We start from the raw sequence: 55,328 nt of genomic DNA, 5'->3' as shown, positions 1-55,328 counted from the left end.
CCATCCAGTAACCCCTTCCAGTGCTCCCAGTTCAAACCAGTAACCCCCAGATCCCTCCCAGTTTATCCCAGTAACCCCTCCCAGTAACTCCCAGTTCAAACCAGTAACCCCCAGTGCCTTCCCAGTGCTCCCAGTTCCCTCCAGTATCCCCCAGTCCATCCCAGTTCCCTCCCAGTTTACCCCAGTGCCCTCCCAGTTCTCTCCCAGTTCATCCCAGTTCAAACCAGTAACCCCCCCTGCCCTCCCAGTCCATCCCAGTAACCCTCCCAGTGCTCCCAGTTCAAACCAGTAACCTCCCAGTTCATCCCAGTTCCCTCCCAGTTCTCTCCCAGTTCGTCCCAGTTCATCCCAGTAACCCCCCAGACCCCTCCCAGTTCCTCCCAGTAACCCCTCCCAGTGCTCCCAGTTCATCCCAGTTCCCTCCCAGTTTATCCCAGTGCCCTCCCAGTGATCCCAGTGCATCCCAGTTCAAACCAGTAACCCCCAGTGCCCTCCCAGTAATTCCCAGTAACTCCAGTTCACCCCAGTGCCATCCCAGTGCTCCCAGTTCAAACCAGTAACCCCCAGTATCCCCAGTCCATCCCAGTTCCCTCCCAGTTTATCCCAGTAACCCCTCCCAGTGCTCCCAGTTCATCCCAGTTCCCTCCCAGTTTGTCCCAGTGTCCCCTCCCAGTTCATCCCAGTTCCCTCCCAGTAACCTCCCAGTTCATCCCAGTTCAAACCAGTAACCCCCAGTGCCCTCCCAGTCCCTCCCAGTTCATCCCAGTTCCCTCCCAGTTTATGCCAGTCCATCCCAGTGCTCCCAGTTCCCTCCCAGTTTATCCCAGTCCCTCCCAGTAACTCCCAGTTCACCCCAGTCCATCCCAGTAACCCCTCCCAGTGCTCCCAGTTCAAACCAGTAACCCCCAGTTCCCTCCCAGTTTATCCCAGTAACCCCTCCCGGTATCTCCCAGTTCAAACCAGTAACCTCCCAGTCCCTTCCCAGTGCTCCCAGTTCCCTCCCAGTATCCCCCAGTCCATCCCAGTTCCCTCCCAGTTTACCCCAGTGCCCTCCCAGTTCTCTCCCAGTTCATCCCAGTTCAAACCAGTAACCCCCCCTGCCCTCCCAGTCCATCCCAGTAACCCCTCCCAGTGCTCCCAGTTCATCCCAGTTCCCTCCCAGTTTACCCCAGTGCCCTCCCAGTTCTCTCCCAGTTCATCCCAGTTCAAACCAGTAACCCCCCCTGCCCTCCCAGTCCATCCCAGTAACCCCTCCCAGTGCTCCCAGTTCATCCCAGTTCCCTCCCAGTTTATCCCAGTGCCCTCCCAGTGATCCCAGTGCATCCCAGTTCAAACCAGTAACCCCCAGTGCCTTCCCAGTGCTCCCAGTTCCCTCCCAGTATCCCCCAGTAACTCCCAGTTCCCTCCCAGTATATCCCAGTACCGTCCCAGTGCTCCCAGTTCAAACCAGTAACACCCCAGTGCCCTCCCAGTGCTCCCAGTCCCTCCCAGTAACTCCCAGTTCCCTCCCAGTTTATCCCAGTACATCCCAGTAACCCTTCCCAGTGCTCCCAGTTCAAACCAGTAACCCCCATTGCCTTCCCAGTAGCACCCAGTTCATCCCAGTATCCCTCCCAGTAACTCCCAGTTTATCCCAGTGCCCTCCCAGTAACTCCCAGTTCATCCCAGTATCCCTCCCAGTGCTCCCAGTTCAAACCAGTCCATCCCAGTAACCCTCCCAGTGCTCCCAGTTCAAACCAGTAACCCCCAGTGCCCTCCCAGTATATCCCAGTAACCCATCCCAGTGCTCCCAGTTCATCCCAGTTCAAACCAGTAACCCCCCCCTGCCCTCCCAGTAATTCCCAGTAACTCCCAGTTCATCCCAGTTCCCTCCCAGTAACTCCCAGTTCAAACCAGTACCCCCCAGTATCCCCCAGTCCATCCCAGTAACCCTCCCAGTGCTCCCAGTTCAAACCAGTAACCCCCAGTGCCCTCCCAGTTTATCCCAGTAACCCCTCCCAGTAACAACTTTAATTAATCACCCCATTAATTAAGCCAATTATGCCCCATTAATTAACCCTGGCATTAACCCCCATTAATTAACCCCCATCATTAACTCCAGCACTAATTAACCTCCACTAATTAGCCCCCATTAATTATCCCTCATTAATTAACCCCATTAATTAACTCCCACTAATAAACCCGATTAGTTAATCAGAGAATTAATTAATGCCCATTAATCAACCACATAAATTTCCCCTTCAACACCCATTAATTAATCCAATTAGTAGACCCCAGTAATTAACCCCATTAACCCTGTCACTAATTAACCTCCATTAATTAGCCCCATTAATTAACCCCATCATTGATTACCCCATTAATTAGTGTCAATTAATAAATTGCACAGCTAATTAACCACCTCCATTAATTAACAACCCCAATTAACAGCTCCCCCTCAATACCCAAACCCCAGTAATTAATTAAACAGCCAATTATGCCCCTTATTAATTAAACCCCAGTTAATTAATCAAATCAACTAGCCCCAATTAACACCCTTAATCAGCCACCCCCACTAATTGCACAAACCAATTGAACTAATTAATAACTCCCGCTAATTATCTATTGTGGTCATTAGCATGCCAAGGAATTAATTAACCCCTTACAGTAATTAATTAATTAAATCTAATTAATTGCTAGGCCTTAATAATATTTAATTGATTAATAATTAATTAGTAACCCCATTAATCACCCTGAGCCCTATTCGTTACCCCATCAACCACCCCCCAAGCCATTAATTAACCCCTAATTAATTAATTGACAACATTAATTATCAAATTTCCTTTATTAAACAAAACCCCCCCAGGCCCCGCCCACACCCCGAACCCCGCAGCAACTTCCGGGTTTGACCACGCCCACTTCCGGGTTTGACCACGCCCATTCTTGAATAGCGCCGGTGTCTTCCGGGTTGGGCCACGCCCACTCCTGAATGGCATCAGTGACTTCCGGGTTAGGCCACGCCCCCGCTGGACAAGCGATGACGTCATTTCTCCTTGGGAGGGGGCCTGGGAGGGGGAGAGAAACCAGTGAGAAACCAGTAAGGACCAGTATGGACCAGTAAGGACCAGTACGGACCAGTATGGACCAGTACGGACCAGTATAAACCAGTATGGACCAGTATGGACCAGTTCCCTATTGATCGCCAAAATCCCCATTTTCCACCCCAAAATCTCCATTTTTGTGCCTAAAATTCCCAAATTTTTTCCCCCCAGTCCCTCCCAGTATAAACCAGTATAACCCAGTTCCCTCCCAGTATAACCCAGTATAACCCAGTCCCTCCCAGTCCTTCCCAGTATAAACCAGTTCCCATTTTTCCCCATAAAATCCCCATTTTTCACCCCAAAATCTCCATTTTTGCACCAAAATCTCCCAGATTTTTTCCTCCCAGTCCCTCCCAGTATAAACCAGTATAACCCAGTTCCCTCCCAGTATAAACCAGTACATCCCAGTCCCTCCCAGTTAACTTTTAGTCACCAAAAATTCCCATTTTTCCCCATAAAATCCCCATTTTCCACCCCAAAATCTCCATTTTTGTGCCTAAAACTCCCGGATTTTTTCCCCCCAGTCCCTCCCAGTACAACCCAGTTCCCTCCCAGTATAACCCAGCCCCTCCCAGTATAACCCAGTATATCCCAGTATATCCCAGTATAACCCAGTCCCCTTTTAAACCCCAAAATTCCCATTTTTCCCCATAAAATCCCCATTTTCCACCCCAAAATCTCCATTTTTGCACCAAAATCTCCCGGATTTTTTCCCCCCAGTCCCTCCCAGTCCCTCCCAGTATAACCCAGTATAACCCAGTATAACCCAGTCCTTCCCAGTATAAACCAGTTCCCATTTTTCCCCATAAAATCCCCATTTTCCACCCTAAAATCTCCATTTTTGCGCCAAAATCTCCCGGATTTTTTCCTCCCAGTACAACCCAGTATAAACCAGTATAACCCAGTTCCCTCCCAGTATAAACCAGTATAACCCAGTCCCCTTTTACCCTCCCAATTCCCCATAAAATCCCCATTTTCCACCCTAAAATCTCCATTTTTGCACCAAAATCTCCCGGATTTTTTCCTCCCAGTCCCTCCCAGTATAACCCAGTATAACCCAGTATATCCCAGTCCCTCCCAGTATAACCCAGTTCCCTTTTACCCCCAAAATTCCCATTTTTCCCCATAAAATCCCCATTTTCCACCCCAAAATCTCCATTTTTGCGCCAAAATCTCCCGGATTTTTTCCCCCCAGTCCCTCCCAGTATAAACCAGTATAACCCAGTTCCCTCCCAGTATAACCCAGTACATCCCAGTCCCTCCCAGTTAACTTTTAGTCACCAAAAATTCCCATTTTTCCCCATAAAATCCCCATTTTTCACCCTAAAATCTCCATTTTTGCGCCAAAAAATCTCAAATTTTTTCCTCCCAGTCCCTCCCAGTACAAACCAGTATAACCCAGTATAAACCAGTATAACCCAGTACATCCCAGTTAACTTTTAGTCACCAAAAATTCCCATTTTTCCCCATAAAATCCCCATTTTCCACCCCAAAATTGCCATTTTTGTGCCTGAAACTCCCAAATTTTTTCCTCCCAGTCCCCTCCCAGTATAAACCAGTATAACCCAGTATATCCCAGTATAACCCAGTATAAACCAGTTCCCTTTTACCCCCAAAAATTCCCATTTTTCCCCATAAAATCCCCATTTTTCACCCTAAAATCTCCATTTTTGCGCCAAAAACTCCCGGATTTTTTCCCCCCAGCCCCTCCCAGTCCCTCCCAGTATATCCCAGTATGCCCCAGTCCCTCCCAGTCACCGGTAGACGCCGACCACCACGGCGTGGTCCCTCTCGTAGGGCTCCAGCGTCAGCTGCTCCTGCGGCTTCATCCTCTCGGCCGTCATCTTCCTCACCTCGCCCGCGAACACGGCCTCGGCCGGCGCCGTCGAGTCGATGCAGTTCGCCTGCAACAGGGGGGGGGAACTGGTTTGGACTGGTTGGAACTGGTTTGGAACTGGTTTGGACTGGTTTGAGACCGGTTAGAACCGGTTTGGACTGGTTGGAACTGGTTTGAGACCAGTTAGAACTGGTTTGATCCCACTTAGAATTGGTTTGAGCCAGTTAGAACTGGTTGGAACTGGTTTGAGCCCGGTTAGAACCGGTCTGAGCCCAGTTAGAACGGGTTTCGACTGGTTGGAACTGGTTTGAACCGGTTAGAACTGGTTTGAGCCAGTCAGAACCGGTTTGAACCAGTTAGAACTGGTTTGAACTGGTTGGAACTGGTTTGAGATCAGTTAGAACCGGTTTGGACTGGTTGGGACCGGTTTGGAACTGGTTTGAGATCAGTTAGAACCGGTTTGGACTGGTTGGAACTGGTTTGAGACCAGTTAGAACCGGTTGGAACTGGTTTGAGACCAGTTAGAACCGGTTTGAGCCCAGTCAGAACTGGTTTGAGAGCAGTTAGAACCAGTTTGAACAGGTTAGAACTGGTCTGAGACCAGTTAGAACTGGTTTGATCCCACTTAGAATTGGTTTGAGCCAGTCAGAACCGGTTTGAACTGGCTGGAACTGGTTTGGACTGGTTTGAGACCAGTTAGAACTGGCTTGAGCCAGTTAGAACCAGTTTGAGCCAGTTAGAATTGGTTTGAGCCCAGTTAGAACTGGTTTAAACTGGTTTGAGACCAGTTAGAACCGGTTAGAACTGGTTGGAACTGGTTTGAGATCAGTTAGAACCGGTTTGAACTGGTTGGAACTGGTTTGAGGCCAGTTAGAACTGGTTTGAACTGGTTGGAACTGGTTTGAGACCAGTTAGAACTGGTTTGAACCGGTTTGAACCAGTTAGAACTGGTTAGAACTGGTTTGAGCCAGTCAGAACCGGTTTGAGCCCAGTCAGAACTGGTTAGAACTGGTTTGAACTGGTTTGATCCCACTTAGAGTTGGTTTGAGCCAGTTAGAACCAGCTTGAGCCCAGTTAGAACTGGTTTAAACTGGTTTGAGCCCAGTTAGAACCGGTTTGAGCCCAGTCAGAACTGGTTAGAACTGGTTTAAACTGGTTTGAGCCCAGTTAGAACCGGCTTGAGCCAGTCAGAACTGGTTTAAACTGGTTTGAGCCCAGTTAGAACCGGTCTGAGCCCAGTCAGAACTGGTTAGAACTGGTTTGATCCCACTTAGAATTGGTTTGAGCCAGTCAGAACCAGTTTGAACTGGTTGGAACTGGTTTGATCCTGGTTAGAACCAATTTGAGCCCAGTCAGAACCAGTTAGAACTGGTTAGAACCGGTTTGAGCCCACTTAGAACCGGTTAGATCCCAGTTAAAAGCAGTGAAATCCCAGTTAGAACCAGTTTGGGCCAGTTCAAACTGGTTGGAACCAGCTTGATCCGAGTTAGAGCCAGTCAGAACCGGTTTGAGCTAATCAGAGCCAGTTTGAACCAGTTTAATCCCAGCGAGAACTGGTTTGAGCCGGTTTGAACCGGTCTGATCCCAGTCAGAACCAGCGAGAACCGGTTAGATCTGGTTTGAGCCGGTTAGAACTGGTTTGAGGCACTTGGAACCAGTTCAATCCCAGTCAGATCCCAGTCCAAACCAGTTCGAACCAGTAAGAACCAGCCAGATCCCAGTTTAAACCAGTTCCAACCAGTTCAACTCCAGTCAAAACCCAACTCAACCCAGTCAGAACCAGTTCAACTCCAGTTAAAACCCAATTCAAACCAGTTAGAACCAGCTCAGACCAGTCAGAGCCAATCACAACCAGTCCAAACCAGTCAGAACCAGTTCAATCCCAGTTAAAAACCAGTCAGAACCAGTTCAATCCCAGTCAGAACCAGTTCAAACCAGTTCAACTCCAGTTAAAACCCAATTCAAACCAGTCAGAACCAGTTAGAACCAGTCCAAACCAGTTCAAGTCATTAAAAACCAACTCAAACCAGTCAGAACCAGTTCAAACCAGTTCAACTCCAGTTCCAGACTGGTTCCAGCCACCCAGTGCCCTGTACTGGTCTCTAACTGGTCCATACTGGTTTATACTGGTCCATACTGGTTTGTACTGGTTTATACTGGTGTTGTACCTTGATGGAGATGAGGAAGTGCCCTCCGGAGCGCAGGAAGTGATGGATGGTACTGGTCTGTACTGGTCTGTACTGGTGTTTAACTGGCCCATACTGGTTTATACCAGCCCATACTGGTCCATACTGGTCTATACTGGTTTATACTGGTGTTGTACCTTGATGGAGATGAGGAAGTGCCCTCCGGAGCGCAGGAAGTGATGGATGGTACTGGTCTGTACTGGTCTGTACTGGTTTGTACTGGTTTCTAACCGGCCCATACTGGTCTATACTGGTCTGTACTGGTCCATACTGGTCCATACTGGTTTATACTGGTTTGTACTGGTGTTTTACCTTGATGGAGATGAGGAAGTGCCCTCCGGAGCGCAGGAAGTGATGGATGGTACTGGTTTATACTGGTTTATACTGGTCTGTACTGGTCTGTACTGGTTTGTACTGGTCCATACTGGTCCATACTGGTTTGTACTGGTTTTACCTTGATGGAGATGAGGAAGTGCCCTCCGGAGCGCAGGAAGTGATGGATGGGACTGGTCTGTACTGGTTTGTACTGGTTTATACAGGTTTCTAACCAGCCCATACTGGTCCATACTGGTCCATACTGGTCTATACTGGTCTGTACTGGTTTATACTGGTTTTTACCTTGATGGAGATGAGGAAGTGCCCTCCGGAGCGCAGGAAGTGATGGATGGTACTGGTCTATACTGGTTTGTACTGGTCTATACTGGTTTCTAACCAGCCCATACTGGTCTCTAACTCGTCTCTAACTGGTTTGTACTCGTCTGTACTGGTTTATACTGGTGTTGTACCTTGATGGAGATGAGGAAGTGCCCTCCGGAGCGCAGGAAGTGATGGATGGGACTGGTCTATACTGGTCTATACTGGTCTGTACTGGTCTATACTGGTTTCTAACCAGCCCATACTGGTCTATACTGGTCCATACTGGTCCGTACTGGTCTGTACTGGTCCATACTGGTTTATACTGGTTTGGACTGGTTTGTACCTTGATGGAGATGAGGAAGTGCCCTCCGGAGCGCAGGAAGTGACGGATGGTACTGGTCTATACTGGTTTATACTGGTGTTTAACTGGCCCATACTGGTCTGTCCTGGTGTGTACTGGTTTATACTGGTCCATACTGGTCTATACTGGTCTATACTGGTCTGTACTGGTGTTTTACCTTGATGGAGATGAGGAAGTGCCCTCCGGAGCGCAGGAAGTGATGGATGGTACTGGTCTGTACTGGTCTGTACTGGTTTATACTGGTGTTTAACTGGCCCATACCGGTCCATACTGGTCTCTAACGGGTCTCTAACTGGTTTATACTGGTTTATACTGGTTTTACCTTGATGGAGATGAGGAAGTGCCCTCCGGAGCGCAGGAAGTGATGCGCGTTCAGCGCCACGATGCGCGTCTGGTCCGGCTGCGCCACGTCGGCGAAGATCACGTCCACCATGCCTGGGAAACCCCAAATTATCCCAAATTTATCCCAAAATTCCAGCGAAATCCCAAAATTCCAGAAAAAAATCCCAAAATTTTCATGAAATTCCCACAAAATTCACCAAAAATTCCTCAAAATTCCAGCCAGGAACCCAAAATGATCCCAAAATTTGGTGCCCACCAAGATCACGTCCACCATGCCTGGGAAACCCCAAATTATCCCAAATTTATCCCAAAATTCCAGCGAAATCCCAAGATTCCAGAAAAAAACCAAAATTCCAGGAAAAAAATCCCAAAATTTTCATGAAATTCCCACAAAATTCCTCAAAATTCCAGCCAGGAACTCAAAATGACCCCAAAATTTGGTGCCCACCAAGATCACGTCCACCATGCCTGGGAAACCCCAAATTATCCCAAATTTATCCCAGAATTCCAGCGAAATCCCAAAATTCCAGAAAAAAACAAAAATTCCAGGAAAAAAACCCCAAAATTTCCATGAAATTCCCACAAAATTCCTCAAAATTCCAGCCAGGAACCCAAAATAACCCCAAAATTTGGTGCCCACCAAGATCACGTCCACCATGCCTGGGAAACCCCAAATTATCCCAAATTTATCCCAAAATTCCAGCGAAATCCCAAAATTCCAGAAAAAAAATCCCAAAATTTTCATGAAATTCCCACAAAATTCACCAAAATTCCAGCCAGGAACCCAAAATGACCCCAAAATTTGGTGCCCATCAGGATCACGTCCACCATGCCTGGGAAATCCCAAATTTGCCCAAATTTATCCCAAAATTCCAGCAAAATCCCAAAATTCTAGAAAAATTCCAAAATTCCAGGAAGAAATCCCAAAATTTTCATGAAATTCCCACAAAATTCACCAAAAATTCCTCAAAATTCCAGCCAGGAACCCAAAATGACCCCAAAATTTGGTGCCCACAAGGATCACGTCCACCATGCCTGGGAAACCCCAAATTATCCCAAATTTATCCCAAAAAATGCAGAAATTCCAGAAAAAAACCCAAAATACCAGAAAAACTCCAAAATTCCATAAAAAAATCCCAAAATTTCCATGAAGTTCCCACAAAATTCCTCAAAATTCCGGCCAGGAACCCAAAATGACCCCAAAATTTGGTGCCCACCAAGATCACGTCCACCATGCCTGGGAAATCCCAAATTTGGCCCAAATTTATCCCAAAATTCCAGAAAAAAACAAAAATTCCAGGAAAAAATCCCAAAATTCCAGAAAAAAATCCCAAAATTCCCACAAAATTCCCACAAAATTCACCAAAAATTCCTCAAAATTCTCAGCCAGGAACCCAAAATGACCCCAAAATTTGGTGCCCACCAAGATCACGTCCACCATGCCTGGGAAACCCCAAATTTGCCCAAATTTATCCCAAAATTCCAGCGAAATCCCAAAATTCCAGAAAGAAATCTCAAAATTTTCATGAAATTCCCACAAAATTCCTCAAAATTCCAGCCAGGAACCCAAAATGACCCCAAAATTTGGTGCCCACCAAGATCACGTCCACCATGCCTGGGAAACCCCAAATTATCCCAAATTTATCCCAAAATTCCAGGAATTCCAGAAAAATTCAAAAATTCCATAAAAATCCCAAAATTTTCACGGAATTCCCACAAAATTCCCAAAAAATTCCTCAAAATTCCAGCCAGGAACCCAAAATGACCCCAAAATTTGGTGCCCACCAAGATCACGTCCACCATGCCTGGGAAACCCCAAATTATCCCAAATTTATCCCAAAATTCCAGCGAAATCCCAAGATTCCAGAAAAATCCCGGAATTCCAGGAAAAAAATCCCAAAATTTTCACGAAATTCCCACAAAATTCACAAAAAATTCCAGCCAGGAACTCAAAATGACCCCAAAATTTGGTGCCCACCAAGATCACGTCCACCATGCCTGGGAAATCCCAAATTTGCCCAAATTTATCCCAAAAAATCCAGGAATTCCAGAAAAATTCAAAAATTCCATAAAAATCCCAAAATTTTCATGAAATTCCCACAAAATTCACCAAAAATTCCTCAAAATTCCAGCCAGGAACCCAAAATGATCCCAAAATTTGGTGCCCACCAGGATCACGTCCACCATGCCTGGGAAACCCCAAATTTGCCCAAATTTATCCCAAAATTCCAGGAAAATCCCAAAATTCCAGAAAAAACCCAAAATTCCAGGAAAAAATCCCAAAATTTTCACGAAATTCCCAAAAAATTCCTCAAAATTCCAGCCAGGAACCCAAAATGACCCCAAAATTTGGTGCCCACCAGGATCACGTCCACCATGCCTGGGGAACCCCAAATTTATCCCAAAATTCCAGCGAAATCCCAAAATTCCAGGAAAAAAATCCCCAAATTTCCACGAAATTCCCACAAAATTCCTCAAAATTCCAGCCAGGAACCCAAAATGACCCCAAAATTTGGTGCCCACCAGGATCACGTCCACCATGCCTGGGAAATTCCAAATTTTCCCAAATTTATCCCAAAATTTCAGAAAAATATCCAAAATTCCATAAAAAAATCCCAAATTTTCCATGAAATTCCTCAAAATTCCCCCAAAATTCCAGCCAGGAACTTCTCCAGAAGCTCCAAACCACCTCAAAAAATCCCCAAAATTTTGGAGAATCCCCAAAATTCTTCTCCAGGACCCCAAAACCACCTCAAGTTTCACCCAGGACACCCCAAAACCTCCAGAACCTTCCAGGTGTGACCCTGGTGTAAGCCCCGCCCCCAACGGCACTGACCACGCCCCCTTTTGGCACTGACCAATCAGCATGCGGTATTTGTGGGGGTGCCGCGCATCCTCGATGACCGGCACCATGTTTGTTTGCATGGGTGTGACCCAGGTCTAAGCCCCGCCCCCTGTGGGTGTGTCCCAGGGTGAAACCCCGCCCCCTTTCCCAGACTGACCAATCAGCATGCGGTATTTGTGGGGGTGCCGCGCGTCCTCAATGACCGGCACCACGTTTGTTCCCATGGCTGTGACCCAGCTGTAAGCCCCGCCCCCTTTGGGCGCTGACCACGCCCCCATGTCTAAGCCCCGCCCCCTTTCCCAGGCTGACCAATCAGCATGCGGTATTTGTGGGGGTGCCGCGCGTCCTCGATGACCGGCACCACGTTCGTTCCCATGGCTGTGACCCAGAATGAAGCCCCGCCCCCTGTGTCACTGACCACGCCCCTCAGGATGAAGCCCCGCCCCCGTGGGTGTGTCCCAGGGTTAAGCCCCGCCCCCCGGGTGTCACTGACCAATCAGCATGCGGTATTTGTGCGGGTGCCGCACATCCTCAATGACCGGCACCACGTTCATTCCCATGGCTGTGACCCAGGTGTAAGCCCCGCCCCCACAGATGAAGCCCCGCCCCCGTGGGTGTGTTCAATGCCTAAGCCCCGCCCCCTTTTCCAGACTGACCAATCAGCATGCGGTATTTGTGCGGGTCCCCCCGCATCCTCAATGACCGGCACCATGTTCGTTCCCATGGCTGTGACCCAGGATAAAGCCCCGCCCCCTTGGAGCACTGACCACGCCCCTCAGGATGAAGCCCCGCCCCCGTGGGTGTGTCCCAGGGTGAAGCCCCGCCCCCCGGGTGTCACTGACCAATCAGCATGCGGTATTTGTGCGGGTGCCGCGCGTCCTCGATGACCGGCACCACGTTCGTCCCCATGAGTGTGTCCCCTGCCTAAGCCCCGCCCCCGTGGGTGTGTTCAATGTCTAAGCCCCGCCCCCTTTCCCAGACTGACCAATCAGCATGCGGTATTTGTGTGGGTGCCGCGCGTCCTCGATGACCGGCACCACATTCGTTCCCATGAGTGTGTCCCCTGTCTAAGCCCTGCCCCTTCCTGGATTAAGCCCCGCCCCCTGTGTCACTGACCCCGCCCCCTTTCCCAGACTGACCAATCAGCATGCGGTATTTGTGCAGGTGCTGCACATCCTCAATGACCGGCACCACCATTCGTTCCCATGAATGTGACCCATACCTAAGCCCCGCCCCCTGTGGGTGCGTCCCAGGATGAAGCCCCGCCCCCCGGGTGTCACTGACCAATCAGCATGCGGTATTTGTGGGGGTGCCGCGCGTCCTCAATGACCGGCACTGCTTTCGTTCCCATGGGTGTGACCCAGGAGTAAGCCCCGCCCCCTGTGGGTGTGACCCAGGATGAAGCCCCGCCCCCGGGTGTCACTGACCAATCAGCATGCGGTATTTTTGTGGGTGCCGCGCGTTCTCGATGACCGGCACCACGTTCGTTCCCATGGCTGTGACCCAGCTGTAAGCCCCGCCCCCTTTGGGCACTGACCACGCCCCCATGTCTAAGCTCCGCCCCCCCGGGTGTCACTGACCAATCAGCATGCGGTATTTGTGCGGGTGCAGCGTGTCCTCAATGACCGGCACCACGTTCATTCCCATGAGTGTCTCCCCGTCTAAGCCCCGCCCCCGTGGGTGTGTTCAATGTCTAAGCCCCGCCCCCTTTCCCAGACTGACCAATCAGCATGCGGTATTTGTGTGGGTGCCGCGCGTCCTCGATGACCGGCACCACGTTCGTTCCCATGGGTGTGTCCCCTGTCTAAGCCCCGCCCCTCCCTGGATTAAGCCTCGCCCCCTGTGTCACTGACCACGCCCCCTTTCCCAGATTGGCCAATCAGCATGCGGTATTTGAGTGGGTGCCGCACATTCTCAATGACCGGCACAGTTCGTTCCCATGAATGTGACCCATACCTAAGCCCCGCCCCCTGTGGGTGTGTCCCAGGATGAAGCCCCGCCCCCCGGGTGTCACTGACCAATCAGCATGCGGTATTTGTGGGGGTGCCGCGCGTCCTCGATGACCGGCACCACGTTCGTTCTCTTCTTGGCCACGTTGAGCAGATCCCGGCCCGAGCGGTGCGAGAACTCCACGGCGTAGACCACGCCCTCCTGGGGGTCAAAGGTCACCGGGGTCACCAGGGGTCATGAGATGCCACCAAAGGTCAGCGATGGTCACCAAAGGTCAGTGATGGCCACCAAAGGTCAGCAATGGTCACCAAAGGTCATCAATGGCCACCAAAGGTCAGTGATGGTCACCAAAGGTCAGCGATGGCCACCAAAGGTCAGCGATGGCCACCAAAGGTCATCAATGGTCACCAAAGGTCAGCGATGGTCATCAATGGCCACCACAGGTCAGTGATGGCCACCAAAGGTCAGCGATGGCCACCAAAGGTCATCAATGGTCAGCAATGGCCACCAAAGGTCAGTGATGGCCACCAAAGGTCAGCGATGGCCACCAAAGGTCATCAATGGTCAGCAATGGCCACCAAAGGTCAGCGATGGCCACCAAAGGTCATCAATGGTCATCAATGGCCACCAATGGTCAGTGACGGCCACCAAAGGTCAGCAATGGTCATCAAAGGTCATCAATGGCCACCAAAGGTCAGCGATGGTCACCAAAGGTCAGCAATGGCCACCAAAGGTCAGCAGTGGTCACCAATGGCCACCAAAGGTCAGCAATGGCCACCAAAGGTCAGCGATGGCCACCAAAGGTCAGCGATGGCCACCAAAGGTCATCAATGGCCACCAAAGGTCAGCGATGGCCACCAAAGGTCAGTGATGGCCACCAAAGGTCAGCAATGGCCACCAAAGGTCAGCAATGGCCACCAAAGGTCAGCAATGGCCACCAAAGGTCAGCGATGGCCACCAAAGGTCAGCGATGGCCACCAAAGGTCAGCGATGGCCACCAAAGGTCAGCAATGGTCACCAAAGGTCATCAATGGCCACCAAAGGTCAGCAGTGGCCACCAAAGGTCATCAATGGCCACCAAAGGTCAGCGATGGCCACCAAAGGTCATCAATGGTCACCAAAGGTCAGCAATGGCCACCAAAGGTCAGTGATGGTCACCAAAGGTCAGCGATGGCCACCAAAGGTCACCAATGGTCATCAATGGTCAGCAATGGTCACCAATGGTCACCAATGGTCATCAATGGTCACCAATGGTCACCAATGGTCACCAATGGTCATCAATGGTCACCAATGGTCACCAATGGTCAGTGATGGTCACCAAAGGTCATCAATGGCCACCACAGGTCAGTGTTGGCCACCAAAGGTCACCAACGGCCACCAAAGGTCATTGATGCCCACCCAAGGTCACCAGGTGCCACTAGAGGTCACCAGGGGTCACCCAATGTCATCGATGTCCACCCGAGGCCACCACCAGCTGCTCCCAGCACCTTGGGGGCACCAAATCGGTGCCAGCTGGGCCAGGTGAGGCCTTGGTGGCACCTCAGGTGTGCCCAGGTGTGTGTGTGCCACACCCAGGTGTGCCCAGGTGTGCCCAGGTGTGTCTGTGCCCATCCGCAGGTGTGCCCAGGTGTGTCTGTGCCATCCCCAGGTGTGCGTGTGCCATCCCCAGGTGTGCCAGGTGTGTGTGTGCCTTACCCAGGTGTGTCTGTGCCTTACCCAGGTGTGCCAGGTGTGCCCAGGTGTGTCTGTACCCATCCCCAGGTGTGCCCAGGTGTGCCAGCTGTGCCATACCTGCCCCACGATGTCGCTGACGTGGCTCACGGTGGTGCCCGAGGCCGCGCCCAGGTACAGCACCTTGGCACCTGTACCCAGGTGTGTCTGTACCCATCCCCAGGTGTGTCTGTACCCATCCCAGGTGTGCCCAGGTGTGCCCAGGTGTGTCTGTACCATACCCAGGTGGGCCCAGGTGTGCCCAGGTGTGCCCAGGTGTGTCTGTACCCATCCCCAGGTGTGCCCAGGTGTGCCCAGGTGTGCCCATGTGTATCCCAGGTGCCCCCAGGTGTGTCTGTGGATATCCTCAGGTGTGCCCAGGTGTATCTCAGGTGTGTGTGTGCTATACCCAGGTGTATCTCAGGTGTGCCAGATGTATCCCAGCTGTGCCCAGGTGTGTCTGTACCCATACCCAGGTGTGTCTGTGCCATCCCCAGGTGTGTCTGTGCCATCCCCAGGTGTGCCCAGGTGTGCCCAGGTGTGTCTCAGGTGTGCCAGCTGTGCCATACCTGCCCCACGATATCCGACACGTGACTGACGGTGGTGCCCGAGGCCGCGCCCAGGTACAGCACCTTGGCACCTGTACCCAGGTGTGTCTGTACCCATCCCCAGGTGTGCCCAGGTGTGCCCAGGTGTGTCTGTACCCATACCCAGGTGTGCCCAGGTGTGTCTGTACCGTACCCAGGTGTGCCCAGGTGTGCCAGCTGTGCCATACCTGCCCCACGATATCCGACACGTGACTGACGGTGGTGCCCGATGCCGCGCCCAGGTACAGCACCTTGGCACCTGTACCCAGGTGTGTCTGTGCCACACCCAGCTGTGCCCAGGTGTGTGTGTGCCATCCCCAGGTGTGTCTGTACCCATCCCCAGGTGTGCCCAGGTGTATCTCAGGTGTGCCCAGGTGTGTCTGTACCCATCCCCAGGTGTGCCAGGTGTACCCAGGTGTGTCTGTGCCACACCCAGGTGTGCCAGGTGTGTCTGTGCCATCCCCAGGTGTGTGAATGCCATCCCCAGGTGTGTGTGTGCCATCCCCAGGTGTGCCCAGGTGTATCTCAGGTGTGCCCAGGCGTGCCCCGGTGTGTCTGTACCCATCCCCAGGTGTGCCCAGGTGTATCTCAGGTGTGCCCAGGTGTGCCAGCTGTGCCATACCTGCCCCACGATATCCGACACATGACTGACGGTGGTGCCCGAGGCCGCGCCCAGGTACAGCACCTTGGCACCTGTACCCAGGTGTGTCTGTACCCATCCCCAGGTGTGCCCAGGTGTGTCTGTGCCACACCCAGGTGTCCCAGTACTTGTGCCCAGGTGTGCCCTGGTGTGCCCAGGTGTGTGTGTACCCATCCCCAGGTGTGCCCAGGTGTGCCCAGGTGTGCCAGGTGTATCTCAGGTGTGCCCAGGTGTGTCTGTACTCATACCCAGGTGTGCCCAGGTGTGCCCCGGTGTGCCCAGGTGTGTCTGTACTGTACCCAGGTGTGCCCAGGTGTATCTCAGGTGTGCCCAGGTGTGCCAGCTGTGCCATACCTGCCCCACGATGTCGCTGACGTGGCTGACGGTGGTGCCCGAGGCCGCGCCCAGGTACAGCACCTTGGCACCCGGCCGGATGTGGATGCGGTCGATGCCACCCAAGATGGCGGCGGCGAGCTTGGAGCGGAACGGGTTCCAGGCGCGGTACTCCACCGAGGCCTCGCCCTCCTGGAAACCAGTACAAACCAGTTTGGACCAGTTTGGAATAGCATAGACTGGTATAAACCAGTATAGGTTGCTATAAACCACGGTATAGCCCTATAAACCACTATGGACCAGTATAAACCAGTTTGGAGCGGAACGGGTTCCAGGCACGGTGCTGCACCGAGGCCTCGCCCTCCTGCCAACCAGTACAAACCAGTATAAACCAGTTTGGAATGGCGTAGACCAGTATGAACCAGTATAAACCACTATAGATTGCTATAAACCACGGTATATCCCTATAAACCACTATGGACCAGTATAACCCAGTTTGGAGCAGAACGGGTTCCAGGCGCGGTGCTGCACCGAGGCCTCGCCCTCCTGCCAACCAGTACAAACCAGTATAAACCAGTTTGGAATGGCACAGACTGGTATGAACCAGTATAAACCAGTACAGACCAGTAGAGACTGGTATATATCCCTATAAACCACTATGGACCAGTATAAACCAGTTAGGAGCAGAACGGGTTCCAGGCACGGTGCTGCACCGAGGCCTCGCCCTCCTGCCAACCAGTACAAACCAGTATAAACCAGTATGGACCAGTATAAACCACTATGAACCAGTATAGATTGCTATAAACCACGGTATATCCCTATAAACCAGTATGGACCAGTATAACCCAGTTTGGAGCGGAACCATCTAAGTCCATCCCAGTACCCCCCAGTTCCCCCCTGTCCCTCCCAGTTTGTCCCAGTATATCCCAGTCCCTCCCAGTATATCCCAGTCCCTCCCAGTCCAACCCAGTTTGTTCCCAGTCCATGCCAGTCCCTCCAGTCCCACTCCCAGTATATCCCAGTATCCCCCAGTTCCCTCCCAGTTCCCCCCAGTCCCACTCCCAGTATACCCCAGTCCCTCCCAGTTTGTCCCAGTCCCTCCCAGTCCCCTCCCAGTCCCTCCCAGTCCCATCCCAGTATAACCCAGTCCCTCCCAGTCCCCCCCAGTCCCATCCCAGTCCATCCCAGTCCCTCCCAGTATAACCCAGTCCCTCCCAGTCCGTACCTCGACGCTGATCCGTTTCTCCCCGTACACCGACTCCCCCGGCACCAGGTTCCGCGTCACCAGCGCGTCCTCGCGGCCCCGGCAGATGAACACACCTGGGCGGGGGAGATACTCATGGGTTACTCATGGGATACTCATGGGTTACACCTGGGTTACACCTGGGTTACACCTGGGTTACTCATGGGTTACACCTGGGATACTCATGGGTTACTCCTGGGATACTCATGGGTTACACCTGGGATACACCTGGGTTACTCATGGGTTACACCTGGGATACACCTGGGTTACTCATGGGTTACTCATGGGATACTCATGGGTTACACCTGGGTTACACCTGGGTTACTCATGGGTTACACCTGGGTTACTCATGGGTTACTCATGGGTTACACCTGGGTGGGTGAGATACTCATGGGTTACACCTGAGTTACTCATGGGTTACACCCGGGTTACACCTGGGATACACCTGGGTTACTCATGGGATACACCTGGGATACACCTGAGTTACACCTGGGATACACCTGAGATACACCTGGGTTACTCCTGGGATACAACTGGGATCCCTCCCAGTCCCTCCCAGTATAAACCAGTATAACCCAGTTACCCTCATGCCGGTGCAGCTCCACCCTCCCAGTCCCTCCCAGTATAACCCAGTCCCTCCCAGTACAAACCAGTATAACCAGTCCCTCCCAGTACAAACCAGTATCCCCAGTTACCCTCATGCCGGTGCGGCTCCACCCTCCCAGTATAACCCAGTCCCTCCCAGTATAACCCAGTCCCTCCCAGTACAAACCAGTATCCCCAGTTACCCTCATGCCGGTGCGGCTCCACCCTCCCAGTCCCTCCCAGTATAACCCAGTCCCTCCCAGTACAAACCAGTATCCCCAGTTACCCTCATGCCGGTGCGGCTCCACCCTCCCAGTATAACCCAGTCCCTCCCAGTATAACCCAGTATCCCCAGTTACCCTCATGCCGGTGCGGCTCCACCCTCCCAGTATAACCCAGTCCCTCCCAGTACAAACCAGTATAACCCAGTTACCCTCATGCCGGTGCGGCTCCACTCTCCCAGTCCCTCCCAGTATAACCCAGTCCCTCCCAGTCCCTCCCAGTATAAACCAGTATAACCCAGTTACCCTCATGCCCGTGCAGCTCCACCCTCCCAGTATAACCCAGTCCCTCCCAGTCCCTCCCAGTACAAACCAGTATAACCCAGTTACCCTCATGCCATTGCGGCTCCACCCTCCCAGTATAACCCAGTCCCTCCCAGTATAAACCAGTATCCCCAGTTACCCTCATGCCAGTGCGGCTCCACCCTCCCAGTATCCCCAGTCCCTCCCAGTATAAACCAGTATAACCCAGTTACCCTCATGCCGGTGCGGCTCCACCCTCCCAGTATAACCCAGTCCCTCCCAGTATAAACCAGTATAACCCAGTTACCCCCATGCCGGTGCGGCTCCACCCTCCCAGTATCCCCAGTCCCTCCCAGTATCCCCAGTCCCTCCCAGTCCCTCCCAGTATAAACCAGTATCCCCAGTTACCCTCATGCCGGTGCGGCTCCACCCTCCCAGTATAACCCAGGTCCCTCCCAGTATCCCCAGTCCATCCCAGTCCCTCCCAGTACAAACCAGTATCCCCAGTTACCCTCATGCCGGTGCGGCTCCACCCTCCCAGTCCATCCCAGTCCCTCCCAGTATAAACCAGTATCCCCAGTTACCCTCATGCCGGTGCGGCTCCACCGTCACTTTTTTGCCGCCTTTGAAGCCGCCGCGGGCCCCGCCCCTGGCCCCGCCCCCTCGGCCTCGGCCACGCCCCCGGGGGCCGCCTCGGGCTCCGCCCCCTCCGCGGGCCACGCCCCCTCCTCTGGCTCCGCCCCCTCCGCGGGGCGTGAAACCGGAACCTGCGGGGGGAAACTGGGTTATACTGGGATATACTGGGAGAGACTGGGATATACTGGGAGGGGATGTACTGGGTTATACTGGGATATCCTGGGAGGGACTGGGATATACTGGGAGGGAAACTGAGGACACTGGGATATACTGGGAGAGACTGGGATATACTGGGAGGGACTGGGGGGGACTGGGTTATACTGGGAAGGGAACTGGGGATACCGGGATGGACTGGGAAGGGAACTGGGTTATACTGGGATATACTGGGAGGGGATGTACTGGGTTATACTGGGATATACTGGGAGGGACTGGGATATACTGGGAGGGACTGGGGATACCGGGATGGACTGGGAAGGGAACTGGGTTATACTGGGATATACTGGGAGGGGATGTACTGGGTTATACTGGGATGGACTGGGATATACTGGGAGGGGAACTGAGGACACTGGGATGTACTGGGAGGGAAACTGGGTTATACTGGGATGGACTGGGATATACTGGGAGGGGAACTGGGGATACTGGCACGGACTAGGGAGGGGAACTGGGGGGACTGTGTTGTACTGGTTTGTACTGGGATATACTGGGGGACACTGGAGGAGAACTGGGGGGGACTGGGTTATACTGGGATGTACTGGCAGGGGAACTAGATTATACTGGTTTGTACTGGTTTGTACTGGGAGGGGAACTAGGGATACTGGGAGAGGAACTAGGTTATACTGGTTTGTACTGGGAGAGGAACTGAGTTATACTGGGATACACTGGGAGGGACTGGGAGGGGAACTGGGACATACTGGGATGGACTGGGAGAGACTAAAAGGGAACTGGGGGGACTGGGATATACTGGGAGGGACACTGGGGATACTGGGATGTACTGGGATATACTGGGAGGGGGGACTGGGATATACTGGTTTGTACTGGGAGGGACACTGGGGGGGACTGGGATGTACTGGGAAGGGAGCTGGGGATACTGGGATATACTGGGAAGGGAACTGGGTTATACTGGTTTATACTGGGAGGGACTGGGAGGGGAACTGGGTTATACTGGGATACACTGGGAGGGGAACTGGGGATACTGGGCTATACTGGTTCATACTGGTTTATACTGGTTTATACTGGGACTCACCTCTGCCTCGGAATCCACCGCGTCCACCCCGGGGGCTGAAACCTGTGGGGAAACTGGTCAGACTGGGATATACTGGGATAAACTGGGATGGACTGGGTTATACTGGGATATACTGGGTTATACTGGGAGCAGCCCTGGGCGCTCCCAGTGCTCCCAGTTTGGCTCCAACGCCTCCCCCAGTCCCTCCCAGTATATCCCAGTTACCCCCAAAATGCTCCCAGTCCATCCCAGTATAACCCAGTTACCCCCAAATCCTCTCCCAGTCCATCCCAGTATAACCCAGACCCCTCCCAGTCCATCCCAGTATAACCCAGTTCACCTCTGGCCCCATCCCAGTATGGCCCAGTTCCCTCCCAGTTCATCCCAGTAACCCCAGATCCCCTCCCAGTGCTCCCAGTTCCCTCCCAGTTTATCCCAGTCCCTCCCAGTACATCCCAGTTACCCCCAAATCCTCTCCCAGTCCATCCCAGTTTATCCCAGTTTGTCCCAGTTCCCCCCAAATCCTCTCCCAGTCCCTCCCAGTTTATCCCAGTTACCCCCAAATCTCTTCCCAGTTCCCCCCAGTCCCTCCCAGTATATCCCAGTATAACCCAGTTCCCTTCCAGTCCCTCCCAGTTCACCCCTGACTCCATCCCAGTATGGCCCAGTGCCCTCCCAGTGCTCCCAGTTCACTTCCAACCCCCCAAGTCCCTTCCCAGTTGCTCCCAGTCTCCCCCAGTCCCTCCCAGTCCCTCCCAGTCCCTCCCAGTCCCTCCCAGTTCATCCCAGTTCATCCCAGTTTGTCCCAGTTCCCACCCGGCCTCATCGCGCCGCTCTCTCCACGCGTGGCCCGCGCGCCTCTGCCGGAACCGGAAATGACGCCACAATCAGCGTCCCCAGCTCCGCGCATGCGCATCCCTGCTCCCGACGCTGTGACCCCGCCCACTTTTTGGCGGAAGTGCCCTCAGAGCGCCTCAAGGAGGACCCTGAGGGGGTTTTGAGGTAAAAAATGGCGATTTTGGGACAAAAATGGGAGATTAGGGGGTGGAAAAGGCGATTTTGGGGTAAAAAATTGGGATTTTGGAGCTCTAACAGTGTTTTTTGGCGGCTCGCGGAGTTTTGGCGCCGTTTCGGGGCAGTTCCGGCGGACTCCCGGGTGGGCGCCGCCGCCATTTTTCCTCCCGGAGGAGACGCTCCGGCCTGAAGCCTGCTCTCTGTGGTCTTTAGTGACGTCATTTCCGGCGACTCTCCGTCGCTTCCGTCACGTCTCGTTGGTTCCGGCGAGCGGAGAGCGGGGGTGAAAGTGACTTTGAGAGCTGGGACGTACTGGGAGAACTGGGATGGACTGGGAGGGACTGGGGACTACTGGGAGCGCTGGGGGGGGTACTGGGATAAACTGGGATGGACTGGGATAAACTGGGATGGACTGGGGGGGGTGCGAGGGTCGTGAGGGGAGCGCTGAGGGCGGTGAGGGCCGGACTGGGATGAACTGGGATGAACTGGGAGGGTTCTGAGGGGAACTGGGAGGGGTCTGAGGGGTTACTGGTTTGAACTGGGAGCACTGGGATGGGATTGGGGGTTACTGGTTTGAACTGGGAGGGACTGGGATGAACTGGGAGGGGTCTGAGGGGTTACTGGGATGAACTGGGAGCACTGGGAGGGGTTACTGGTTTGAACTGGGATGAACTGGGAGGGTTCTGAGGGGAACTGGGAGGGGTCTGGGGGTTACTGGGATGAACTGGGAGTGGTGTGGGAGCAACTGGTTTGAACTGGGAGGGGTCTGAGGGGTTACTGGTTTGAACTGGGAGGGATCTCAGGGGTTACTGGTTTGAACTGGGAGCACTGGTTCTCTTCTCTTCCATTATTTATTATTATTGGATGTGATTAATTAACAATTAATGAGCTAATTACCTGGATAGGTTGGTAGTTAATTAGCTGCTAATTAGCATAATTAATGACATTTTAATCTTTCCTGCTCATTTTGCTCCCTGTATTTATCATAGTGGGTTAGAATTGATTAATAGTTAATGAGCTAGTTAATATCTAGATTGGCAACAAACTGCCTAGGTTCTAATTAGTTATTCAGCTAATTAATTAGTTTCTAATTAGCATAATTAGTGACGTTTTAACCTCTTCCTATTGATCTCAGCTCTCTTATTTATCAGGGTGGGTTGGGATTAATTAATAATTATTAAACCAGTTATAAGTAATAATTAACTATTAATAATAAATAGACTGGCAATTACCTGGCTAGGTTCTAAATATGTACTTAACTAATTAATGAGCTGCTAATTAGCATAATTAATGAGGTTTTAACCTCTTTTCCTACTGATTTCAGTTCTCTTATTTATCATGATGGGTTGGGATTGATTAGTTATTAATGACTTAATTAATAAATATTAATAAATTATTAATAGGGGATTTTTTGAGAGTTGACTAGCTAGGTTCTAATCAGTTATTTAGCTGGTTAATTAGCTGCTAATTAATTTAATTAACATTTTTTTGTTTTGAAGTGTTATGAAAAGATGGAAAAATTCAAATTTTGTTGCGTTTTTTCAGCAATTAACGCCCTTTACACCTAATTAACCCCTTCAGGCTGCTAATTAGAATTCTCTAGAGGGTGATTAATGAAGGGAGGTGCTAATTAACGTGATTAATTATGCAAATTAGCCATGGCAGAGGACATGAAGCTGAAGCTTTGCCGCTACAAGACGGCGCCGTTCGACAGCCGCTTCCCCAACCAGAACCAGACCAGGAACTGCTGGCAGAACTACCTGGGTACGGAGCCAAATTCACCCCAAAACCCCCAAATTCACCCCAAAATCCTCCTGGGGAACCCCAAAATAACAAAAATGCAAAAATTCCCACAAAAATCCCACAAAAAATGCCCCAAAAAACCCCAAAAATGACCCAAAATTGCCCCAAAAATGACCCAAAAATGCGTCAAAAACGCCCAAATTTGGGGCATTTTTATCCCCAAAATCTTCCCCAAAAACTCCCAAAATGCCCCAAATTCACCCCAAAATCCTCCTGGGGACCCCAAAATCCTGAAAATGCAAAAATTCCACAAAAATTCCACAAAAATGGCCAAAAATGCCCAAATTTGGGTTTTTTCTTCCCTAAATGTTCGCTATCAACTCCCAAAATCCTCCAAATTCACCCCAAAATTTGACCCCAAAATGCCCCAAATTCACCCCAAAATCCTCCTGGGGAACCCCAAAATAACAAAAATGCAAAAATTCCCACAAAAATCCCACAAAAATTCCCATAAAAATGCCCCCAAAATGCCCAAATTTGGGGCTATTTCTCCCCTATCTGGTTGCTCAATGTCCCCCAATGTCCCCCCAATGTCCCCCAATGTCCCATTGTCCCCAGTGTCCCCATTGATGTCCTCAATGTCCCCCAATGTCCCCAATGTCCCCACTGTCCCCAATGTCCCATTGTCCCCAATGTCCCCATTGATGTCCCCAATGTCCCCAATGTCTTCTCAGTGTCCCCAATGTCCCCATTGTCCCCAATGTCCCCAATGTCCCTGATCCCCTCAATGTCCCCATTGTCCCCAGTGTCCCCAATGTCACCCCACTGTCCCCGTTGTCCCCAGATTTCCAGCGGTGCCAGCGCGCCATGGACGCCCGCGGCGCCGATGTCACCATTGTCACCTCAGTGTCCCCAATGTCCCCTCAATGTCCCATTGTCCCCAATGTCCCCAATCCCCCCAATCCCCCCAATGTCCCCAAAGTCCCCTCAGTGTCCCCAATGTTCCCATTGTCCCTGATCCCTCAGTGTCCCCATTGTCCCCATTGTCCCCAATGTCCCCAATCCCCCCATTGTCCCCAATGTCCCCTCAATGTCCCCAGTGTCCCCAATGTCCTCTCAATGTCCTCAATGTCCTCAATGTCCCCAATCCCCCAATGTCCCAGATCCCTCATTGTCACCCCAATGTCCCCAATGTCCCCTCAGTGTCCCCAATGTCCCCAATGTCACCTCAGTGTCCCCAATGTCCCTGATCCCCTCAATGTCCCCAATGTCCTCTCATTGTCATTCCAATGTCCCCTCAATATCCTCAATGTCCCCCCATTGTTTGCAATGTCCCCAATGTCCCCAATCCCTCAGTGTCCCCAATGTTCCCGATCCCTCAATGTCCCCAATGTCCCCTCACTGTCCCCAGTGTCCCCATTGATGTCCCCAATGTCCCCGTTGTGTCCCCAGATTTCCAGCGGTGCCAGCGCGCCATGGATGCCCGCGGTGCCGATGCCACCATTGTCCCCTCAGTGTCCCCAATGTCCCTGATCCCCCAATGTCCCTGATCCCCTCAGTGTCCCCATTGTCCCCAATCCCCCATTGTCCCCATTGTCCCGAATGTCCTCTCAGTGTCCCCAATGTCCCCAGTGTCCCCATTGATGTCCCCAATGTCACCTCAGTGTCCCCAATGTCCCCCAGTGTCCCCATTGATGTCCCCAATGTCACCTCAATGTCCCTGATCCCCCATTGTCCCCAATGTCCCCTATGTCCCCAGTGTCCCCATTGATGTCCCCAATGTCCCTAAAGTCCCTTCAGTGTCCCCAATGTCCCCAATGTCCCCAATGTCCCAGATCCCTCATTGTCACCCCAATATCCCCAATGTCCCCAATGTCACCTCAGTGTCCCCAGTGTCCCCAATGTCCCTGATCCCTCATTGTCACCCCAATGTCCCCACTGTCCCCATTGATGTCCCCAGATTTCCAGCGGTGCCAGCGCGCCATGGATGCCCGCGGCGCCGATGCCACCATTGTCACCTCAGTGTCCCCAATGTCCCCAATGTCCCCAATGTCCCCAATGTTCCTGATCCCCCAATGTCCCCAATGTCCCCAATGTCCCTGATCCCTCAATGTCCCCACAATGTCTCCATTGTCCCTGATCCCCTCAGTGTCCCCAATGTCCCCTCAGTGTCCCCAATGTCCCCAATGTCCCCAATGTCCCCAATGTCCCTGATCCCCCAATGTCCCCATTGTCCCCAATGTCCCCATTGTCACCCCACTGTCCCCGTTGTCCCCAGATTTCCAGCGGTGCCAGCGCGCCATGGATGCCCGCGGTGCCGATGCCACCATTGTCACCTCAGTGTCCCCAATGTCCCCAATGTCCCCAATCCCCTCAATGTCCCCATTGTCCCTGATCCCTCATTGTCACCCCAATGTCCCTGATCCCCTCAGTGTCCCCAATGTCCCCAATGTCCCCAGTGTCCCCAATGTCCCCTCAGTGTCCCCAATCCCCCCAATGTCCCCAATGTCCCCCCATTGATGTCAATGTCCCCAATCCCCATAATCTCCCCAATCCCCTCAGTGTCCCCAGTGTCCCCAATGTCACCTCAGTGTCCCCATTGTGTCCCCAGATTTCCAGCGGTGCCAGCGCGCCATGGATGCCCGCGGTGCCGATGCCAGCCCGTGCCAGTGGTACTTCCGCGTCTACAAATCCCTGTGCCCGACCTCGTGGGTGAGTGATGTCCCCAAATGCCACCAAATGTCACCAAATATGTCCCCAACACCCAGTGTCCCCAAATGTCACCTCGTGTCACCAAAGGTCACCAATGGCCCCAATGTCCCCAACACCCAGTGTCCCCAAATGTCCCCAAGGGGCCCCAAATGTCCCCGATCCCACCAATGGCCCCCAATGTCCCCAAATGTCCCCAATGTCCCCAAATGTCCCCGATCCCACCAATGGCCCCAAATGTCACCAAGGGTCACCAATGTCCCCAAACCCCTGATTGTCCCCAAATGTCCCCAATCTCTCCCAAGCCCCATCCCCAAATGTTCCAAAGTGTCCCCAAGGTGTCCCCAAAGTGTCCCCAAGGTGTCCCCAAGGTGTCCCCAAGGTGTCCCCAAGGTGTCCCACCTCCTGGGTGAGTGCAGGCCCCAACATCCTCTCCATGTCTCCAAATGTCCCCAACCGAATGTCCCCAAATGTCCCCGAAATGTCCCCAAATGTCCCCAATGTCCCCAACCACCAAAATGTCCCCAATGTCCACAATGCCCCCAAACCCCCCCATTGTCCCCAATGTCCCCAATCCCCTCAATGTCCCCAAGTCCCCCAAAATGTCCCCAATGTCCCCAACCCCCGCAATGTCCCGTCAACATCCCCAAATGTCCCCAATCGCTCCAATGTCCCGAAATCCCCCCATCCCCCTCAATGTCCCCAAATGTCCCCAGCCCACTCAATATCCCCAAATGTCCCCAGTGTCCCCAGTTCCCCCATAATGTCCCCAATCCCTCTGGTGTCCCCAATGTCCCCAACCCCCCAAATGTCCCCAATGTCCCCATCAATGTCCCCAACTCCCCTAATCCCCCCGTTAACGTCCCCAATGTCCCCTCAGTGTCCCCATTGATGTCCCCAGCTCTCCCGATGTCCCCAACGTCCCCATTGTTCCCAGTGTCCCCAATGTCCTCAACTCCCCCACTGTGCCCCAAATGTCTCCAACCCATGCAATGTCCCCAAATGTCCCCAAAGTCTCCAAATGTCCCCAGTGTCCCCAACCCCCCCAATGTCCCCATCTCCAGTGTCCCCAATGTCCCCAAAGTCCCCCAGTGTCCCCAATGTCCCCAATGTCCCCAACATCTCCAGTGTCCCCCAACCCCCCCAAATGTCCCCAATGTCCCAATGTCCTCACTGTCCCCAAGATCTCCAGTGTCCCTAAATGTCCCCAACCCATGCAATGTCCCCAAAGTCCCCAATGTCCCCAAATGTCCCCAGTGCCCCCAATGTCCTCACTGTCCCCAACATCTCCAGTGTCCCCAAATGTCCCCAACATCTCCAGTGTCCCCAAATGTCCCCACTGTCCCCAAATGTCCCCACTGTCCCCAACACCTCCAGTGTCCCCAGATGTCCCCAATGTCCCCAATGTCCCCAACATCTCCAGTGTCCCCAATGTCCCAATGTCCCCAATTTCCCCACTGTCCCCAATTTCCCCAATGTCCCCACTGTCCCCAACACCTCCAGTGTCCCCAGATGTCCCCAGTGCCCCCAATGTCCCCAACCCCCCCAATGTCCCCAATGTCCCCAAATGTCCCCCTGTGTCCGCAGGTGACGGCGTGGGACGAGGCGCGTGAGGAGGGCACCTTCCCCGGCAAGATCTGAGCTGTCCCCAAGCCCTGGTGACACCGAGGGGACACGGCCGGGGGGGGGGGGGAGGGGGGGACACGGCCCCCCCGCATTGTGACATTGTGACGTCATCGTTGTCCCCGAGCGGTGACAGTGCCACCCCCGCCGGGGAGGGGACAGCGACAATAAAGGGTTAAAAACTGGGCTTGGGTCCTTCATTGGGGGGACATTGGGGACAGTCTGGGGAGGTTGGGGACAATCTGGGGACTTTTGGGGTCGTTTAGGGACAATTTGGGGACAATTTGGGACATTTGGGGACAATTAGGGGACAATTTGGGGGCATTTGGGGACAATTTGGGGACATTTGGGGACAATTAGGGGGCATTTAGGGGCATTTGGGGACAATTTGGGACAATTTGGGGGCTTTTGGGGTCGTTTAGGGACAATTTGGGGACATTTGGGAGGGTTTGGGGACAATTAGGGGGCATTTAGGGGCATTTGGGGACAATTTGGGGGGAATTTGGGACATTTGGGGACATTTGGGGACAATCTGGGGGCTTTTGGGGTCGTTTAGGGACAATTTGGGGACATTTAGGGACAATTAGGGGCATTTAGGGGCATTTGGGGACAATTAGGGGGTGTTTAGGGACAATTTGGGGACATTTAGGGACAATTGGGGGCATTTAAGGGCATTTGGGGACAATTTGGAGGTGTTTGGGGACGATTTGGGGACATTTGGGGACAATCTGGGGGAATTTGGGACATTTGGGGACAATTTGGGGACAATCTGGGGAATTTGGGACATTTGGGGACAATTTGGGGACAATCTGGGGAGGTTGGGGACAATCTGGGGACTTTTGGGGTCGTTTGGGGACAATTTGGGGACAATTAGGGGGTGTTTGGGGACAATTTGGGGACTTTTGGGGTCGTTTAGGGACAATTTGGGGACATTTGGGGACATTTAGGGGCATTTGGGGACAATTTGGGGGTGTTTAGGGACAATTTGGGGGGGTTGGGGACAATTTGGGGACAATCTGGGGAGGTTGGGGACAATCTGGGGACTTTTGGGGTCATTTAGGGACAATTTGGGACATTTGGGAGGATTTAGGGACAATTTGGGGACATTTAGGGACAATTGGGGGCATTTAGGGCATTTGGGACAATTTGGACGGGGGGTTTGGGGACAATTTGGGGACATTTGGGGACAATTTGGGGACAATTTGGGGGTGTTTAGGGACAATTTGGAGGGGGGGTTTGGGGACAATTAGGGGACAATTTGGGGACATTTAGGGACAATTTGGGGACATTTGGGGGCAATTTTGGGACAATCTGGGGACATTTGGGTTGTTTAGAGACAATTTGGGGACATTTGGGAGGGTTTGGGGACAATTAGGGGGCATTTAGGGGCATTTGGGGACAATTTGGGGGGTTTGGGGACAATTTGGGGACAATTTGGGGACATTTGGGAGGGTTTGGGGACAATTTGGGGACATTTAGGGGCATTTGGGGACAATTAGGGGGGGTTTGGGGACAATTTGGGGACATTTGGGGACAATTTGGGGGGAATTTGGGGACACTTTGGGGACAATTTGGGGACAATTTGGGGACAATTTGGGGGTGTTTAGGGACAATTTGGAGGGGGGGTTTGGGGACATTTGGGGACAATTTGGGGACATTTAGGGACAATTTGGGGACATTTGGGGACAATTAGGGGCATTTGGGGACAATTAGGGGGCATTTGGGGACAATTTGGGGACAATTAGGGGGCATTTAGGGGCATTTGGGACAATTAGGGGTGTTTAGGGACAATTTGGGGACATTTAGGGACAATTGGGGGCATTTAGGGGCATTTGGGGACAATTTGGAGGGGGGGTTTGGGGACAATTTGGGGACATTTGGGGACAATCTGGGGAATTTGGGACATTTGGGGACAATTTGGGGACAATCTGGGGAAGTTGGGGACAATTTGGGGTCTTTTGGGGTCGTTTAGAGACAATTTGGGGACATTTGGGAGGGTTTGGGGACATTTGGGGACAATTTGGGGACATTTAGGGACAATTTGGGGGCATTTAGGGGCATTTGGGGACAATTTGGGGGGAATTTGGGACATTTGGAGACAATTTGGGGACAATCTGGGGACTTTTGGGGTCATTAGGGGCATTTGGAGACAATTTGGGGGAATTTGGGACATTTGGGGACAATCTGGGGAGGTTGGGGACAATTTGGGGACATTTGGGAGGGTTTGGGGACAATTAGGGGGCATTTGGGGACAATTTGGGGACATTTGGGGACAATTTGGGGGTGTTTGGGGACAATTTGGGGACATTTGGGGACAATTTGGGGACATTTGGGAGGGTTTGGGGACAATTTGGGGACATTTGGGGACATTTGGGGACAATTTGGGGACAATCTGGGGAGGTTGGGGACAATCTGGGACTTTTGGGGTCGTTTAGGGACAATTAGGGACATTTTAGGGGGATTTGGGGAGGTTGGGGACATTTTGGGGACATTTGGGGACATTTGGGGACAATGGAAGTCGCCACATTTGGGACTTTGTGGGGCCTGTTTGGGACCCCCCCAATGTCACCTGGGACCCCCCAAAATCTCCCCAATGGAACTCTATGGGCACCCCTGGGGTCCCTGTAGTAACCAATGAGTAACCCTGGTGTCCCTGTAGTAACCAATGAGTAACCGTGGTGTCCCTGTAGTAACCAATGAGTAACCCTGGTGTCCCTATAGTAACCAATGAGTAACCCTGGTGTCCCTATAGTAATCAATGAGTAACCCTGGTGTCCCCCCAATAGTAATCAATGGGCACACCTGGTGTTCCTATAGTAACCAATGAGTAACCCTGGTGTCCCTATAGTAATCAATGAGTAACCCTGGTGTCCCTGTAGTAACCAATGAGTAACCCTGGTGTCCCTGTAGTAATCAATGTGTAACCCTGGTGTCCCCCCAATAGTAACCAATGAGTAACCCTGGTGTCTCTGTAGTAACCAATGAGTAACCCTGGTGTCCCTATAGTAACCAATGAGTAACCCTGGTGTCTCCATAGTAACCAATGAGTAACCCTGGTGTCCCCCAACAGGAGACTGTGGGTACACCTGGGACCCCTCCCAGTCCATCCCAGTCCCTCCCAGTCCATCCCAGTCCATCCCAGTCCATCCCAGTCCATCCCAGTCCCTCCCAGTCCATCCCAGTCCCTGCCAGTCCCTCCCAGTCCCTCCCAGTCCATCCCAGTCCATCCCAGTCCCTCCCAGTCCATCCCAGTCCATCCCAGTTCCCTCCCAGTCCATCCCAGTTCCCTCCCAGTCCCTCCCAGTTCCATCCCAGTTCCCTCCCAGTTCCATCCCAGTTCCCTCCCAGTCCATCCCAGTCCATCCCAGTCCATCCCAGTCCATCCCAGTCCCTCCCAGTCCCTCCCAGTCCCTCCCAATCCCTCCCAGTCCATTCCCAGTCCCTCCCAGTTTGTCCCAGTCCATCCCAGTTCCCTCCCAGTCCCTCCCAGTCCATCCCAGTGCCCCCAGTCCATCCCAGTCCCATCCCAGTCCCTCCCAGTCCATCCCAGTCCCTCCCAGTCCCTCCCAGTCCATCCCAGTCCCTCCCAGTTCCTCCCAGTCCATCCCAGTCCCTCCCAGTTCCCTCCCAGTCCATCCCAGTCCCTCCCAGTCCCTCCCAGTCCATCCCAGTCCCTCCCAGTTCCTCCCAGTCCCTCCCAGTCCCTCCCAGTCCCCTCCCAGTCCCTCCCAGTCCATCCCAGTCCCTCCCAGTTTGTCCCAGTTCACACCAGTGACCCCCAGTTCACACCAGTGCCTTTATTGTCCCCAGTCCCTCCCAGTTCACGGCCCCAGGGGGACCCCCGGGAGCGGCCCCAGTGCTCCCAGTGGGCCCCCAGCAGCTCCTCCCAGTGCTCCCAGTGGGGCTCCCAGTGCTCCCAGTCCTCCCAGTCCACCCAGTGGAGCTCCCAGTCCGCCCAGTCCACCCAGTGCTCCCAATGGAGCTCCAAGTGCTCCCAGTGCTCCCAGTCCGCCCAGTGGAGCTCCAAGTGCTCCCAGTGGAGCTCCAAGTGCTCCCAGTGGAGCTCCCAGTGGAGCTCCCAGTCCGCCCAGTGGAGCTCCCAGTGCTCCCAGTGGAGCTCGCAGTGGTTCCAGCAGGCGACCTGGGTGGGGAGACGAGGTGGGGTCACTCGTTATGGTCATGGTGGTCTTCATCACATCATCATCATCATCGTCATTGTCATCATCGTCTTCATCCCATTATCGTTATCATCGTCATCATCATCGTCATCACCATCCCACCACCACCACCACCATGGTCATCTTCATCACCCCATCATCATCTTCATTCCATCATCATCACCATCATCCCACCACCACCATCATCATCTTCATCCCACCACCCCATCATCATCGTCATCGTCATCATCATCATCCCACCACCACCCCATCATCTTCATCCCATTATCGTCATCGTCATTGTCATGTCATTGTTGTTGCCATCACATCACCACCATTGTCATCTTCATCATCCCATCATCATCATCATCATCATCATCATCATCCCACCACCACCCCATCATCTTCATCCCATTATCGTCATCGTCATTGTCATGTCATCATCGTCACCATCACATCACCACCATCGTCATCCCACCGTCACCACCACCATTGTCATCTTCACCCCATCATCTTAATCCCATCATCATCATCATCATCCCACCCACCCATCATCATCTTAATCCCGCCATCCCATCATCATCTTCATCACCCCATCATCTTAATCCCATCATCATCATCATCATCGTCATTGTCATCATCTTCATCCCATTATCGTCATCATCATTGTCATGTCATCGTTGTTGTTGCCATCACATCACCACCATTGTCATCTTCATCATCCCATCATCATCATCATCATCATTATCATCATCATCATCATCCCACCATCACCACCACCATGGTCATCTTCATCACCCCATCATCATCCTAATCCCATCATCATCATCATCATCTTCATCCCACCACCACCACCATCATCTTCATCCCACCACCCCATCATCATCCCACCATCACCACCACCATGGTCATCTTCATCACCCCATCATCATCTTAATCCCATCATCATCATCATCATCATCCCACCGCCACCATCATCATCTTAATCCCACCATCCCATCATCATCTTCATCACCCCATCATCATCTTCATCCCATCATCATCATCATCATCATCATCATCATCCCACCACCACCATCATCATCTTAATCCCACCATCCCATCATCATCTTCATCACCCCATCATCACCTTAATCCCATCATCATCATCATTGTCATCATCTTCATCCCATTATCGTCATCGTCATTGTCATGTCATCATTGTCACCATCACATCACCACCATCGTCATCCCACCATCGCCACCACCATGGTCATCTTCATCACCCCATCATCATCTTAATCCCATCATCATCATCATCGTCATCATCATCATCCCACCACCACCATCATCATCATCATCATCATCATCCCACCACCACCATCATCTTAATCCCACCATCCCATCATCATCTTCATCACCCCGTCATCACCTTAATCCCATCATCATCATCATCTTCATCCCACCACCACCCCATCATCATCGTCATCTTCATCATCATCATTGTCATCATCCCGCCATCATCATCACCTTCATCCCACCACCACCATCATCATCATAATCACCTTCATCCCACCATCATGGTCCCACCGCCACCAGCACCATCGTCATCCCGCAATCTTCATCCCACCAACACCACCACTGTCATCATCATCCCACCACCATCCCCACCACCTTCATCCCACCCTCATCTTCATCATCATCTTCATCCCACCTTCACCCTCATCATCATCCCACCACCCTCATCCTCCCCATCTTCATCCCACCCTCATCATCATCATCATCATCGTCATCCCGCCATCATCATCCCACCACCATCATCATCCCACCACCATCTTCATCCTACCACCCTCATCTTCATCATCATCATCCCACCACCATCCCCACCACCTTCATCCCACCCTCATCTTCATCATCATCTTCATCCCACCATCACCCTCATCATCATCCCACCACCCTCATCCTCCCATCTTCATCCCACCCTCATCATCATCATCATCATCGTCATCCCGCCATCATCATCCTGCCCTCATCATCTTCGTCCCACCCTCGTCATCATCATCATCCCACCATCATCCCCCCATCCCACCGTCTTCATCCCACCATCTTCATCATCCTCATCCTGCCATTATCATCTTCATCCCACCATCATCATCCCACCACCACCATCATCATCATCCCACCCTCATCATCCCAGTCTTCGTCATCTTCATCCCACTACCCCATTATCATCATCATCACCATCATCATCATCATCATCCCGCAATCACCCTCCCAGCACCACCTTCATCATCCCATCATCGTGATCCCACCAGCACCATCATCATCATCATCATCATCATCATCATCATCATCATCCCACCACCATCTTCATCCCACCCTCATCATCCCACCACCACCATCATTGTCACCATCATCATCCCATCATCTTCATCCCACCACCACCATCTTCATCTTCATCCCACCACCACCATCTTCATCATCCTCATCCTGCCATTATCATCTTCATCCCACCATCATCATCCCACCACCACCATCTTCATCCCATCATCATCATCCCACCACCACCACCATCTTGATCCCACCACCACCACCATCATTGTCACCATCATCATCCCATCATCTTCATCCCACCGCCACCATCTTCATCATCATCATCCTGCCATTATCATCTTCATCCCACCACCGTGATCCCACCAGCACCACCATCACCATCGTCATCATCATCATCATCGTCATCATCATCATCCCACCACCACCATCATCTTCATCCCACCCTCATCATCCCACCACCACCATCATTGTCACCATCATCATCATCTTCATCCCACCACCACCATCTTCATCTTCATCCCACCGCCACCATCATTGTCACCATCATCATCCCACCATCGTCATCCCACCACCACCATCTTCATCATCTTCATCCTGCCATTATAATCATCTTCATCCCACCCTCATCATCCCACCATTGTGATCCCACCAGCACCACCATCACCATCCCACCATCATCATCCCACCACCACCATCATTGTCACCATCTTCATCCCACCATCATCATCCCACCACCATCATCATCATCATCATCATCATCATCCCACCACCACCATCATCTTCATCCCACCACCACCACCATTGTCACCATCATCATCCCATCTTCATCCCACCACCCATCTTCATAATCATCATCCTGCCATTATCATCTTCATCCCACCATCATCATCCCACCATCGTGATCCCACCAACACCACCATCATCATTGTCATCATCCCATCATTATCATCATCATCATCATCATCCCACCACCACCATCTTCATCCCACCCTCATCATCCCACCGCCACCATCATTGTCACCATCATCATCCCATCTTCATCCCACCACCACCATCTTCATCATCCTCATCCTGCCATTATCATCTTCATCCCACCATCATCATCCCACCATCGTGATCCCACCAACACCACCATCATCATTGTCATCATCATCATCATCATCATCATCATCATCATCCCACCACCACCACCATCTTCATCCCACCCTCATCATCCCACCACCACCATCATTGTCACCATCTTCATCCCATCATCTTCATCCCACCACCACCATCTTCATCATCTTCATCCCACCCTCATCATCCCACCACCACCACCACCATCCTCCCGGCCTTCATCCCACCACCACCACCACCACCTTCCTCCTCCTCCTCCTCCTCCTCACCTGTGTTCAGGTCCCGGGGGGGCCGGGGGGCGGCGCCGGGGGCCGGGGGGGCTGCGGGGGGGGACACCAAGGGGTCACCAAGGGGTCACCACCGGGGTCACCATGAGGTCACCATGAGGTCACCACCAGGGTCACCACCGGGGTCACCAGAAGATCATGGATGGACACTTGGAGGTCATGGGTGGACACGGGGATGGACACAGAGGTCAGGGATGGACACAGGAAGGTCATGGGTGGACATGGGGAGGTCAGGGATGGACACTGGGATGGACACAGAGGTCATGGGTGGACACTTGGAGGTCATGGGTGGACACTGGGATGGACACGGGAAGGTCATGGATGGACACAAAGGTCAGGGATGGACACGAGAAGGTCAAGAGTGGACACAGAGGTCAAGGATGGACACAGCGGTCAAGGATGGACCAAAAGGTCAAGGATGGACACTGGGATGGACACAAAGATCATGGACATGAGAAGGTCAAGGATGGACACAGAGGTCATGGGTGGACATGGATGGACACGAGAAGGTCATGGGTGGACATGGGGAGGTCATGGGTGGACACAGGGATGGACACAAAGGTCATGGATGGACACAGGGACACAAAGATCAGGGATGGACACTGGGATGGACACGAGAAGGTCATGGATGGACACAAAGGTCATGGGTGGACACGAGAAGGTCATGGACAGACACAAGAAGGTCATGGACGGACACGAAGGTCATGGGTGGACACAGAGGTCATGGATGGACACGAGAAGGTCATGGATGGACACAGAGGTCATGGGTGGACACAAAGGTCATGGATGGACACAGAGGTCATGGATGGACACGAGAAGGTCATGGATGGACACAAAGGTCATGGATGGACACAGAGGTCATGGATGGACACGAGAAGGTCATGGATGGACACAAAGGTCATGGATGGACACGAGAAGGTCATGGGTGGACACGAGAAGGTCACGAAGACCCCTGAGGTCCCCGCCCCCCCCCGTGTCCCTGTCCCCTGTCCACTCACGGCAGCGGCCCTGGGGACACGGCCCGGGCTCCTCGTGGTCACTCCTGGGGTCACTCCCGGTGTCCTCGTGGTCACTGTGGTCACTCCTGGTGTCCCCTTGGTCACTCCTGGTGTCCCTGGTATCCCTGTGGTCACTGTGGTCACTCCTGGTGTCCCCTTGGTCACTCCTGGTGTCCCTGCTGTCCCTGCTGTCCCTGTGGTCACTGTGGTCACTCCTGGTGTCCCTGTGGTCACTCCTGGTGTCCCTGTGGTCACTCCCGGTGTCCCTGTGGTCACTTCTGGTGTCCCCATGGTCACTCCTGGTGTCCCTGGTGTCCCTGTGGTCACTCCTGGTGTCCCTGGTGTCCCTGTGGTCACTGTTGGTGTCCTCGTGGTCACTCCCAGTGTCCCCATGGTCACTCCCGGTCTCCCCGTGGTCACTCCTGGTGTCCCTGCTGTCCCCATGGTCACTGCTGTCCCTGTGGTCACTGTGGTCACTGTGGTCACTGAGGTCACTCCTGCTGTCGCTGCTGTCCCTGTGGTCACTCTTGGTGTCCCATGGTCACTCCTGCTGTCCCTGCTGTCCCTGCGATCACTTTGGTCACTGTGGTCACTTGGTGTCCCTTGTGGTCACTCCCGGTGTCCCTGTGGTCACTGCGGTCACTCTTAGTGTCCCTGTGGTCACTCCTGGTGTCCCTGCTGTCCCTGCTGTCCCTGCGGTCACTGTGGTCACTCCTGCTGTCCCTGTGGTCACTCCTGGTCTCCCCATGGTCACTCCTGGTGTCCCTGCGGTCACTCTTTGTCTCCCTATGGTCACTCCCGGTGTCCCCATGGTCACTCTTGCTGTCCCTGTGGTCACTCCTGGTGTCCCTGTGGTCACTGTGGTCACTCCCGTGGTCACTCCTGGTGTCCCTGCGGTCACTCCTGGTGTCCCTGCGGTCACTGCGGTCACTGCTGGTGTCCCTGCGGTCACTCCTGGTGTCCCTGCTGTCCCTGTGGTCACTCCTGGTGTCCCTGTGGTCACTCCTGCTGTCCCTGCTGTCCCTGTGGTCACTCCTGGTGTCCCTGCTGTCCCTGTGGTCACTGCCGTGGTCACTCCTGCTGTCCCTGGTGTCCCTGCTGTCCCTGCGGTCACTGTGGTCACTGTGGTCACTGTGGTCACTCCTGGTGTCCCTGTGGTCACTCCTGGTGTCCCTGCGGTCACTGCCGTGGTCACTGCGGTGGTCAGTGCGGTGGTCACTGCCGTGGTCACTGCGGCGGTCACTGCTGTGGTCACTGCCGTGGTCAGTGCGGCGGTCAGTCCGGAAGTGGCCGCAGGGCCCGCAGGTGGCGTGGCGCAGCCGGGGGGTCACGGTCACCTCCACGCTGTCCCCGGGGCCGGCGGCCACGCGCAGGTCAGGGGTCACCAGCAGCAGGGCGGGGCCGGGGGCGGGGCCGGGGGCGGGGCCAACGCAGGCGGAGCCGTCCGGGAGGCAGAAGGGCAGCGGGAGGGGGGAGCCGTCCAGCTGGGGGGGAGGGGCTGCATCATCATCATCGTCATCATCAATTCATCATCATTAATTCATCATCATCATCATCATCGTCATCATGGTCATCATCATTGTCATGGTCATCATCATCGTCATTGCATCATCATCATCATCGTCATCATCATCATCATCATCATCATCATCATCATGGTCATCATCATTAATTCATCATCATCATCGTCATCATCATCATCATTAATTCATCATCATCATCATCATCATCGTCATCGTCATCATGGTCATCATCATTAATTCATCATCATCATCATCATTAATTCATCATCAATCATCATCATATCATCTATCCATCATCGTCATCATCATCATCATCATCGTCATCATGCATTGTCATGTCATTGTCACATCATCATCGTCATCGTCATCATTCTCATCTATCTTAATTCATCATTCATCGTTCATCAGTCATTCATTGCATCGTCATCGTCCATCAGGGTCATCCAAGCATCACATCAGCATCGTCATCTAATGCATCATCACACATCATCATCATCATTATTCATCATCATCATCATCATCGTCATCATGTCATCATCATGTTCATTCATCATCATCGTCATTGTCATCATCTCATCGTCATCATTGTCATCATCATCATCATCATCACTGTCATCTTTGTCATCATCATAATCGTCATCATTAATTCGTCATCATCATCTCTCATTGTCATCATGTCATTCATTCACATCTCATCATCATCATTCATTCATTCATCAATATCTCATCCATCATCATCATCTGTCATCATCATTGTCATTGTCATTGTCATCATCATCATCGTCATGTCATCATCATTCATCATCTTTTCATCATCATCGTCATCATCATCATCATCGTCATTGCCATCATCATCACGTCATCATCGTCCATCATCATCTCATTAATCATCTATCATCGTCATATATCATCATCAACTCATCTATCATCCATCATCATCCATTCATCTCATTCACCTCATTAATTCATCATCTCATCATCATCATCATCTCATCTCATGTCATCATCATTAATTCATCATCCAACTTCATCCATCATCCTTCATCCATCATCATCGTCATCATCATCATCATCATCATTAACTTCATCAAACTTCTCATCATCATCTCATCGCATCATCATTGTCTCTCATTATCATCATTCATCCATCATTTTCATCATCCATCATCCATCATATCATCATCTCATCTTGTCATCGTCATCATTTCATCATCTATCTCTCATCATCATCATCATCTCATTCATCATCCTCCATCATCCCATCATCATCATCATCATCACCATCCATCCATCATCTCCATCACCTTCCTCCCATTGCCCCGCCCCCCTAAGCCCCGCCCCCTTTGCTGTCTCACCTGAGCCCCGCCCCCACTCAGGCTCCACCTCCTCTCCTTGTCCGTCACCGTCACCGTCGCTGGCCCCGCCCCCTCGGCCCCTCCCCCCTCCAGCGCCACCTCCAGCGCGGGGGGCGGGGCCAGGGGAGGGGCGTGGCCTCCCTCCGGGGGTGGGGGAGGGGCGCAGGTGCGCAGCAGAACCACGGGGGAGGGGCGGCGGCCACGCCCCTTCCGGAAGTGACGCGAGCTCACCTGGCAGGTGGGGGGGGAGGGGCTGGGGGGGGCGGGGCTGAGGGGGGTTGGGGGAGGGGCTTGGGGTGGGGGAGGGGCTGAGGGAGGGGGAGGGGCCTGGGGTGGGGGAGGGGCTGAGGGAGGGGGGAGGGGAGAGAGAAAAGAGGTGGGAGGGGTTAGAGGGGGGAGGGGCCCGGACTTGGATGGGGGGGAGGGGGGGGGAATGTCCGGGCCTCTCCCCCGACAGGTGAAGGGGGGGGCACACCTGAGATACACCTGGGATACACCTGGGATACACCTGGGACAGGTGAGATACACCTGGGATACACCTGGGATACACCTGGGATACACCTGGGACAGGTGAGATACACCTGGGTTACACCTGGGATACACCTGGGATACACCTGGGATACACCTGGGACACCTGGGACACCTGGGGACACTGGGATACACCTGGGACACCTGGGACAGGTGAGATACACCTGGGATACACCTGAGATACACCTGGGACACCTGAGATACACCTGGGATACACCTGGGTACACCTGGACAGGTGAGATACACCTGGGACACCTGGGGTACACCTGGGACACCTGGGGTACATCTGGGACAGGTAATGATACACCTGGGATACACCTGGGATACACTTGGGATACACCTGGGTTACACCTGAGATACACCTGGGATACACCTGAGATACACCTGGGATACACCTGGGGGTACCTGGGAGTATCTGGGGCACACCTGGGGGTACCCGGGGCACCTGAGATCCACCTGAGACCTCACCTGGGACGCACCCGGGTACACCTGGGGGCATTGGGCACACCTGGGCACACCTGAGAGATAACTGGGACACACCTGGGGTCACCTGGGGCCACCTGGGACACACCTGGGCACACCTGAGATGTAACGGGGACACACCCAGGACACACCTGGGGGTACCTGGGACACACCTGGGATACACCTGGGGGGGGATCTGGGGACATCTGGGGACACCTGAGATACACCTAGATGGACCTGGGGACACCTGGGCACACCTGGGCACACCTGGGCACACCTAGGATACACCTGGATACACCTGGGGGGATCTGGGACACCTGAGATACACCTAGATGGACCTGGGCGCACCTGGGCACACCTAGGATACACCTGGGTTATACCTGGGGACACCTGGGACACACCTGGGCACACCTGGGACTTCCCACCCACACCTGGGACACACCTGAGCCCTCCAGATGCCCTCCCACCTCTCACCTGCCCGCCCCAGGTACCTCCCAGGTGCCACTCCCAGCCCTCACTGCCCCCAAATTCCCTGCAGCCCTTCACCTATGGCACAGGTGTCCCCCTTCTCCTCACCTGTCCCGGTGTGCCCTCACCTGTCCGCAGGTGCCACTCCCCAGGCCCTCACCTGTCCACAGGTGACCCCCCAGGTGCCCTCACCTGTCCCTCACCTGCCCCCAAATTCGCCCCAGCCCCTCACCTGCCCCTCAGGTGTCCCCTTCCCTCACTGGTCCCAGGTGCCCTCACCTGTCCCACAGGTGCCACTCCCAGCCCCTCACCTGTCCCCCAGGTACCCCCAGGTGCCCTCACCTGTCCCCCAGGTACCCCCAGGTGCCCCCCAGCCCCTCACCTGTCCCACAGGTGCCACTCCCAGCCCCTCACCTGTCCCACAGGTGACCCCCCAGGTACCCCCAGGTGCCCTCACCTGTGCCGCAGGTGCCCCCCAGCCCCTCACCTGTCCCACAGGTGCCCCCCCAGGTGCCCCCAGGTGCCCTCACCTGTGCCGCAGGTGCGCGGGTGGGCGCAGGCCCCGCAGAGCCCCCCATTGGTCGCTGTCACGGTGACGGCGCCGTCGCCGTCCAGGCTCACCTGCAGCCCCGCCCACGGCAGCAGCACCTGGCGCTGCCCCGCCCGGCGCCGCACCTGGACACGCCCCCCGGCCAGCGACAGCGGCACGGACAGCGGGCGGCCGCGCACCTGCCACAGGGGAGACAGGTGAGAGAGGCAGGTGAGAGAGGTGAGACACACCTGGGACAGGTGAGAGAGGTGGGACACACCTGGGACAGGTGAGACAGGTGAGAGAGGTGGGACAGGTGAGACAGGTGAGACACACCTGGGACAGGTGAGACAGGTGAGACAGGCAGGTGAGAGAGGTGGGACACACCTGGGACAGGTGAGAGAGGTGGGACAGACAGGTGAGACAGGTGAGACAGGCAGGTGAGACAGGTGGGACACACCAGGGACAGGTGAGACAGGTGGGACAGACAGGTGGGACACACCTGGGACAGGGACAAGGACACACCTGAGACAGGAACACACCTGGGGCACACCTGGGACAGGTGAGACAGGTGAGAGAGGTGAGAGAGGCAGGTGGGACAGGTGAGACAGACAGGTGAGAGAGGTGAGACACACCTGGGACAGGTGAGACAGGTGAGACAGACACCTGGGATAGGTGGGACAGACAGGTGAGAGAGGTGAGAGAGGCAGGTGAGACAGGTGAGACAGACAGGTGAGACAGGCAGGTGAGACACACCTGGGACAGGTGAGAGAGGTGAGAGAGGCAGGTGAGACACACCTGGGACAGGTGAGACAGGTGAGACAGACCTGGGACAGGTGGGACAGACAGGTGAGAGAGGCAGGTGAGACAGACAGGTGAGACACACCTGGGACAGGTGAGACAGGTGAGAGAGGCAGGTGAGACACACCTGGGATAGGTGAGACAGGTGAGACTGACAGGTGAGACACACACCTGGGATAGGTGGGACAGGTGAGACACACTTGGGACAGGTGAGAGAGGTGAGAGAGGCAGGTGAGAGAGGTGGGACACACCTGGGACAGGTGAGACAGGTGAGACACACACCTGGGACAGGTGAGAGAGGTGGGACTGACAGGTGAGACAGGTGAGACAGGTGGGACACACCTGGGACAGGTGAGACAGACAGGTGAGACACACACCTGGGACAGGTGAGACACACCTGGGACAGGGACAAGGACACACAGGACAGGTGAGACACACCTGGGACAGGAACACATCTGGGGCACACCTGGGACACACCTGGGACAGAGACACACCTGGGACAGTGACAAGGACACACTTAGGACAGGTGAGACACACCTGGGACACACCTGGGACACACCTGGGACAGGGACAAGGACACAACTGGGGCACAGCACACCTGGGATAGGGACACACCTGGGACAGGTGAGACACACCTGGGACACACCTGGGACAGGGACAAGGACACACCTGGGACACACCTGGACAGGTGAGACACACCTGGGACAGGGACAAGGACACACCTGGGGCACACCTGGGACAGGGACACAGACACCTGGGACAGGAACAGGGACACACCAGGGACAAGGACACACCTGGGACAGGTGAGACACACCTGGACACACCTGGGACGGAGACAAGGACACAATTGGGGCACAGCACACCTGGGACAGGTGAGACACACCTGGGACAGGGACAAGGACACACCTGGGACACACCTGGGACAGGGACACACCTGGGACAGGGACACACCTGGGACACACCTGGGACAGAGACAAGGACACACCTGGGACAAGGACACACCTGGGACAGGTGAGACGCACCTGGGATAGGGACACACCTGGGACAGGGACACACCTGGGGCACACCTGGGACAGGGACACACCTGGGACAGGTGAAACACACCTGGGACACACCTGGGACACACCTGGGACAGGGACAAGGACACACCTGGGGCACACCTGGGACAAGGACACACACACCTGGGACAGAGACAAGGACACACCTGGGACAGGTACAAGGACACGCCCACACCAGAGCACACCTGTGCAGGTGCGTCACTCACCCAGGCCGTTCTCCCCTCTCCGTGCCTCAGCTCCACCTGCAGCCCGGCCGCCGCCACCCTCACCTGCGCGGGGCCCGCCCGGCGCCAGAGCCACACCTGGGGCCCAGGTGCGCCCCCGCAGGCGGCCACCAGCGGGCAGGTGCGCGGCAGCCGCCAGGTGCGGCCGTCGAAGGCGCGGAAACGGCGCCGGCTCGGCACGTGGCACACGAGGGGCGGGGCCGGAGCACAGGTGGGCGGGCAGGTGAGGCCGGGTGGGCAGGGCGGGGCCTGGCAGGTGGAGCCGGGCGGGCAGGTGAGGTCCTGGCAGGTCACAGTGATGGGGACACACCTGGGTGTCATCTTCTCCATTCTACAGGTGGAGCCAGGTGGGCAGGTGAGGTCCTGGCAGGTCACAGTGACGGGGACACACCTGGGCGTGGTTCTGTCCATTCTACAGGTGGAGCCAGGTGGGCAGGTGAGGTCCTGGCAGGTGAGTTTGACAGGAACACACCTGGGTGTGGTTCTGTCCATGTGACAGGTGGATCCAGGTGGGCAGGTGAGGTCCTGGCAGGTCACAGTGACGGGGACACACCTGGGCATTGATTTCTCCATTCTACAGGTGGAGCCAGGTGCACAGGTGAGGTCCTGGCAGGTCAATGGCACCTTGGGGACACACCTGGGTGTGGTACCATCCATCTGACAGGTGGAGCCAGGTGGGCAGGTGAGGTCCTGGCAGGTGAGTTTGGCAGGGACACACCTGGGCATGGTACCATCCATCCTACAGGTGGAGCCGGGTGGGCAGGTGAGGTCCTGGCAGGTCGGTGACACCTTGGGGACACACCTGGGTGTGGTTCCGTCCATGTGACAGGTGGATCCAGGTGGGCAGGTGAGGTCCTGGCAGGTCACAGGGATGGGGACACACCTGGGCGTGGTTCTGTCCATTCTACAGGTGGAGCCAGGTGGGCAGGTGAGGTCCTGGCAGGTGAGTTTGGCAGGGACACACCTGGGTGTGGTTCTGTCCATCCGACAGGTGGATCCTGGTGGGCAGGTGAGGTCCTGGCAGGTGAGTTTGACAGGAACACACCTGGGTGTCATCTTCTCCATTCTACAGGTGGAGCCAGGCGGGCAGGTGAGGTCCTGGCAGGTTGGTGACACCTTGGGGACACACCTGGGCGTGGTTCTGTCCATCCGACAGGTGGAGCCGGGTGGGCAGGTGAGGTCCTGGCAGGTCAATGGCACCTTGGGGACACACCTGGGCGTGGTTCCATCCATGTGACAGGTGGAGCCAGGTGGGCAGGTGAGGTCCTGGCAGGTCACAGTGACGGGGACACACCTGGGTGTCATCTTCTCCATTCTACAGGTGGATCCAGGTGGGCAGGTGAGGTCCTGGCAGGTCAATGGAGCCTTGGGGACACACCTGGGTGTCATCTTCTCCATCCGACAGGTGGAGCCGGGTGGGCAGGTGAGGTCCTGGCAGGTCAATGGCACAGCGACACACCTGGGCGTGGTTCTGTCTATCCGACAGGTGGATCCAGGTGGGCAGGTGAGGTCCTGGCAGGTCAATGGAGCCTTGGGGACACACCTGGGTGTCATCTTCTCCATTCTACAGGTGGAGCCGGGTGGGCAGGTGAGGTCCTGGCAGGTGAGTTTGACAGGGACACACCTGGGTGTCATCTTCTCCATTCTACAGGTGGATCCAGGTGGGCAGGTGAGGTCCTGGCAGGTCAATGGCACCTTGGGGACACACCTGGGCGTGGTTCCGTCCATCCGACAGGTGGAGCCGGGTGGGCAGGTGAGGTCCTGGCAGGTCACTGGTACAGGGACACACCTGGGCGTGGTTCCGTCCATCCGACAGGTGGAGCTGGGCGGGCAGGTGAGGTCCTGGCAGGTTGGTGCCACCTTGGGGACACACCTGGGCGTGGTTCCGTCCATCCGACAGGTGGAGCCAGGTGGGCAGGTGAGGTCCTGGCAGGTCACAGGGATGGGGACACACCTGGGCGTGGTTCTGTCCATTCTACAGGTGGAGCCGGGTGGGCAGGTGAGGTCCTGGCAGGTGAGTTTGACAGGAACACACCTGGGGATTGATTTCTCCATTCTACAGGTGGATCCAGGTGCACAGGTGAGGTCCTGGCAGGTCACAGTGATGGGGACACACCTGGGCATTGATTTCTCCATTCTACAGGTGGATCCAGGCCGGCAGGTGAGGTCCTGGCAGGTCAATGGCACCTTGGGGACACACCTGGGCGTGGTTCTGTCCATCCGACAGGTGGATCCTGGTGGGCAGGTGAGGTCCTGGCAGGTGAGTTTGACAGGAACACACCTGGGTGTGGTTCCATCCATCTGACAGGTGGATCCAGGTGGGCAGGTGAGGTCCTGGCAGGTCAATGGAGCCTTGGGGACACACCTGGGCGTGGTTCCATCCATCTGACAGGTGGATCCAGGTGGGCAGGTGAGGTCCTGGCAGGTCACTGGTACAGGGACACACCTGGGCGTGGTTCCGTCCATCCGACAGGTGGAGCTGGGCGGGCAGGTGAGGTCCTGGCAGGTCAGTGCCACCTTGGGGACACACCTGGGCCAGCCCTGCAGCACCTGGCAGGTGGCACCTGGCTCGCAGGTGACGTCGGAGCAGGTCAGGGCAGGGACAGCACGGACACGGCGCCGGACAGGGACACAGTGCGGCCACCCTGCGGTCAGCTGGCACCTGGTGGCCTTGGGACACTGGACATCATGGCAGGATGGCCGGACAGGGACACAGTGCGGCCACCCTGCGGTCAGCTGGCACCTGGTGGCCTTGGGACACTGGACATCATGGCAGGATGGCCGGACAGGGACACAGTGCGGCCACCCTGCGGTCAGCTGGCACCTGGTGGCCTTGGGACAGTGGAGGTCACTGCAGGATGGAACCATGATGGACGTCTTGGTCTGGACACACTGGGGATGACCACTGACCATCTGGCACATGGTGTCCTTGGGACACTGGACATCACGGCAGGACGGTTGGTGATGGACACACTGCGGCCACCCATCGGTCATCTGGCATTGGGTTCCTTGTGGACAGTGGAGGTCACTGCAGGAAGGTCTCCTGATGGACGTCTTGGTCTGGACACACTGTGGCCACCCACTGACCATCTGGCACATTGTCCCTTTCTGGCACTGGACATCCCGGCAGGATGGAGAGGAGTGGACACACTGCGGCCACCCATCGGTCATTTTACACCTGGTGCCCTGGGGACACTGGAGGTCACTGCAGGAAGGTCTCCTGATGGACGTCTTGGTGGGGACACACTGTGGCCACCCACTGACCATCTGGCACATTGTCCCCTTCTGGCACTGGACATCACTACAGGACGGTCGGTGATGGACACACTGCGGCCACCCATCGGTCATCTTACATTGGGTTCCTTGTGGACAGTGGACATCATGGCAGGAAGGTCTCCTGATGGACGTCTTGGTGGGGACACACTGCGGCCACCCACTGACCATCTGGCACATTGTCCCCTTCTGGCACTGGACATCCTGACATGATGGTCGGTGATGGACACACTGCGGCCACCCATCGGTCATCTTACAGGTGGTGCCCTGGGGACAGTGGAGGTCACTGCAGGAAGGTCTCCTGATGGACGTCTTGGTCTGGACACACCTTGGCCACCCACTGACCATCTGGCACAGGGAGCCTTTGGAGCACTGGACATCCTGGCAGGATGGTCGGTGATGGACACACTGCGGCCACCCATCGGTCATTTTACACCTGGTGCCTTGGGGACACTGGACATCCTGGCATGAAGGTCTCCTGATGGACGTCTTGGTGGGGACACACCTTGGCCACCCACTGACCATCTGGCACAGGGAGCCTTTGGAGCACTGGACATCCTGGCAGGACGGTCGGTGATGGACACACTGCGGCCACCCATCGGTCATCTTGCACTGGGTGTCCTTGGAGCACTGGACATCACGGCAGGAAGGTCTCCTGATGGACGTCTTGGTCTGGACACACTGGGGATGACCACTGACCATGTGGCACCTGGTGTCCTTGGGACACTGGAGGTCACTGCAGGAAGGTCTCCTTGGGGTCAGCTTGGTCTGGACACACTTTGGCCACCCCCTGACCATGTGACACGTGGTGTCCTTGGAGCACTGGACATCATAACATGATGGAGGGTCATGGACACACTGCGGCCACCCATCGGTCATCCTGCAGGAGGTGTCCTTGGAGCACTGGACATCACGGCAGGAAGGTCTCCTGATGGACGTCTTGGTCTGGACACACTGGGGATGACCACTGACCATCTGGCACATTGTCCCCTTCTGGCACTGGACATCCCGGCAGGATGGAGAGGAGTGGACACACTGCGGCCACCCATCGGTCATCTTGCAGGAGGTGCCCTGTGGACAGTGGAGGTCACTGCAGGAAGGTCTCCTGATGGACGTCTTGGTCTGGACACACTTTGGCCACCCACTGACCATGTGACACGTGGTGTCCTTGGGACACTGGACATCCTGGCAGGATGGACGGTGATGGACACACTGCGGCCACCCATCGGTCATCTTGCATTGGGTTCCTTGTGGACAGTGGAGGTCACTGCAGGAAGGTCTCCTGATGGACGTCTTGGTGGGGACACACTGCGGCCACCCACTGACCATCTGGCACATTGTCCCCTTCTGGCACTGGACATCCCGGCAGGATGGAGAGGAGTGGACACACTGCGGCCACCCATCGGTCATCTTGCATTGGGTTCCTTGTGGACAGTGGAGGTCAGCACAGGAAGGTCTCCTGATGGACGTCTTGGTTTGGACGCACTGGGGATGACCACTGACCATGTGACACGTGGTGTCCTTGGGACAGTGGACATCCTGACATGATGGGGGGTCATGGACACACTGCGGCCACCCATCGGTCATCTTACAGGTGGTGCCCTGGAGACACTGGAGGTCACTGCAGGAAGGTCTCCTGATGGACGTCTTGGTCTGGACACACTTTGGCCACCCATCAATCATCTGACACGTGGTGTCCTTCTGGCAGTGGACATCATGACAGGATGGCCAGCTGTGGACACACTGAGGGTGACCATTGGTCATCCTGCACGAGGTGTCCTTGGGACACTGGAGGTCAGCACAGGTTGGGCTTGTGATGGACATCTTGGTGTGGACGCACCTGGGCTGACCATTGGTCATCTGGCACGAGGTTCCATGGGGACACCAGAGGTCACTGCAGGAAGGTCTCCTGATGGACGTCTTGGTGGGGACACACTGGGGATGACCACTGACCATCTGGCATGTGCTGTCCTTCTGGCAGTGGACATCATGACAGGACGGACGTCGATGGACGCATTTTGGATGACCACTGACCATGTGACAAGAGAAGCCCTTGGGACACTGGAGGTCACTGCAGAGATGGTGGCCTTGGTGCCACCTTGGTGTGGACACACTGAGGGTGACCATTGGTCATCTGGCACGAGGTGTCCTTGGGACACTGGAGGTCACTGCAGGATGGACTCTTGATGGACACCTTGGTGTGGACACAGCGTGGCCACCCACTGACCATCTGACACGTGGTGTCCTTGGGGCACTGGACGCTGTCACACGATGGCCACTTGTGGACACACCTGGGTTGACCATCGGTCATCTGGCACGAGGTTCCTTGAGGACACTGGAGGTCACTGCAGGAAGGTCTCCTGATGGACGTCTTGGTGTGGACACACCTGGGCTGACCCTTGGTCATCTGGCACGAGGTGTCCTTGGGACAGTGGACATCATGACAGGATGGACGTTGATGGACGCATTTTGGATGACCACTGACCACGTGACAAGAAAGCCCTTGGGACAGTGGAGGTCACTGCAGGATGCACTCTTGATGGACACCTTGGTGTGGACACAGCGTGGCCACCCACTGACCATCTGGCACGTGGTGTCCTTGTGGCACTGGACGCTGTCACACGATGGTGGCTGATGGACACACTGAGGGTGACCATCGGTCATCTGGCACAAAGTGTCCTTGGGACACTGGAGGTCACTGCAGGATGGACTCTTGATGGACACCTTGGTGTGGACACACTGAGGGTGACCATTGGTCATCTGGCACAAGGTTCCTTGAGGACACTGGAGGTCACTGCAGGAAGGTCTCCTGATGGACACCTTGGTGTGGACACACTGAGGGTGACCATTGGTCATCTGGCACGAGGTGTCCTTGGGACAGTGGAGATCAGCACATGATGGACTCTTGATGGACACCTTGGTGTGGACACACTGAGGGTGACCATTGGTCATCTGGCACGAGGTGTCCTTGGAACACTGGACATCATGACAGGATGGACGTTGATGGACGCATTTTGGATGACCACTGACCATGTGACAAGAGAAGCCCTTGGGACACTGGAGGTCACTGCAGGACGGTGGCCTTGGTGCCACCCTGGTCTGGACACACTGAGGGTGACCACTGACCATGTGGCACGAGGTGTCCTTGGGACACTGGAGGTCACTGCAGGATGGACTTTTGATGGACACCTTGGTGTGGACACAGCGTGGCCACCCACTGACCATCTGACATGTGGTGTCCTTGGAGCACTGGACGTTGTCACACGATGGTGGCTGATGGACACACCGAGGGTGACCATCGGTCATCTGGCACGAGGTTCCATGGGGACACTGGAGGTCACTGCAGGAAGGTCTCCTGATGGACACCTTGGTGTGGACACACTGAGGGTGACCACTGACCATCCGGCATGAGGTGTCCTTAGGACAGTGGACATCCTGGCAGGTCGGTGGCCTTGGTGCCACCTTGGTGTGGACACACTGAGGGTGACCACTGACCATCTGGCACAAGGTGTCCTTGGGACACTGGACATCCTGGCAGGATGGTGGCCTTGGTGCCACCTTGTTCTGGACACAGCGTGGCCACCCCTGGAGCAGGTGACACGAGGAGCCCTGGGGACACCGGACGCTGTCACACGATGGTGGCTGATGGACACACCTGGGCTGACCATCGGTCATCTGGCACGAGGTGTCCTTGGGACACTGGAGGTCACTGCAGGATGGACTCTTGATGGACACCTTGGTGTGGACACACGTGGGATGACCACTGACCATCTGGCATGTGCTGTCCTTCTGGCAGTGGACATCATGACAGGATGGACGTTGATGGACGCATTTTGGATGACCACTGACCACGTGACAAGAGAAGCCCTTGGGACACTGGAGGTCACTGCAGGACGGTGGCCTTGGTGCCACCCTGGTGTGGACACATTTGGGGTGACCATTGGTCATCTGGCACGAGGTGTCCTTGGGACACTGGAGATCAGCACATGATGGACTCTTGATGGACACCTTGGTGTGGACACAGCGTGGCCACCCACTGACCATCTGGCACGTGGTGTCCTTGTGGCACTGGACGCTGTCACACGATGGTGGCTGATGGACACACCTGGGCTGACCATTGGTCATCTGGCACGAGGTGTCCTTGGGACAGTGGACATCCTGGCAGGACAGTGGCCTTGGTGCCACCTTGGTGTGGACACATCTGGGTTGACCACTGACCATCTGGCACGAGGTGTCCTTGGGACAGTGGACATCCTGGCAGGACGGTCTCCTGATGGACACCTTGGTGGGGACACAGCGTGGCCACCCACTGACCATCTGGCATTGGGTTCCTTGGGGACACTGGAGGTCACTGCAGGTCGGTGGCCTTGGTGCCACCTTGTTCTGGACACAGCGTGGCCACCCATTGACCATCTGACACGTGGTGTCCTTGTGGCACTGGACGCTGTCACACGATGGTGGCCGATGGACACACTGAGGGTGACCATCGGTCATCTGGCACAAGGTTCCTTGAGGACACTGGAGGTCACTGCAGGATGGACTCTTGATGGACACCTTGGTGTGGACACACCTGGGGTGACCATCGGTCATCTGGCACGAGGTGTCCTTGGGACACTGGAGGTCACTGCAGGAAGGTCTCCTGATGGACATCTTGGTGTGGACACACTGAGGGTGACCACTGACCATGTGGCACGAGGTTCCTTGAGGACACTGGAGGTCACGGCAGGACAGTGGCCTTGGTGCCACCTTGGTGTGGACACACTGAGGGTGACCACTGACCATCTGGCACGAAGTGTCCTTGGGACACTGGAGATCAGCACATGATGGACTCTTGATGGACACCTTGGTGTGGACACACTGAGGGTGACCATTGGTCATCTGGCACAAGGTTCCTTGGGGACAGTGGACATCACTGCAGGATGGACTCTTGATGGACATCTTGGTGTGGACACACTGAGGGTGACCACTGACCATCTGACACGTGGTGTCCTTGGGACACTGGACATCATGACAGGATGGACGTCGATGGACGCATTTTGGATGACCACTGACCACGTGACAAGAGAAGCCCTTGGGACACTGGAGGTCACTGCAGGACGGTGGCCTTGGTGCCACCTTGGTGTGGACACACTGAGGGTGACCATTGGTCATCTGGCACGAGGTGTCCTTGGGACAGTGGAGGTCACTGCAGGATGGACTCTTGATGGACACCTTGGTGTGGACACACTGAGGGTGACCACTGACCATGTGGCACGAGGTGTCCTTGGGACAGTGGACATCACCACAGGATGGACGTTGATGGACGCATTTTGGATGACCTCTGACCATGTGACAAGAGAAGCCCTTGGGACACTGGAGGTCACTGCAGGACGGTGGCCTTGGTGCCACCTTGGTGTGGACACACTGAGGGTGACCATTGGTCATCTGGCACGAGGTGTCCTTGGGACACTGGAGGTCAGCACAGGATGGACTCTTGATGGACATCTTGGTGTGGACACAGCGTGGCCACCCACTGACCATCTGGCACAAGGTGTCCTTGGGACACTGGACGCTGTCACACGATGGCCACTTGTGGACACACCTGGGTTGACCATTGGTCATCTGGCATTGGGTTCCTTGTGGACACTGGAGGTCACTGCAGGAAGGTCTCCTGATGGACGTCTTGGTCTGGACACACCTTGGCTGACCACTGACCATCTGACATGAGGTGTCCTTGGGACAGTGGACATCATGGCATGATGGACGTTGATGGACGCATTTTGGATGACCACTGACCACGTGACAAGAGAAGCCCTTGGGACAGTGGACATCACTGCAGGATGGACTCTTGATGGACACCTTGGTGTGGACACACTGAGGGTGACCACTGACCATCTGACACGTGGTGTCCTTGGAGCACTGGACGTTGTCACACGATGGTGGCTCATGGACACACCGAGGGTGACCATTGGTCATCTGGCACGAGGTGTCCTTGGGACACTGGAGGTCACTGCAGGATGGTCTCCTGATGGACATCTTGGTGTGGACACACCTGGGCTGACCATCGGTCATCTGGCACGAGGTGTCCTTGGGACAGTGGAGATCAGCACAAGATGGACTCTTGATGGACACCTTGGTGTGGACACACTGAGGATGACCACTGACCATGCGGCACGAGGTGTCCTTGGGACACTGGACATCACGACAGGATGGACGTTGATGGACACATTTTGGATGACCACTCACCATGTGACAAGAGAAGCCCTTGGGACACTGGAGGTCACTGCAGGACGGTGGCCTTGGTGCCACCTTGGTGTGGACACACCTGGGTTGACCATTGGTCATCTGGCACGAGGTGTCCTTGGGACAGTGGACATCACGGCAGGACAGTGGCCTTGGTGCCACCTTGGTGTGGACACAGCGTGGCCACCCCTGGAGCAGGTGACACGAGGAGCCCTGGGGACACCGGACGCTGTCACACGATGGTGGCTGATGGACACACCTGGGTTGACCATTGGTCATCTGGCACAAGGTTCCATGTGGACACTGGAGGTCACTGCAGGATGGACTCTTGATGGACACCTTGGTGTGGACACACTGAGGGTGACCACTGACCATCTGGCATGAGGTGTCCTTGGGACACTGGAGGTCACTGCAGGATGGACTCTTGATGGACACCTTGGTGTGGACACACCTGGGGTGACCATTGGTCATCTGGCACGAGGTGTCCTTGGGACAGTGGAGATCAGCACACGATGCACTCTTGATGGACACCTTGGTGTGGACACAGCGTGGCCACCCACTGACCATCTGGCACGAGGTGTCCTTGGAACACTGGACGCTGTCACACGATGGTGGCTGATGGACACACCTGGGTTGACCATTGGTCATCTGGCACAAGGTTCCATGTGGACACTGGAGGTCACTGCAGGAAGGTCTCCTGATGGACATCTTGGTGTGGACACACTGAGGGTGACCATTGGTCATCTGGCACGAGGTGTCCTTAGGACAGTGGACATCCTGGCAGGTCGGTGGCCTTGGTGCCACCTTGATGAGGACACACTGAGGGTGACCATTGGTCATCTGGCACAAGGTTCCTTGAGGACACTGGAGGTCACTGCAGGTCGGTGGCCTTGGTGCCACCTTGGTGAGGACACACATGGGGTGACCATTGGTCATCTGGCACGAGGTGCCCTGGGGACACCGGAGGTCACGGCAGCCCGGTGGCCTTGGGGACACCTTGGTGGGGACACAGCGGGGCCACCCGTGGGTGAGGTCACACGCGGTTCCTCGGGGACATCGGGGACACTCCGGAACGCTCCGGCCGCGACGCCGGACACACCGCGGCCACCCGTGGGCCATCTCACACCGTGTCCCTTGGTGGCACCGGACGTTGTCACATGAAGGGTTGGGGACACACCTGGGCCCCACATCGGTCACCTGGCACCGTGTGCCCTCCCCACACCGGACGTTGGCACACGAGGGGTTGGGGACACACCTGGGCCACCCCTGGGTCACCTGGCACCGTGTGCCCTCCTGGCACCGGACGTTGGCACACGAGGGGTTGGGGACACACCTGGGTCCCACATCGGTCACCTGGCACCGTGTGCCCTCCTGGCACCGGACGTTGGCACACGAGGGGACATTGGGGACACACCTGGGTCCCACATCGGTCACCTGGCACCGTGTGCCCTCCTGGCACCGGACGTTGGCACACGAGGGGTTGGGGACACACCTGGGCCCCACATCGGTCACCTGGCACCGTGTGCCCTCCCCACACCGGACGTTGGCACACGAGGGGTTGGGGACACACCTGGGCCCCACATCGGTCACCTGGCACCGTGTGCCCTCCTGGCACCGGACGTTGGCACACGAGGGGTTGGGGACACACCTGGGCCACCCCTGGGTCACCTGGCACCGTGTGCCCTCCTGGCACCGGACGTTGGCACACGAGGGGTTGGGGACACACCTGGGCCACCCCTGGGTCACCTGGCACCGTGTGCCCTCCTGGCACCGGACGTTGGCACACGAGGGGACATTGGGGACACACCTGGGCCCCACATCGGTCACCTGGCACCGTGTGCCCTCCCCACACCGGACGTTGGCACATGAAGGGTTGGGGACACACCTGGGCCACCCCTGGGTCACCTGGCACCGTGTGCCCTCCTGGCACCGGACGTTGGCACACGAGGGGACATTGGGGACACACCTGGGCCCCACATCGGTCACCTGGCACCGTGTGCCCTCCTGGCACCGGACGTTGTCACACGAGGGGACATTGGGGACACACCTGGGCCCCACATCGGTCACCTGGCACCGTGTGCCCTCCTGGCACCGGACATTGGCACATGAAGGGTTGGGGACACACCTGGGCCCCACATTGGTCACCTGGCACCGTGTGCCCTCCTGGCACCGGACGTTGTCACACGAGGGGACATTGGGGACACACCTGGG

General features: G+C 55.1%; 2 protein-coding genes and 1 long non-coding RNA gene across 4 annotated transcripts; 2 read left to right on the top strand and 1 right to left on the bottom strand.

The window, feature by feature from the left end:
* Window positions 1-2,824: 2,824 nt before the first annotated feature.
* FBL (fibrillarin) lies at window positions 2,825-21,585 on the bottom strand. The gene is made up of 9 exons (XM_064701118.1): window positions 21,531-21,585; window positions 20,736-20,777; window positions 19,441-19,623; window positions 17,730-17,824; window positions 16,526-16,696; window positions 13,303-13,435; window positions 8,420-8,532; window positions 4,836-4,981; window positions 2,825-3,041 (listed from the first exon to the last, which is right to left on the bottom strand). Exons 1-9 carry the CDS (start codon window positions 21,538-21,540, stop codon window positions 3,020-3,022), a joined length of 915 nt encoding a protein of 304 aa, XP_064557188.1. The 5' UTR covers window positions 21,541-21,585; the 3' UTR covers window positions 2,825-3,019.
* LOC135441562 (uncharacterized) lies at window positions 16,114-16,488 on the top strand. The gene is made up of 3 exons (XR_010438503.1): window positions 16,114-16,266; window positions 16,381-16,401; window positions 16,454-16,488. It is a non-coding gene; the product is annotated as an uncharacterized LOC135441562 (long non-coding RNA).
* Window positions 21,586-21,669: 84 nt separating the features above from the next.
* Window positions 21,670-27,989, top strand: LOC135441563 (cytochrome c oxidase subunit 6B1). Of its 2 annotated transcripts, none has more exons than XM_064701121.1 (4): window positions 21,670-21,716; window positions 23,385-23,492; window positions 26,083-26,183; window positions 27,768-27,989. In XM_064701121.1, the coding sequence occupies exons 2-4, from the start codon at window positions 23,387-23,389 to the stop codon at window positions 27,819-27,821; spliced, it is 261 nt and encodes an 86-aa protein (XP_064557191.1). In that variant the 5' UTR covers window positions 21,670-21,716; window positions 23,385-23,386; the 3' UTR covers window positions 27,822-27,989. The 2 variants fall into 2 exon arrangements, with proteins under 2 accessions (XP_064557191.1, XP_064557189.1); XM_064701119.1 differs by lacking the exon at window positions 21,670-21,716 and adding an exon at window positions 21,942-22,033.
* The last annotated feature ends 27,339 nt before the right edge of the window (window positions 27,990-55,328 follow it).

The sequence above is a fragment of the Zonotrichia leucophrys genome, unplaced genomic scaffold (assembly GCF_028769735.1).
Source record: "Zonotrichia leucophrys gambelii isolate GWCS_2022_RI unplaced genomic scaffold, RI_Zleu_2.0 Scaffold_343_55328, whole genome shotgun sequence".
Taxonomy (NCBI): domain Eukaryota; kingdom Metazoa; phylum Chordata; class Aves; order Passeriformes; family Passerellidae; genus Zonotrichia; species Zonotrichia leucophrys.
Note: the sequence above shows the minus strand (reverse complement) of the source record. Positions and strands in the feature narration are given on the sequence as shown.

Bases quoted from the DNA above. Each gene is read 5' to 3' on its own strand.
- FBL (XM_064701118.1), bottom strand. The intron at 13,436-16,525 runs GTATGGCACAGC...TTTGACCCCCAG, and splicing joins TCAGCGACATCGTGGGGCAG to GAGGGCGTGGTCTACGCCGT. The intron at 4,982-8,419 runs GTAAAACCAGTA...CCCCTGTTGCAG, and splicing joins ACTTCCTCATCTCCATCAAG to GCGAACTGCATCGACTCGAC.
- LOC135441563 (XM_064701121.1), top strand. From the start codon at position 23,387: ATGGCAGAGGACATGAAGCTGAAGCTTTGCCGCTACAAGACGGCGCCG. The intron at 23,493-26,082 runs GTACGGAGCCAA...TTGTGTCCCCAG, and splicing joins CTGCTGGCAGAACTACCTGG to ATTTCCAGCGGTGCCAGCGC. The intron at 26,184-27,767 runs GTGAGTGATGTC...CTGTGTCCGCAG, and splicing joins CCCTGTGCCCGACCTCGTGG to GTGACGGCGTGGGACGAGGC.